Below are 72089 nucleotides of genomic sequence, written 5' to 3' on the forward strand. Positions count from 1 at the left end.
TACTAGAATGACAATGTTTGTGTCACATTTCATAGCAGGAGAATGATATAATCTTCCTTTCTGTGGTAGAGAAAACTTAAGAACTGTCTTTGAATCTGTTCCATAGAGGGGGATAATCTTCTTGGCCCCCTGACAGAATGAGAATTTATCATAACCCCTGGGGAAGTTGCCTATGGTTCTAGTTCACTTTGTGCAGAAGTAAAGTAGAGTCCCTTTGGAGGACTTAAGTGATTCTACCACATCTTGAGTATGTGTGGAACACTCAAGTGCAATTCCATGAATGGCAAAGTACTTGAGCTCCTTGTGGAATTTTTTTCTCTCTGCTTGGGCAGGTATGAGCTGTGTGAGGCTCACTTAGGAAGTTGTGCATTTAATTCCCTTTTACTGTAAGAGATGACATGAGCCCATTTTATAATGATAAATGACTTTGAAATCCCTCTTGGTTTAATGGGGAAGTTTTGAAACCCCCTTGTTCAGCAGGGTCCGCTCTCAAACTCATTTTACTAAAAGCAGATTGCATATGGCACTTTGGGGGAGAAAGGGAACATCTTTGGCTGTCATTTTGAGAGGACTTAGCTCTCTGCCCCGCCTTGGCATCTGTCAAACATGTTGAATTCTCCTGGGAAGAGGAGGTGGGACTTGATGCATTAGGGACTAATAAGACATCACTGACATTACCGTTAGGCGAAGAAGGTTTGGAGCCCTCTTTGTCTGATGGGGCCTGTTGCTTGACAAGAGAGTTCTTCTCCAAAATGCTTTGGAGGAGAATTGGAAAGAATACAGTTATGTAGGGTAGGGAACAAACTTTTGAACTCCTTCTGGAAGAGGAGGCATTTATGAATTTCTTTTAAGCACACGTGGGAAGTCTATGGGATGCCTGGGCAGATGTGCAATGTCCCATAGAGTCTTGGAAACTTTGCGTTAGTTCTCAAAACTTTTTGGTGCATAAGGACCTGCCCTGAGAATTTGAAGATCCCAGATCTCCTTGGTTAGATTGGGAAGGGTGTAGGGAACCTTGAATGTGTGGGGAAATTACCTGTCCATGTTGTCCAGCAGACGATGGCCCAGGCACTGTGTTATCTTCTTTGAATTTGTGACTGGTATCTCCAGCCCTGTGTTTGGAAGATGCTGCAGGCACTCTGGCACCCGACTGGTCAAAATCCCTAGGTTCTTCAAACCCAGTGGACATAGGCTGGCTTCTTTTCACCTATCTATGCATGGACACAGCAGATGAGGCCACTCATTTTCTGGTGGAAGGTGGTAAAACAGATTGTCTGGTACCCTGCTCAGTGGGTTACTCATGAACTCAGGAAACATCAGAGAAAGTGTAACTGATCATTTTTTTTTGTTCTCTTTTAGCTCCTTCAGAGGGCCCAGGGTCGTGTAAATGGCTAAACGCTTTATAAGAGCTTTGGGTTTCTGTAGCTCGTCTGCAACATGAGCATCAGATTTTTTTGAATGTGTGGTCTTCATAGGGCTTTAGGCACCTGAACTTGTGCCGTTTCTGTATAAGGAGCCCTGGAGGCACAAAGTCCTTCGGGTCTCTGCTGGTCAAATGCTTCCCCTGTTGGCTTAAGGTGTTAAATACAGCTGGGGGTCAGTGAAGTGGGCCCCAGGCTATTCCCCGATTGGGGTAGGGTATCACCTTTCTTTGGGCGACACTGAAGGCAGTACCAGGCTCTAGAAGCAGGGAAACCTGTGGTCTGTGGTCATAGGGTCAAGTCTGTGCTGAGGCTCGCTGCCATCTCTCCACATGTCTTGCCATTTAATCATTAAGAAAATTGTTCAAGAAACATGAAATGGGCGACTGACCCTTAAAGGGGCAAGGAATGGACTTGCCAATGGTGACTTGCAGAAAGAAACAATGAAGCAGCATCCTTTAAGAGTGATGCTCTCTCCTGAAAATTTTGGACATATCGTAAGGCAAATCGCACAGAATATAAGTAACAGTGGCCTCAGGAATCAAGCAAATTTTGAGAACGGCTGTCCTCATGCCTTCTCGGGCCTGTCCCGAGCCTAGATAATGGCTACCCTCTTGCCTGCACAGGCCAATCTGGAACCTGTAGATTGGTTGTCCTTGTTCTTGCACTGGCCAATCCTAGGCTGCCTCACTTTGCAGTTCTGCTTCAGGTAGCACGGCAATCGTCCAAAGTTTCTGAATGAGGAAGGACCCCGAGGACTCTCTTCTTTAGGGTTCAGAGTGCTACCTGGTCTGGTGCCCACTCTAAGGGGTCATGACAAGGAATTGTTGAAGTCAGAGCATGATATGAAATAATGGACATGTTCTTAGGAGGCTGTGATCTCAAGTCCATTTTACACCAGGATAGATCCCTATAACCTGTGGTAGTCAGTGAGATTTTCAGTGACGTCAGTTTCCATCTCATAAATGAATGGGTAAGTTTTATCCATACAATTCCTCCTCAGAGGCTATGGGGATAGACAAACACTGGCATACTTGCTAGGGAAAGAACTGGTGATAGTATTTGAATAGAGCAAAGAATGCATGGAATTGATATCACAGATATTATTCTGTATTTTAAAAACGAACTCTCCTAGATAAATTTGTGACAACTGTGAGTCTAACTGGATGCTGAAAGACATCTCTGAATGACTAATACTTACTGAAATATTACTGTGCAATTAACATGTTATTGTTCAGAGAATAAGGGCAAAACAGTAATCTATTTATAGTGCAGATGCAAGTTTTATTTCCAATATTTTAACTGTTTTTGACTAGATTCAGAACACAGACAAAGTTGGACTCCTGAATGTAGCACTAGTGGCCTTAAAGAATTGTTTTGTCTGTCACAGTTAGCAAGTTGGGTTCTTATTCATTTTCATATTTGGATTGCTTGTTGAAGGTCATATAAATCTCCTGAAGCACAACAGGATAATGGCTCACATCAGTGGCAACACATGGAAAATTCAGTTTATGTCCAATGATGCAGCTGGAATATAGTTGCACAGGATTGTTTATTAAACACTTAGTCAAGCTGATTCTTTGAAAGGTCATGTTTTATAGAAATTGGTACACTGAGAAAGTGTAAAATTGAGGCTATAAGTGAAGATCCTACTTTACTGACACAGAAACTTTTTTTGCCTGTTTTGTACACTTTGCCAGTTTTCTAAGAGCAATTTTTGATCTTGCTGGATGAAAGGTGTTTATTGGCTCCTCTCTTTGATTTTTGTGAAGGATTTCTGTTTCCCTTTGGCTATGCAGCAATAAAGGCTTGCATCATTCAGAAACTCAGGGACACTTTCTATCAACCAGTTATTTCCTTGTGCCATTGCCTCAGTGCTATGCCATAAGTTCTTTCTTCTTGGAATTCTTGAATGCTTTACCACCCCCTCTCTTTTTTTTTTTTTAACTCCAACTTATCTCAGGAGTTTATATTTAAAAGCTATTTGCTGTCAGAATATCCACTCTTCTCCTACAATCTGGGGTAACTTGTATTCCTGGCTAATTCTGTATTAACTATTCTTATCTGAATTTCTAGTTGGTCTTTTGCTATCTCTGAAAACATTGAATTTAAGTAACAGAACAATCCTGCTAGGCATGAAGAACTTGCTGCATGGTAAAATGGGTAGGAAATTATATGTATCGATTCAGATAATATACACATTTTGAGAATTAGCTGTGCAATCTTAATGTCAGAACAAAATAGCTTTCTGGATTTAAGTTACTGTTACTATGTTTCTTTCAGATAATCTATAAAGGCAAAATGAGTAGTGGTTTATAAATGGAGAAATGCTTGATTTAAGCATGGTGATATTGAAAAGAAAGTTCAATTTTTCACTTTGAAATTAAATCTATGAAGGTGATTACTTGACTTATGTTTTGAAAAGTTTTCTGTGAATTTTTCTAAATATTGGATATGTTTTTAAACATATCATTATTAATAACAGCATTATAATGTTCAAATAAAATGACTTTTATTCATTGTAAATGTAATAATGAAAATAACTGAATAGGTTTGTAGCATTTAACACAGTAATTAATATTCTTTAATAAAGCTTTTAAAATCTATTCCTTTTCTTAAGTTTATTCTCTTACATGAACAAACAACTGAATGACCAGGAAAGACATAAGACCAAGTCTTTTTGTAAACTAAATTAATATCTTTTGACATTTGGCATGTTAAAAGCTTGACACTGGAAGTCAGTCAAACAAAATGTTGGTTTGGATATTTAATAGGGCCTTGGTGTACTTTCTTTTTCATGACTGGAGCTGTATTGATGACACCATTGTGCTTTTATGCTATTTCTTCTAGCAGAGTTTTGTGGAAAAGTAAGACACTCTTGTTTGTCCTGTCTTAATGTTTTCTTACAATTTATCTTCTTATGACTCCTCCTCATCCCTTCTCTCTTTCTCTCAGTCTCTGTCTTTCTGTTTTTCTGTGTCTCTGTCTATCTTTATCTGTCTCTCTGTCTCTGTCTCTGTCTCTCTCTCTCTCTCTTTCTCTCTCTCTCTCTCTCTCTGTGTGTGTGTGTGTGTGTGTGTGTGAGTGTTTGTGTGTGTGTAGAGTGGATGAGGGAGAATTGAGGTGGATCTTAATGGCATGTATATATAATGTTTTTTCATGTATGAAGCTGTACATATATGTAAGTGTATATGTTCATGTGTGTGCATGTGCATGTACAGACCACATGTTAAAGCTGTGTAATTTGATGACTTTCACTCTGTTTACTGAGCAGGGTTTGGGTTGTCTAGCAAGGCAGCTTGACCCAGGATTTCCAGTCTTCCTCTGCTCAGAGTATAGGTGAGCAGACACACTCACTCACCACTGGGTACTGGGTTATCTGAACTCTTTTCCTCACATTTGTGTGGCAAGCACAATATCCCCTTAACTATTTCCCAGCTCCTATTATTTTTAAAAAAATGTTATTAGGAATTGGCTTTTACTTCCTTTATTTCTTTCTCAGCAAGTTCATTGATGGCATATATAAATATGTTGATTTTTTAATGTGACTTTGTATCACTCCAATTTGCTGAAACTGTTTGTATATAAGTTTTCTGTTGAAACTATTAAGGACAGGATTGCATTTTCTACAAATGGGGATCAATTGACTACTTCCTCTCCCATATGTATCCATGGTGGTATGTAAACATGGGCAGCACTGTGTAAATTAGTACACTGGTTTTCAAAACTAGACTTATGAGATAGTCTAGCTGTCACACACCAAGACAAATACTTAAAGATCCCACGTCCTACATCTGATATATGTTCAATGCATGTTTATTGCAATATTCACAATAGCTAGGAAATGGAACCGTTTCTTTTCCATTATGAACTTAATAGATGAAATGTGGTATATAGGGCCGGTGAGATGGCTCAGTGGTTGAGCGCTCTGACTGCTTTTCTGAAGGTCCAGATTTCAAATCCCAGTAACTACTAGGTGGCTCACAACCATCCATAATGAGATCTAATGCCTTCTCCTGCGGTACCTGAATAGAGCTGGAGTGTATATATATATATATATATATATGATATAATTTTAGTCAACTGAAAGGTAGCTTGCCACAGACAAACCTCACTTGGGTCCTTGCTCCATGGGCATATCTTGGATTCTGAGTAAAGGTGGGCAAGGATTTAACAAGAAGAGAGGCTGAGAAACAGACAAGACACAAAGGAGTGTGGATCTGAATGTAATTTGTCTCAAAGGGAGCAATAGTCTTATAAGTGACTTTTACACAAAATAGAGGAATGCCTACAAAGGACTGGCAGGGACCAATTGGGATAAAATTCAATGTTAAAAACTGGGATCAAAAGTAGCCTTCCCTAAGGTTTGCTTAATCTTAGAAGTCATAGGCAATGGTTTTGTGCCCTTGCAATAGTTCCTCTTCTAGTCTATCATATAATACCTCGGGCCCCTAGGTCATTGCAAATTCCTGTGTATGTTTGAAGCTCAAATATCTATAGTTCTAATTATCTATTCTGGTTTCTTCTTATAACACAACCTTTCTTATTCCTAGATAATAGTAAATTCTTGCATATGGTAGTAGTTTGCCCTGAGAATTCTAACTCTGTGGAACAGATAGTAATGCCTGATTTCTTTCATTATCTCTCTTACAGTACTAGAGGTAAATCTGAATGTCACTGAATAGGCAGCATCCTTGGTGAATTCAAAGACCATAGTTTGCTCAAGGAATGCCTAGGACAGGAATTCCTAGGTGAGGTATCTAACTTAGCAATATGTCAAAATCAATCCTTAGAGGCACTTACAAAAAAGCAATATTAAGGGAAAGCACACAGATCCATTTACCGACTAAAGCAAGGACATTGGAACATTCATTATACAGGTTACCATGAATACAGGAGATTAAGTTTCCGTGAAGTTTTCGCCTCGGGACCATGTCTAGGCTTTTCGGCCTGTCAGGTGGGTCACTACTGGTGTGTTTGTAGCAGTAGCTGAAATCAAGGCATTTGGAGGAAAATGGATGGAAGGAGAGTGTTTTGTTAGGTGAGTTAACACAGATTTGGAATAAGGTAATTAACATAGTTTTGCTCTCATACGGGTTTGAGGCCATTTTTATATAATTTCGTGCATGTGTAAGGTTGAGTGATAGTATTCTCTTGCAGAAAGATAGAAAACCTAATATATTACTTATCATAATGAACATAAAGGGGAGTTAGCAATTGCTGTATTATTGCTGTGATCAACCACTATTACCAAGGCAACTAGTAGAAGGAAAGCTTTTTTTGTCTTATCATTCCAGAGGGATAAGACTTTATCATGATGCCACAACTCTTCCCTGCAGCAGAGCTGGTGCTCCAGAACTCCTCCCACATACAGAGATATCTTGACTACTAGGAGGTCTGTCATAGCCAAGCTCACAGATGAGATACCACTTGCCACAATACTGTGCCTACCTGGGACCACAAGGGGCCCAGTGAAAGCAAACCATATCTGTCTTGCCCTGGTAGAGATACATTTTCCTTCTGGCCGAAAACTCGGCCTGGGCCAGAGCCACTGCTCCAGATCCAGTCCCACAACCATCGACAACTTTGATTCCCGGAAGCTCCACCACAACCAGTTCATAATCAGCTCGTTGGAGGAACAGGATCCAGTCAGAAACAATAAGGCCAGTAAAAATCTGAGATAAACAAATGGTGAGAGGCAAATATAAAAATTGCAAAAGACCCAAAAAACACTGAAAGTTTAAAAAAATCAAGAAAACCAAAAAAGAAAATAAATAAATAAATATATATATATATATATATATATATGTATATATATATGTATATGTATATGTATATGTATATGTATATGTATATGTATATGTATATGTATATGTATATGTATATGTATATGTATATGTATATGTATATGTATATGTATATGTATATGTATATGTATATGTATATGTATATGTATATGTATATGTATATGTATATGTATATGTATATGTATATGTATATGTATATGTATATGTATATGTATATGTATATGTATATGTATATGTATATGTATATGTATATGTATATATGTATATGTATATGTATATGTATATGTATATGTATATGTATATGTATATGTATATGTATATGTATATATATATATATATGACCCTAAAGCCCTAACAAAATATACCAAATTTCTAAAAAATAAAATAAAATAAACAATGACAAACAAACAAAACAAAAGCCTTAAAAAAATAGAAATTAAAAAAAAAATCCTAAAATCCTTTAAAAGCCCTAAAAGACCCTAATACCCTAAAATACTTTAAAATTCAAAGGAAATCAAGAAACATCCATCCCTCTCCAAATATAGACCTCAAGAAAACCCTAAAATCCCAAAAAATCCAGAAATATTTTTAAATCATAAAAAACTAAAACCCTACATAAAATCCCTGTCATTCAAGCCCCCATCCTAAAAACTCTAAAATACTTAAAACTCCCTAAAAGACTCCTAAAATCTTAAAAAAGAAAACCCTAAAACACTTTAGAATCTTTAACCAAACACTAAAAGAGACCTAAAAAGCTTTTAAAATAACCTAAAATACTTTATATTTATCTATCTACCTATCTACCTTTCTACCTATCATCTACCTACCTACCTACCTAACTACCTACCTACCTACCTATCTTATCTATGTATCTTATCTTATCTATCTATATCTATCTATCTATCTGTCTATCTATCTATCTATCTATCTATCTATCTATCTATCTATCTATCTATCTATCTATCTATCTATCTATCTATCTATCTATCTACCTACCTACCTACCTACCTACCTATCTATCTATCTATATACTTTTTATGGTTTTTCAAGACAGTGTTTCTCTGTGTAATTCTGCCTGTCCTGGAAATCACTTTTTAGACAAGGCTGGCCTTGAAATCAGAAATCTGCCTGCCTCTGCCTGCCATATGCTGGGATTAAAGCCATTGGACATCACAGAAAGGAGACCCGAAAATACTTAAACAAACAAACAAAACAAAAAAAAACAAAAATACAAAACAAAACAAAACAAAACAAACAAACAAACAAAAAAACAGGAACTCTAAAAAGACCATTAAAAATTCTAAAAACACTTTAAAAATGCCCTAAAATTCCCCAAAATCTCAAGAACCCTAAAAAGACCTTAAAAATTGTAAAAGCAAAACAAAAAACAAAAAAAAAAACCAACAACAAAAACATGTCTTTAAAAAGTTGCCTGAAACACTGAGGAAACCCTAAAATTATTTTTTATATGAAAGAACCTTAAAAAAAATCCTAAAAGACATAATTAAAACTTTACAAACCCTAAAGAAAAATCTAAAATTCTAAAGAGAACTCAAGAAGTCTTACTAAAAAAACAAATGAAACAAAGAAACAAAATATAAAACAAACTAATGAAAAAAAAAACCTAAAACTCTAAAATAACCTTAAAAAAATAGAACCCCAAAAAAGACACTAAAAACTGCAATGCCCAAAAACCCTGTGTACTGTGGCATGGGAATAGGCACACACGAATATATTAAATGAACAAATGAATTTGAATAAATAAATACAAATATTTTGACTTTAGGCCATGTTTCTGCTATAAGCATTAAAGTTGGCAAAATCAGAGCTGGCAAGAAGGCTCAGCAAGTCAAATTTCTTTTTTTGCTCCCTGGCATCTGGATTTCAAGGACTGAATCCATATGGGAGAAAGGTAGAATTTCACTGAGTTATTCTTATACACAATAAACAAGCAAAAATAATCAATCTGTAATAATTAAGGCCAAATGTTGGCTATTGCATTAACTGTGGTGGAATTAGAACTGGTTATGCTATAAATGTTGCTGAATTCCAAATTGGTTGATGAATGAGTTTTACTGGGATTCCTTACAGGAATAAGTGTGAGGGGTTACTTACAGGAGCAGAAATGACTCAGGGACAGCTGCACCACCAAACCCACCCCACTATGGTCCACAAAAACGGGAACCTGGAGAATAGAGCAGACAGCTCAACAGGTTGGAGAGAATCCTTTCAATGTAGCTCAGTGGATCTAAACCTCTTCCAGGCAAGGTAGCTCCAGCTCCCTCTTGTTTCTGCTTCTTTCAGACAACTAGTCTCAACTTCACCAAGACTCTGTAAGACCCCCAAAGCTGGGCCTCCACTCAAGTCCCAGGATGAGCTGCCCAGCACCCCAAAGACTCAAGAGAAAACCACACCTAATGCAAACTGCAAGAGGTTTTATTATCAGGTAGCTGAGGAGGAACTCCTTCTGCCATGCAGGGCAGGGGAGTTTGACCCTGAGCAGTAACATTACAGGACTTTAACAGCTAGCTGAGGAATTGGAAGAAGTTGGAAGGAGAGTTGGCTATAGGTGGGGGTATAGTGGGGGAGTAGTCTGCACCTCCTCTCTATATCCATATCTTTGTAGGTCTTCCTACAATTATCGCATCTCTGGCTGTAAGGCACAGAAACAAAAAGCCTTTTGCTGGCAATAGAATACAAAGAGCTTCTTTCTGATGTTTATTTAGAGATCAAGGGAAAAAAAAAGGTTGGGAAATGTCCAGGGGCTCTTCCTTCCAGGGATAAATGCTATAAGACAGGGTCTCACATACCCTACTCCTTCTAGTAAATAGTTCTAATATTAGAACTAGGAAAATTAAACCTCTGGCCCAGCTGTCAAATAAAGCCAACATGAGGTCACATCTTCAGAATTTGTTACATTGAGAGCCCCAGAAGCGCTTTAATGAGACTAAAGAGTTTCTCACCAGAGGTGGGATGGAAGGAGGAGGTTCAGTTCCTGAGCCAAGGCCAGTTAGTGCAAGCAGGGCTGGGTCAGTGGGCCTCGGTGGGGCCAATAGGAGGAGCCAGACACAGGCTGGAGGAGCAGCAGCAGAGCTTGTCACAAGCACCAGTTAGGGTCCTTTTCGTCTGGGTTTATGGTTGTTAGAAAGGTGGTGTCAGGCCAGGATAGGATGCTCTATTTGAAATTGATGTGGTCCCATTGTGGTTCCTGGTACCTATGTATTGTTTGTTTGTTTGTTTGTGTGTGTGTGTCTGTGTGTGTGTCTGTGTGTCTGTGTGTCTTTGTTTGATTTTTTTTCAGCAATTCCCAGGAATCATTTTTGATCAGTTATAGGGCCTTCAAGTGAGCTGGCAGGGGTTGGGAAAAAGGAACACCAGGTCAAACATTCTCCCTGCTTCATTAGGTCTCCCATGGAGGAGTTCAAAGGGTGTAAGTATAAATTTCCCTGGGAACAAGGCGAAGGTTAGGAGTGTTGTCCAATCTTTTCTGCTGGTCTCTAAAGCCAATCTAGTTAAGGTTTACTTTAATGTTCTCTTTATCTGCTCTACCTGTCCTGAAATCTGGGGTCTATAAGCAATTGTCTTATCTGAGCAACGAAGGAGGGGATGTTGTCTGATGAAATTACCTTAGGGATGTCAAATATTGGGAAAATTTCCTCTAATATCTTCTTTACCATGACATTGGTGGTCTCCTTCTTAGTGTGGAAGGCTTCCATTCACCCTGAAAAAGTGTCTAAAAAAACTAATAAATATTTATTACTGTACTTGGCTGGATTAACGTCAGTAAAATTTATTGCCCAGTATGCCCCTAGCGGGTCACCTCTTAGCTGCTTTCCCGGGGCGAAGCCTGAATTTTAACTGTTAGCAACAGAGTATTCCCGGAAGACTGACAAGGGAATAAAACACCCAGTTCTAAGAGCCTTTTGAGGTGAGGTCTGATGCCCTTGAAGGCCTCTTTGTTCATGGGGTATTATCATACCCCAATAGGAGTCGCACCAGCTTTGAGCATCACAACGATGGGGGCACCCTTTTTGTCATTTTTATACCTGCAGTCTCTGGCCAGGCTTGAGGATATCTCTCTAACCAGTTCCCTTCTAGAACTTTTCTCTAACAGGTTTGAGGCTCACTTTATCTATATTAGTTTTCTGATTTTCAAGCTAAAATTATAGAGATGGTGGAATCCAAGAGACTGAAGTTCCTTCTGAAAAGAAACTTATGTGGGCTTTTATTTTGATAGTAAGTCTCTCCCCAACAATGGGGTGGAGCATTCAGGAATGATGAGAAAGTAATGAGTTACTTGGCTTCTTCTTAAATCAACTTTATTATCAGTGGTCCAAGAGTATGGATTCTGACAAGTAGCCACTATTACTACAGTTTTCTTGTTCTTCAATTTCCCCAGTGGCTCTTTCAGGACTAAAAATTCTGCTCTGGTATCAACAAGGAAATATGTTGTGGTCGCCTCCACAGTTAGGATTACCCTAGGCTCGGGGAGGGGGGCCTGAGGCCCATCTGCCCTAGGCATTGTCATCTGGGTTAAGGACCTTGGGAGGACTTATATCTATTTTTTTGGGGGGGGGCAGTCTTTTGCCCAGTGTCCATTTTTTTTTATTGGTCCTTATCTAGAGGTGGTTGCGAAGGTCCTCTGGAGTTTTGACATCTTCTTGGTGCTGTGTTACCCAGGTACACTGTATGCCTACATCCTCCTCCCTTTCTATAATATTCCTTATCACCTGGAATTATGTCTAAACCCTAGTTAAATTTCTTACAGCCTTCTATCTCGTATAATTTATCTTTTTTCAGACTCTCTCTTTACTCTTTCTCTTTTTTCTTCTCCAGTCTCTCTCTTATAGTACACTTTCTCTGTCTCCTTAACCAGATCTTTCAAAGATAATATTTGCAGACTCTATAGACACTGTAACCTTTTAATGTCAGAAGCAGACTGGCCAATGAAAGCCATGGCCATCGCTGCCTGCTGGCCCTCTGATGTAGGGTCAAAGTGAGTGTAAGGCCTGTATGGTTCTAAGAGGTGCTCAAAAAAACACTGCTGGGTGCTACTTTTCCTCTTGTAGGATCCCTCTTACCTTGGCCAAATTAGTGGGGCACCTGCCAGCTCCTTTCAGCCCTGTTACTAGAGCCCAGAGGAAAACTGTCAACTGCCCCCTACTGTGAGGACTTTCAGGGTCCCAGTCAGGACTTGTCAGAGGCAAGCCTGCATCTATTTCATTCAGAAGATGTGACAGCCATTCATTGACCCCTAGCATGTTCTTTCTTGCCTCCAGCAGTATCTTTTTTTTCTCCTCTGTGGTGAAAAGAATGCTCAAATTCTGTTGACAGTTATCCCTAGTGGGCTGATGAGAGAACATGAGAGATTACATTAGATGAGTATGGCTAGAGGGATTTCCAGAAAAGGGGGCATGATATGCCTTCAAATTATAGGATCAGTAGAGGAAAATGGCCAGTACTAAAGGGACTGCAGTTGTCTGGGTTCTGATGGAGGAGGGCCGTAAGTATATAAAGGCAGCACTGTGCAGTCTGTTTCCTCTAGGTTCCGAGCTCAACAGCCTCAGGTTCCAGCTGCTGGTCCCACCCCCACATCTCCAGCGGCACCTCAGACATGTTGAGAGGTCTGGGAGGGGACGAGTTGGGGATATGGTGGTAGGGTGTTATGCCATTGTGGAGGTTCTTCTAACTCTGGATATATCTTTGTGGGAGCCAGGGTTGCAGTTCAGACTCCACTATTTTTATCTCAGTTTTTTTTTTTCTCTGAGTGGCAGAGAGTTAGGTCTCAGGAGTCTGGCTTTTTCCACTGAACTCAAGGTTTCAACAAGGATGGGGGGGATCTTTGGCTAAATTTTTTTAGATGAGATTCTATGGCACTTGATTTGGTTGAGACCCTGGTCCCCTCTGCCTAAACAACATTTTTAAGGGCAGAAATCACAATCAAATCAAGAGTGTCCTCTGGTGTTAAACCAACACCAAAAGCGTGCCATTCCCTATAGCAGAAAGTTCTTCAAAATCTCTTTCTGACATCTACAGACGGGTTGTGAATCCTAGTCTTAATTTCAGTCCAAATCACAAGACTCATACGAGGGGAGTGCTAAGAGTCTGTCTCATTGTCAGAGTCACATTCAGGGAGACAAACAAGATATACACACAATAAATTACGATAACTGCAACCAGTACCCAATCAGACAGCCGAGTAAGCACACTCTTAACTTTGCACCCAGTAACAGAAACAGATGACTGAGTGAGCACACTCTCACTTGGCACCCAGTAACAGAAATGGATTGCTGAGTGAGCACCTTTCAATTGGCACACAGTAACAGAAACAGATGGTTGAGTGAGCACCCCTCAATTAGCACCTAGTAACAGAAACAGACGGGTGAGTGAGCACAGTCTCAATTGGCTCCCCGATGGGAAATACCCAGGCATCCCTGGAGCTCCCTCAGACCATCTGGGATGTCTCCCAGGTTGGCAGGCAGTTACTCCTGACACATCTGTCAGTAACCCTCCCCTCCATCCCAGACAGGGAATTTGTTGCTCTCATGTGCACAGGCTACTGTAAACTAAGAATACAAAATTCAAAAAAAGCCTGCAGACAAAGACATAGACAAAGACATAGACAAAGGCAGGATCTTACCTCTCAGCGGGGATTTCTGAGAACTGGGGTAGGCCACAAATCTCAGCAAATGAACACCCACATGTAAGACCACCAAAAGCTGGGCCTCCACTCAAGTCCTAGGATGAGCTGGCCAGCACCCCAAAGACTCAAGAGAAAACCCCCCCTGATGCCAAATTCAAGAGTTTTTACTAAATCTAGCTGAGGACTGTCAGGATACTCTGGTGGAGTCAGCTTGTGAGGCAGAAATGCCAAAAAGCTCCTCATGAGAAATGAATTTCTAGGACTCTCCTCCTGGATATTCTGGCGAAAGCCAACTCTCCAGTTTGGATCGGTTTGTCAGGCAAAAAGCCTGGAAGCTGTTTCACGAGGATAAGAGTCCAGGGAAATTTTCCTCCCAGAGTTATGGCATCTCTTTCCCTAACCCATTATATTCAAATTTCCACCACATTAATCTAGTGTATAGATTCACGTGCACTCTATTAAGCATCACCTTATAGTAAATGCCTTTTAAGATTGTATTCTAACATAGCTAAAGCCTTTTCCCAGTGTTCTTAGATTCCAGATAGCAGCAAGGAACTTAACCCATTCAGTAAACAATTAAGCACTTGCCATTTTACTCAGCTGTTTACAGATAGAGACTAAAAGTCTCACTGAGATAGAAATCTTTTACTACAGGCTTCATTCCATGTCAAGTATAAGTTGATATACTACCCTGATAAGGAGAAACTCTCCAGACAAGATAAATTTTATTAGACCTAAGAATTTAGAGCTCTGTGATAGCACATTACTCTTAAGGCCTGTCAAGAGTTAACAACCCCCTGATGCTTTTAACCTTAAAGTGTGAAATTCTTGCCTGACATTAGGCTGATCCTAGACAGGGCTTGTTATCCCTAATATAAACATTTAATTAGTCCCTGTAAATTCCTTTCTGCTGTAACTGGTGAATTTCAGTGTATCTTGTATTTTTGTGATTTGTATCCTCTGATAATTCGTTGTTATATAAGTCTAAAGCTCAACCAGTACAATACATTCAGATCCAACACCATTCTCCGTGTTCGACTGTCTGTCACTACATCTTATCTCTGCCCATCTACTCTAGAGACCCTTTCTTACGCAGGCACAAGAGACCAGAGGGCCTGTGGCAGAGGACAAACTCCTTCTGCCTTGCAGGGCAGGGGAGTTTGACCCTGAGCAGTAAGAACAGGGGGTTTTAACAGCTAGATGAAGAATTGGGAGGAGTTGGGAGGAGAGTTCGGAGGAGATGGGGAGAGTTGGGAGGAGTTGGGAGTAAACTTGGCTATGGGTGGGGAGTAGTCTGCATATCCTCTCTATCTCCATATCCCTATAGGTCTTCCTACAATTATCACATCTCAGGCTGTAAGGCACAGAAACAAAAAGGCTTTTTGCTGGCTATAGAGAACAAAGAGCTTCTTTCTGAATGTATTTTAGAGATTTGGGAAAACAAGGTTGGGGATTGTCCAGGGTTTTACCTTCCAGGGAGAAATGCTCTAAGCCTTGGCCTCATATTTCTCTTTTGTACCTCATCTTTCTGCATATGAGAGGGACTCTCGGCTTTTATTCCTTTCTCTGGCAGGGAGAAGCCTACTGACTTTTGTCAGTTTGAGGGACTCCTTGAAGCTCTTTGAAGGTGTTTGCCTTCCTGCTTAAAGAGCTTCCTGGATTTCTTTTGAGTTGTTTATCTCTCTGCTTAAGGAGCTTCCTGTAGGGTGGAAGGTTTCAATCCTCTGAGGATACTATTATACAAATGTATATTAAGGGCTTTTGGAGTTATAGTAGTAATAAATTCAATGTTTCTTGTATTGTACAGTTAATAATTTTATGTCACAAAATAATATTATACTAATAATTATTTAAACTGTGTCTTATACTGCTAATATGGTTTCACATATACATGGGAGTTTGGTAGCCTCAGGACTCTGTCCAGGTAGCTGGATCATGTTAATGAATTTTACACTCAGATTGCCATTCATTTTATTTTTAGTTGCCAATTTCAAGGGCACACCATTTACTTTGCGACTACCAGTACTTTAGATTTTTTTTTTATTTTCATGACAGGGTTTCTGTGTATACCCCCAGCTGTCCTGAAACACACTTTGCACAGCAGCCTGGCCTCGAACTCAAAAATCTGCCTGCCTCTGCCTCCAAAGTGCTGGGATTAAAGTCGAGTGCCACCACCACCTGGCTAGTACTTTAGATTTCTAAATGGTCCCCTCTGGTAAGTTGGAACAGGAAGAAAATTGTACAGCTAGTCCCCAAAACACACAATCCTGATTAGGTGAGAAAAAGTATAATCGAGGCTGTGTACCCAACATATCCAGTATAGCCCACAAAGGGCATGGTACCTGATACCTGCATTGACATTTTTTTTCGGTCCTGTCAGAGATTAGAGAAACTAGACAAGGAATAGATGTTTTTTTCAAAGTGGTTTGGGAATCCACACCATTGAATTTCCCAAGTGACTGCTAAAGAATGTTTGGACCAGGCATGTGGGGCTTCCAGCTGAAGTTTAAATCACCCTTCCATTAGGTAAGTCAGTTTTCCCCAACAACTTAAGTATTAGTTCAATTTTGGTTTTGGTTTTGTCCAGGATCTCATTATGTAGGTCAGAGTAATCTGGAACACACTGTGTAAACCAGGCTAGCCTCAAAATCACAGAGGATTCTGACTCTGGAGTGCTTAGGTTTAAACACATGTGCTATTACCACTCCTAGTCCCAATAATTGAAGTTTTAGTGAGTCAAGATTTGTAGCAGGACCGGGGAACCTTGTCTCATACAAAGGATTACAGGAATCCAGTTCTTTTTTTTTTTTTTTTTTTTATCTATCCAGGCCATAGTTCTTCCATGTTAGTTTTTTCACATGCATGGCCAAAATACACCCTTAGCTACTGGACTCTAGTGTCTACCAGGATGCCGCACATGCACACTGTAGTGAAGTCTGCTTGGCAGTCCAAGAGCCCTGGAAGCACTCATGAGTCAAAGAGTTTCAAAATGAACTCAACTCCTGGAGCTTTGGCATTCTCATAACCCACATATTCATACCCTATCCCCTTGTTAGTCTGGTGTACAGATCCATGTGCTCTCTTTTAGTAATATCTTATTATAAGTGCCTTTTAAGATTGATTTCTGACATAGCTAAGCCTTTGCCAGTGTTCCAATGTCCTAGAAAGTCCTTGAGCTGACCATGGGTTTGGAATTCAATGTTGCCTATTCAGTGACATTCAGAATTGCCTTTGGTATTAAACTATCACTTAGAATAAAAGCCAAATCACTCCCACATACAGGAATTTACAATGGTTTAGGCAGTAGATCTGGCTGTGGTTTTAGGGTAATGAGATAGTTAGCTAGAGCCAAACTCCCTAATTAGAAATAAGACTTGGGTGTGAAAGCCATTGCCCTAGGAGTGTAAGACCTCACACCTGGCTTCTAAGACTTTAGGTGACCTTAGATAGGGCTGACTTTGTCTCAGTTGTTTTATTGACCAGTTCCTGCCTGTCTTTGTGTTTATATTCCTCTGTTTTGTGTAAGAGCCATTAAGCACCCAGTAACCTCATTTGTACTTTGCCAATGTGTCACCTAACTTCCCTATTTTCTTGTGTATAAAAAGTTTGATGCTCAATTTGACAAATGACATTCAGATAGTACACAATCTCACGTGTTCATCTTTCTGTCATTCGCAGACTCTTTGCCCATCTCGGACTAGTGACTCTTTCCATGCAGAAAGAGGGACCCAGAGGGTCTGTGACAACAGGACCAAAAACAGATTTCTTGCTATGGGAGCAATGAGAAATGGGCTAATTTTTATTTCCTCATGAAAAGAATGGAAGATCTGGATGTCACTTAATGCATGATAGAAACTCTCTTGACATTTAACACAGACCCTGTGATCGTGCCCTTTCCAATCTGCCAGCCAGTATTCTGTCAGGGGTTTCTTAAGTTAGTGATATTGAAATTAGAATGTTTCCAGGTCCCTAGTTGACAGTCTGATGCAGAAGGCTCCTTTTGAAGGAGCACCATTTTTGCACTTGTAGTGCCAGGTTGTTCATAAGATGTGCTTCCAGTAGGAAATGTAAAAATGGGCTTTAGTGGTACATCTGGCCAGAGTTGAAGGATGTTCACATATATAGTTATCATTTAGCCTGTATGCCCACTCTGAGTGCTACCACTGACTCAATGAAGTTGATCAGCCATAATCTAGGTTTGCAGAGACATATAAAATTATTGACACTGGTTGTCCTAGGTTAGAGAATAGTAACTTTTGGATCATTTGTCCCTGTCCTAAGGGATGGCTCTGGTCGTCTTGTCATTCCACTGTTGGGGAAAACTGCATATCAAAAAATAATGTCTCCCATGTTGGTAGATGGAGTATGTGATTTTTTTTTATACTTGAAAAGTGGATGTGACAAATGAAGCTGGGTCCAAGTAAATCCTTATCCCAAATGAGTCAGACAAATACAGTAGATAACAGAATTAGCAGGCTGGGCCCACAAAGCAGGGGAAGATCAGTCCAAGCAAGTAGTTAAAAAAAAAAAATCTGTTCATGCTGTAGGCAGCCAGCACCTAAAAGATGGTGCTGGTCTCCGGTACACCATCGCAGTAAACAACACCACTGAGCAGGTGCTAGACCAAATCTGGCACCAACCCCTCCTGAGTGGGTGCATGCAAATTAACATGTCTGCAGACTGACCAACCCTAGCAGGACGCATAGCCCTCCCCAGTGCTGGGGTGTATTTAAGCAGTCCTCCCTGGGTTCCTGGGGTTCCTGTAGCATTGAGGCATTCCTGCTCTTAAGCTGTTGAAAAGAATTCAACTGTGTTGAATTCTCTTTACCAGGAAGAGGTAGGTGAAACATCACCCCAGCAATTGTGTTCCTCTTTTCTTGCCTTTGGGAGGGCCTCAGCAAACCTAGCCCTTTCTGAGCTTCCTAAAACTTGGAAGTTTTATTTGCTTCTGAGTTGTAGGATCCTCCATCCTCCTTATAGGAAAAAATGTATGAGAATTTTGCTTCCTATAAAAACCCAGCAATGTTATATGTGTAGTTTTTTTTTATTTTGTTTTGTTTTAATCTCATGTCTGCTCCAGCTGCAGATAGTTTTTGTTTGAAATTCTAGTGATTCATGAGAGAGAATAAAAGAAAGAGCTCCTGAGAGGACCTAGGGCAGATGCTGCTCCTGCTGCACCTGCTTTTGTTATCACAGGATTAAATAAGCAATGCTCTTGTCAATGGAGCAAGTTTGTGGATTTATTTGTGTCAAAGGGCACTGATGGACATACATTGTTTCAAGGAGAAAAACAAGTGCATAATTTAGCATTCTTAGTGATTAGGTAAGGTTAGGTTATCTGAATTTATCTGAAGGCCAAGCCAAATGAAATGTTGTTTTGATTCCTTTTTGGGAATACAAAAATCCATGTCTCAAACTAATATTTATAGATTTTGTCAGTTGCTTTTAATGTGTTAGTGTTATGAAATATTACATAGCAAGGGAATACATTTGCTGGACCCATGCATGTTGTGACCTTCAGAAATTACACCACGGAACAGACCTGGTATAAAGGGAATGATTGGGAGAGGGTAGAGGAGTGAGGAAATGGGGGAGGTATAGAGGCATAGAGGCAGAAACAAAACCATTAGGTCAGAAAAATGTGGGGCAAAGAACAGATAGAGGGCTAGCTGAAAACAAAGAGAGAGACAGAGCTATAGAAACAAGAACAATGGGAACAGAGAGGTTGGGCCTAGAATAGAGAGAGGGGGCTAATCAGTCCTTTTATCCTGCCTTGAAGTTAGCAGTTTAGTTTCTTTCAAGAAAGAAATATACTTTCTATGAATTTTGTAAGTTAACAGGAAATATTTTCATCTCTGAGAGCAATGTTAATTTTAAAGTGTTTATAGGAAATTTTTGTGGGACTACTTTCTTAAGAACAATATAAGCCAGGTATGTTGTCACATACCTGTAATAATACCTACATGGAATGCTGAGATCACCTGGAACCTAAACATTCTAGAACTTCTTGGACAATACACAACATACTATGTGCCTATTTCAAAAATGAAATGAAGTGAAATAAAATCAACCCAATGTACCTTCTTTATTTGTATCTCTTACCTTTGGAAACTAATAAGATAATGAATCAAAAAATAAATAAATTTCAATTATCTGTATGAATGAAAACAATTTTAAATGTTAAGAAGGTTAAAAAAATCACTACAGTGATGGGGAGGAAAGAGCCTGGGTGGGAAATGGGACAAGAAGGTGAACATGATCAGGTATTATGTGTGTGGGGAACATAACTGAAGTGCTGAGGAAAAGCAAAAAGAATGGAAACAGGCAACTTTTTGAGGTAGGAGGTGAGAAAACCCTCGGTTATATCAGAGACCTGGGAGGTGAGAGACCCTAAGGACTCAAAGGGAGGGACCTTAGAAGAAATGCCCTACAGTGGGGAGAGGGAACTTGTAGAGTCCTCCTCCAGTGGAGGGACAGGACATCAAGTGGAAAGATTGAGTTACCATCCCACAGTAAAAAGCTCTAACCCAGAATTGTTCCTGTCTGAAAGAACTGCAAGGAAAAAACATGGAGAAAAGCCTAAAGAAAAGGAGATCCAGTGACAAGACCAAATTGTGATAAAGCTCAAGGAGAGGCATCAAGGCCTGACACTATTACTGATGCTATTCTGTGCTCACAAAAAATGGGCTTATCATGACTGCTCTCTGAAAGACCAAACCAGCAGGTGAAAGAGTCAGATGCTCAAATTTATATGCAACAAATAGACAGAAGCTGGGAACCCCTGTGGATGAATTGGGGAAAAGCTGGAAGAAGCTGAGGAAGAGGTCTACCCGGTAGGAGGACCAACAATCTCAAATAACCTGGACCTCCCAGGATGTCTCAGACACTGAGCCAGCAACCAGGCTTCATACACCAGATGATATAAAGCCACCAACACATATACAGAAAAGGACTGCCAGGTCTGGACTCAGTCAGATGAGGTCCATCTAATCCTCAAGGGACTTCAGGCCCCAGGGAGCAGGGAGGTCTGGTGGAGAGGGGACAGGATGGTGGGGACATACTCTTGGAGATGGGGATTGTGGGCTTGGGGCCCTGGGAGCATGGGGGCATATAGGCAGGAGATATGGGGTGTGGAACAGTAAGAGGGGGAACTAGGAGAAGAATAAAATCTCGACTTTAAAAAAAGTATAAGAATAAATTTTAAATAATTCAACTATATTAGTGTGTGGAATTTCAGTCCACGGGACTATATACCATTCACATATTCATTTAGATTTCCTTTGGAAGTTAATATAAAGATGCACTTACACTTAAACAAGAAAATGATTAAAGATATTTAAAAATAAAGAAGTTCTATTTTAACTCTAAAGGTATAACTGCTAGTTAACTTTGTAATCACATCACTGGGATTAACTTCCTTCTCAGAATCATCAGAATAACAAGGATTAAAGAAACTTTAAAACTCTGTTTCATAGGAAACAAAAAAGTTAGAGATTTTTTTATTTGTTTTATATATATACCAGCAAGTGAAAATTTTTCATGCTTCATTTTTCTGAAGATGGGAAAGTAGAAGAGTACTTCAGATTATTCTCCATGATGGCTCTTTCAAACATAGACATTTTTTTTCTCAGTTCACCATCTACTCCAAAAAGCATATCTTAGTTCTTGGTCCCCAAGTTCATCAAAACCTAAAACAGAAAAGTACCTCTTATTAAATAAATTACCCATGATACAAATATGAAAGATTCTGTGCAGATGATGTATAGGGTAAAGGTTAAGGTCAGGATTAGGATTAGGGTTAGTGTTAGGGTTATGTTTAATAAAGCAGGATAATTATAGTGTTATTAAAGTATGAGGTACATCTGAGGTCAAATTCCCATTTTATCATTTTATATCTTTAATAATTCATACAAAGCCATTAGGATTTTATGGATAATAGCAGTCATTTCAGTAAGAAATAATTCAAAATAATAAGTAGTTAAAACTTTATGATTATTAAAACATATTTAGATTCCTAAGGTCATTTTATGGACCATGTGCAACATACCTCCATGGACTTCTCATGCATTTCTTTAACTGCTTCCAGGGTCTGGTTCTGACTACATTTGGACAGTTTCAATGCTTGTTGTTCTTTTTGACAACTATTCTACAAATGTAAAAGGAAAACATTAGTATAACAATTCTGTTTATTTTTGTTGTTACTGCCATGCAACATGCATGGCAGTCTAACAATAAAACACTAAATGTATATCTAATACTAAAACATTTATGTGAGCAAAAATAATTCTATATGAAAGTTAAAAGGAATAGTTTTCCAACTGATTTAAAATTTTAACAACTATTTTGACTAAATATATATATATATTTACAATAATATGAAATAACATTATGCTACCAATTGTGGGGTAGGAATTTTTTTTAATGTGAAAGAGTTTTTCATAATGCACAGACTGGCCTTAGCCTCCCAAGTTCTTATGTTTATAGGCATGCACCATGTATACATGAACTCGGTAAAATCCTAGTCTTGGAAGCTTAGATTGGTTTTCTCTAGATTCCAATCTCAAGCAACATATAGAAGTAGTAACATAAAGTTCTCATTGTATTCTTTAGGGTTGCGCACAACCATGATAATTTGCATTAAAAAAAAATTAAGACAAGCCCTTTACACCTTTTCACCTTGGGCTACTACAATCCTGTTTTGCCCTTTATTCACTGTGATCAATTTTTTACCTCACATTTGCACTCAAATCATCATAATTAAGTAAAATTACCTCTAATTTGCAATGCTTATCTTTAAAAAAAGTGCACCTGCATACATTTGGAGACAAAGGGTTAATATTGGGTGTCATCTTTGATTTCACAGTACTGTTTCAGAGACAGAATCTCACTAAACCTAGAGCTCATCATTTATGCTACACCTGCTGGCTACAAAGATCTGGAGATCTTCTTTTCTCTGAACTAAATCTGAGATTGGTTGTTTTAAAATGCTCACAACCACACCAACTTTTTTTTGTTGTTGTGGTGGTGGTTTGTTTTTAGTGTTGCTAGTTTGTTGTTGTTTATTTTGTTGTTGTTGGTGGTGGTGTGGGCATTCATCCCAATGCAGGGAATATAAGCTGGGGTCTCCATGCCTACACGGGAGAAAGATTACCAATTAAACCATCTTCCAGCCCTGTAAATCAATCTTATTGGGCCCACATGCAGCATATGACACATTTAGGGATCTTTTCTTCTTTAAAACTTTCCTTCACTCATGGTAGTTTTCTTTCTACCAGTGGTTCTCTTCCTTTACTGGCTCCCTCTCACCAGCTGCCATATGCAGAATTACAAATTTTGAAGTACCCTGCTGTTCTGTCTTTAGACTCCTTATTTACAGGGATGATCACTTTCCCTTGAAATGTCATCCAGAGTCCAATGTTTAAAAACTGTCTTCAATTGGAGTATTTATTACTTATCTTTAGTTCCTATCTCTTTCCAGAACTGACTCATAATGGCAGGTTCCTCAATGCCTTCTGAGGCAAGAATGAATTTGCTGTTCCTTTCAAATTGAATACTTTCCAAACTATTAACCAGTAAATAAAATAAAATAGTTAATATGATTATCGTTGTCTCAGATCTTACTTGGAAACCAGGTGATGACTCTACAGGTAGAGTAATGGAGACGTGATCTAAAATTGTTTGCTGATATTCTTCCACAGGAAAATTCTTCCAGGGCTGTTGAGATTGTTTGTTTCCATCCTCTGTTGTTACTAAATCTTTACTAAATTTAGGACTGTAAGAACTGATTTACCAAATTGAGTTGGTTTTTTAATATAAACAACAGAGTCCAGGTGAAACCAATAAATAAGCTTTCTCTCTTCTTTGAACTCTGATATATTGTGGTTTTTTTGTTTGTTTTTTTTTTGTTTTTTTTTTTTTTGTAGTCACTGGTAATCATCTCTTGATCTTTCTGCAAATGTCTGCCTCTTGAAAATTTATGATCTGGTATACCATAAAATGCCTAGTCGTTTTCATTGATATAGTATGCAATCAATAGTTTATATCTCAGTAAGACTAGAACAGAAGCAAGGATAGATAGATAATGGAACTTAATTTAGTTTCATATGCTCAACTCAAGGCTAGTTGTTCCATTCCTACTTAGTAATACTAGGTTAAATATTAAGTTTTTTTTATGGTACCAACCACTGATTTTTCTTTTTCTTCATTGAATTTCTGTACATCCATATCAGACTTCTGAAATGTAGTTATATACTGCTCACAAAATTTGTTGTTGATGTTCTTCCTGTAAAGCACAGTAACAAAAGCAGGCACATTTCATACCAATATGAAAATGAACACTCAGAACAAATTCAATTGAACATTTCATACTATAAAAAGAAAAATAGCAGTATAAAATATCTAATGGGAAATCATTATAGATTTTTCCGCTAACATATTATCAGAGAGGTTTTCATTTACGTTTTAGCTTTTCAAAATTAAAGAAATATAAACACACACAACACACACGTAACACACACACACACACACACACACACACACACACACATATATATATATATATATATATATATATATATATATATATATATATACATGTACAAAATTTAATTATATTTCAATGTGGTTTTTTTTTCATTATTTTCTACCAAATATAAGTTCTAATTTATTTTTCATACATTGCCTTAGTAAAGACAGTGCAAAACATGTCAACTAAAATATACAAATTGTCTGCATATGTAATTGTAGTTGTTCCTTTTGAATATTGTTAAACATAATAATCCATAAATTACATTCCTAAGACTATGTGCAAGACTTCTGTATTTCCACAATGAATGTAAATTAAAATTTAAATCTCATTAACATTGACTTAAAGCAGAAAATAAAATTTTCATAGATTTCTATGAATTAGATTTAGTTTGCTTGAAGGCATGATGTTATAGGGTTAACTGTTTAGACAAAATCAAAGCCACACATTTTTACTAAAGAATCAGACATGATATAATTTTTTTAAACTGCAGCCACATATAATTTTTAAAATGATACACATTTGACCCTACAAATATAACAACTCTACCTCTCTCGTTCGTTCGTTTTGCAAAATCTTTCTAATTTCTGGTTGCTGCCTTTGAAAGATTCTTTGACATAAGTTTCCATCCATTTTCTCTTTATGTGAAGCGTCTTATAAATGTCATCTATATTAAAAATAAAGAGTCATTTTGAAGAAAAATTAGATGATTCCATGTATTCAAGTAAAAATAGATATAGATAAATTTCATTCAATAATGCTATGGAAACTTAAAATTAAATGATAGATATCACAAACATGCTTCATACTTTAGAATACTTAGGGTTTGGTATGTTCAGATGAAGGATGTTCAACCTGTAAAGTCTACAGAAATGTTCCACAACATAGAAAAAAACAGTCCATGTATTTTGGATAAGAAATATCTAATCTTATCTGAATTTTAATTTCTGTAAGGAAAATAATTTTGAGCTTCAAGAACAGTTTTCAAAAGAACAAATGCACAAAACAAAGGATCAAAAGTATACTTAATTCTTCATAAGGAAACACTTTTAATAAAGGCTAATTCTTTTCCAAATCTAAAAAAGATGATGCAACTGAAAGAACAAACTTGACTGTGGAACTGTTAGACCCATTGTTTAAAATATTCAATTAAAATAAGAGGGCAACCGGTCATATTGGTTCCCATGTTAATCCTAGTATTCTGGAGGAAAAGGCAGAGAGATATTTGTGTATTCCAGGTTAAGCTGGTCAATATACTGAGTTCCAGGACAGACAGAGCTACAAATGAGACCCTGTCAGAATCAAACCTGCGTTTGATTCCTAGCACCTACATAATGTGCACAAATACCTCCAACTCCAGTTCCAGGGGATGTGATGCCCTGTTCTAAATTCTGCATGCACCAGGTACATATGTATATGACTCACAGACATACTTATAGGCAAAATACCTATATAAATAAAAATAGATAAAAATGTTAAAATCTATGTTTAAAACAATGATCTTCAAGTTTTTTTTTAATCAAAATAAAATTATTTCTAAAGTGAATTGGTAATTATATTTCAGAACATATCCTTTAAAAAAACACTTGAAGAAAATTATGGTAGGAACTTTTGATCAGTAACTGCTGCAGTTCATGAAAATTGTAATGCTTCAGAAAATGTTTAGTACCTTTCTAGCATGCACAGTTAGCTTTCAGTAACTAGGATGAAGCTATATTTCGGTGTACATGTTTAATATTCTCACCATCCATAGTACTAGACAAAATCAGATTATTAAATGATTATTCTGCCTCCTCTAAATAGAGCAAATCCTTCAGTTGAAAAAAAATAATTTGGTAAAATGGGTAACTTGAAAGAAGCAAAATATTATTTTTTAAAAATATAATATTGTTTCATGGGGGTAGAGATATGGCTCAGCAGTTAAGAGTACTTCCTGTTCTTTGCAAAGGACATAGGTTTGGTGTCTAGCACTCATATGGTGGCTCACAACTATCTGACTCCAGTTCCAGGTATCTGAAATAATCAACTGATATCTGAAAAACAGGTACACATGTGGTGCACATATATAACTGTAAGCAAAACACTAATACACATAAATAAGTCCAAAAATAGGTATTAGGAGCATTGTTTAGTAAGCCATGTAAAGATGTTTTTTTGTGTGTGTATGATCCTAGTATTGGAAGCTTAAGCAGGAGATTTCCAGTGTAAAGACTGCATAGGTTAAATAGGAAAATGCAGGCCAGCCTGAACTACATAATGACACCATATCTCAAAGACAAGTTACTGTCTTCTGAGAAAGCTCACTTAGCATTCAGTTACATATAATTTAAAACAGATACTTTAGAATCTGAGTATCATTCTCTCATTGTTTAGTAAGTTGTCTTCCACTTACAGTTACATAATTCATTTCATAAAAAAAAAAAAAAAACAATGAAGGGATTGGAGAGATGATTCAGCAGTTAAGAGCACTGGTTCCCTTCCAGCTTTCTGAGATTGGAGTACCAAAACACACAAGGTGGCTCACTACCTATAACTTCAGTTTCAGGGGATTCAAGGCCTTCATCTGGCTTCCTCAGGTACAAGACACACTAGTTGTGCACATACACACGTGAAAGAAAAAAAAAATAACCATAACATAAAATTTAAAAATAAGTTATAAGGGTTACATTAAAGAATTCAGTTTTGCACTGTGCCATATAAAGAAGGAAGCACAGAAGACTCCTAGAAAAGAAACTGACTTAATATAAAATTAGCACTGGATCAATGAAAATATGTTTCATGTACAGAATTTTGTATACATATCACTTAGCTATGAGTACATGGAACTGTGAAAATGTTTACATCTATTTTTTTTCCTTTTAAAATTCCTTCAAAGCTGTTACAAAAAAGGCTCAGTAGTCAAGAGGGCCTACTGTGAAAAGAGGAGGTTCACAAAGTACTTTTTTTTTTTTAAGGTAAGTAATGTTACTTCATGCTTATCAAAGGATAATTCATCAAAGATGAACTCACAATTCTGAATATCTATGCTCCAAATACAAGGGCAACCAAATTCATAAAGAAATTTTACTAGAACTCAAAGTACATATTGTACCCCATATAATAATAGTGAGAAACTTCAACACCCCACTCTGAGCAACGCAGAGGTCCTGGAAAAAAAGAAATGAAAAAGAGACACTGTGAAACTAATGAGAAGTTATGAAACAATCGGATTCATCAGATACATATATATGTATCTGTCACACACACACAGACACACACATCCAAACATGCACACATATATTGAAGCAAATTCACACACAGTTCTCACTAGATGAAGAGAAATTATTTGAAAAAAAATCAACAAACCTTCATGATAATAGTCTTGGATAGATTAAGAATTTTAAGCACATACCTAAATATAGAAGCAAACCAGAAGCCAACATCAAATTAAATGGAAAGAAACTTGATGCAATCCCACTAAAATAAGACAAGACAGGACTAGACAAGGCTTCTTACTCTTTCCCTACCAATTCACTATAGTACTACAAGTTCTAGACAGAGCAACTAGAAAACAAAAATTGGTCAAAGGAATAAAAATTGGAAAGGAATAAATCAAAATATCACTATTAGCAGATAATAAAATAGTATACTTAAGTGACCACAAAAATTCCATCAGAGAACCCATAAACCTGAAAAACAACTTCAGCAAAGTGGCTAGATATACAATTAACTCAAACAAAACAGTACCTTTCTTCTACTCAAAAGATAAACAGGATGAAAGGCAATTATGGAAACAACACCTTTCAAAAGTCACAAATTATAGTTCCTTGATGTGACTCAAACCAAGCAGGTGAAAGATTTCTATGACAAGAACTTCAAGTCTCTGAAGAAAGAAACTGAAAAATCTCAGAAGATGGAAAGGTCTCCCATGGTCATAGATTAAGTTAGTAAAAATGGCTGTCTTCCCAAAAGCAATCTGCAGATTCCATGCACTCTCCATCAAAATTTAAACTCAATTCTTCGTAGAGACAGAAAGAGCAATATGCAAAACCATTCGGAATATCAAAACTCCAGAATATCCCAAAACTATTCTCAACAATAAAAGAACTTCAGGGGGAATCATCCCTGACCTTAAGCTGTATTATGCAGAAATAGTGATTAAAAAAATGTATGGTAATGGTACAGAGACAATGCCTTCATGAAATGGAGAGATCTAAAATATATCATCCTGTGTGATCTCAAAGGAAAAAAAAACATGGTATGCACTCACTGATAAGTGGATATTATCCTAAAAGCTCAGAATACCCAAAATGTAATTCACAGACCACATGAAGCTGAAGAAGAAGGAAGACAAAAGTGTAGGTGTTTCAGTCCTTCTTAGAATGGGGAACATAATATTCCTGATAGGAAATGTGGAGATCAGGGCAGAGACTTAAGGAATGACCATCCAGATTCTGTCCAACCTTTGGATCCATCCCATATACAGAAACCAGGCACAGTCACTATTGTGGATACCAACAAGTGCTTGCTGATAGGAGCATAATATGACTGTCTCCTGAGAGGCTCTGCCAGGGCTTGGCAAGAACAGAGGCTGATGCTCACAGCCAACAATCAGACTGATCATGGGGTCCCCAGGGGAGCAGTTAGAGGAAGAACTGAAGGAGCTGAAGGGGTTTGCAACCTTACAGGAAGAACAACAATATGAACCGAGCAGACAGACCAGAGCACTCAGGGACTAAGCCACCAAACAAAGAGGGGCACCCATGACTCTAGCGGCATATAGAGCAGAGGATGGTATTGTCAGACATCAGTGGGAGGAGAGGTCCTTGGTCCTGTGAAAGCTCCATGCCCCAGTGTAGGCAAATGCCAGGGTAGGGAGGTGGAGTATGTGGGTGAGTGAACAGGCTCATAGAAACAAAGCAAGTGTCAAATGGAATAGGGATTTCCTGGGATTAAACCAGGAAATGGCTGATATTTGAAATGTAAATAAATACACACACACACACACACACACACACACACACACACACACACACACACAGATGGCTTTAACTGTGTCTTCAGGTGGGTTTACATCTAATCACAGGATGATCTAAATTTTTCCCATTCCTGCTAGTTTTTTGATAAATTAGAGTAAATGTGTCTGCATCTCAATCTCCAAATAAAATCATAGTTGCTCTTATCACAACCAAGCTCCTCAACCTTTTTCATCACAATACAAATCTAAGACAAATCTTAAATATAAAATTCTTCCTGGCTGGACAAATATTTTACTGCTACAGCAAGAAGCTCTGGTTTCAATCTTCAGGAATGAAAAATAAAAACCCCCAAAATTTAGATATAAAAAATAAAGAAGGCATGATTCCTCGGGCCCCATTACATTTCTGAGGCTGAGGACTTCAGGTACAAGGCCAGTCCAGGCTGCAATTGAGGTTTCAGACAATCCTGAGATATAGAGCTAGAGGTTACTTTCCTAAACCAAAACAACAAATAAATAAAGACAGCCTGGTCTGAATTATGTCTGAATTCCCAGCACTTCTGAGGCTGAGAGAAGCCTCTAGTATTTGAGGCAGTTTGGAACCTATATATAGAAATTTCGGCAATGTGGCATTTTCACAACACGTTAAAATGTAGACTGGTCTTCAGTTTCTTTTTAATAAATTCCTGGTGGGAAGCAGTTGCACAGAAGAGGGTTTTGTCTGTTTCATCCACTAAGTGAAGTCCAGTTTACTCACACCTCACATCCCCTGTCCCCAAGAATACTTTCAGGGTCTCCATTTCCTTGGCCTTCCTGATTTCTGCTAGGAGCTAGTCTGTTCAAACTCTTGCACTTACAGTGAAGTTCTCAGTTTTTCTCAGCAGAGGCCTAAGTGGGAAAGGTCGATTGTGAACCTGGAAGTAGCAACTTCCTGAGTCCAGTGAGGGTCACCTAATCTCATTACTCCTGAAGAAACACCTCCAAAACTCCACCTTCATCCCCACCCAGACCCCTAGCTGAACCAGGATTAACCAACAGACAATTGACTACCTCCACTGAGACTTCATCCTACCATGATTCCTCAAGAATTTTGCTTCCTCAAGAACTCTTTGTAGCCACCATACTGGGTAACAGGGTTTGAACAGCAGGAAAATAATCTCAGCCAAGCCCATTGCTGATTGGCTGTGTTTGCACATGAGTACTAAGGGTAAGAGAGGCTCTTTCAGTCATCTGTGATTAAAGCTTCAAAAAGCGGGTAGTATTTTAACTTCCACTACTACCCAGAGGCTTTCCATTTTCTAAGTTTGCAATTCTAACTTGAAAGTTAAAATAAAATGAACTCCAAAGACGACTCTCCTACTTTGTTTCAGATGAAGGGACTGTTCTGTGTAACTCTAAATTGTTTTTTTTTGTTTGTTTGTTTGTTTTGTTTTTTTGTTTCTTTTTTTTTTGTTTTTTTTTTTTAAACTAAAGTGTTTTTGCATGTTTGTATTTATATAACATGTATGACTAGTTCCCCTAGAAACTAGAATAGGATGCCAAAATCCCTGGATCTAGAATTAAAAATGATTTTGAGAATTATGTGGGTTCCAGGAACTAAACCTTGGTTCTGTACAAAAGCAACAAGTGTTCTTAATTTCTAAGCCATCTTTCCATTCCTATCCTGTGTGTGTTTTAAGGTGTGCTGGACCATTTCTCACGATAGATGTTTAATTTTACTATATAATGGAGAGTATAAAAAATGACTTTGTTAATGTTGTCTATTTCCAGAAACAGAAAAACAAACAAACAAACAAACAAAACAGCAACAAAAAAAACATAATTTTAATGGATTGTGTAAATCATAAATAGTTTCAGGATAAAAATGGAGTGTATACATTTCAGTATATGGGTGCATAAGGAGGCCAGATATAGACATCTGTTTTATTCTCAATTATATTCCAAATTTCTTTTTCATTTTCAGTTTTTTTTTTCAAGTCAGTGTTTATCTGTATAGCTCTGGTTAACCAGGAACTCACCCTGTATACCAGGGTGGCATCAAAATCAAAAATCTCCCTGCCTCTGCCTCCCAACGTCTGGGATTAAGGCATGTGCCACCACTGACTGACCCAACTTAAAACTTGAGATAGGTTCTCTCTGAATATGCAGCTAACCAATGCCACTACCTCGGCTAGCCAGCAAGCTGTCTCCACCTACTCAGCACTGGTTGGCAGCCTGCATTTTAGAAGTGGATTCTAGGCCCCCACTTTTATTTTCAAGAAAAACATTTTACTAAAACAGCCATCTCTCTAGCCACTCTTCAAGGTTTGTTCTGTTGCTATAGACACTGCAATTTTTTGTTTGTTTGTTTTTTGTTTGTTTGGTTTCTTTTTCTATTTCTCTAATCATGGCTAAGTTTAGGCTCCTAAAATGCTTAGTGGTGGTTTTGCTTGTTTCCTTACAACAGCAAATTGGTTTTCTTGCTCACTTTACAATTTGCAGCTAATTTGGCACACTGGACGAACTGACATTTCATTTACTAGTCTTATTGCTGTGTTTTGTTTCTTTGGTGCTTTTTTTTTTTTTTTTTTTTTTTTTAATTTGCTGGGTTTGTTTTTTTTTTGCTGGTTTTCTGTTTTTGTTTTTGTTTTCACCACTGAAGATGAAATTTATAACTTTTAATGGTGCTTTACCACTGAGCTACATCTTTAGTTAATCTTTAGTTTTGAATGTTGGATGAGAAGTTATCTGTGTGTATTTTTTAACGAAAACTATAATTTCTGTGAAGCCTACAATTATCCCCCTATGCTATAGGTTCTATAGAGATCTGTTTCCCTCGTTTGGCCTCTTCAAGAAACAGGGAAATATTTCTAAAACACATACCTCCAGATTTATCCAACATACTGCCTACTTCATGTCTGTGAAGACAGAACAATAAAAAATTAAAGCAAAAATATAGTAGACTGGTAGGCCATTTTTTTTTACCACACACAAAACTTTACACAGAACCTTCTTTAATTTTTTATAATAAATATATAATGTTTGGTTTGGAACAAATGTCATATGCATATAAAATATATGGTGGACTACCAAATTGAACTTGAATTATTTACTTTTAACAATTCATACGTTTACACCCCACAAGGAGTTTATTCATAACTCTCCCACAATTGCCAAGACCCTTTTTTCCCCCAGATAGTCCCCTACTTATTTTTATGATGTTTCTCCTTTTCTTTGAGTGTGTCAAAGATCACATGCAGGTGGTCCTATTGTATGAGTTCCTATGTGTTTGTGATCACAAAGTCTAAAGGATCCCAAGCTGGGCTTGAACTTAACATATATCAGCATCTGACATTGAAATGCTGATCTTCCTGAATCTAGTTTTCCAGTGAAGGTAACACAAACACTACTTTTGAAGTACTTTATTGAACTGGCAAAAAAAAAAGAAAGAAAAAAAAAGAGAAAAAAAGAAAAAGAATTGAAAATATTACCCCATGTCTTCATCTCCTTTTACTTGAGGCGATATATTTTCATCTTTACCAATTGCTGGGTTATTTACTGTATTGACAATAGAAAATGTAAACATTTGAAAGTATGCAATATTAGTAATAGTTAATAAAGTACTATCAATTTGAATTTCTTTGGAAAAACTGCCCATTTTGAGTTTTTGAAACAGATTTTAAAAATTAATTAAAATTAAGTACATCCAGGAAATCTAGGACACAAGGAGAAGAAAAAACATAAGGATAACAGGTATAGATGAGAAGTAAGATTTCCAAATTATAGGGCCAGTGAATATCTTCAACAAAACTATAAAAGAAACCTTTCCTAACCTAATGAAAGAGATGTCCATGAACATACAAGAAGCATGCAGAACTCCAAATAGTTTGGACCAGAAAAACAACAACAAAAACAAAAATCCCTGCCATCATATATTAATCAAAGCACCAAATGAACAAAACAAAGAAAGAATATTACAAGCAGTAAGGTAAAATGGTCAAGTAACATATACAGGAATTCCTATCAGAATTACACCTAACTTCTCCCCAGAGACTATGAAAGCCATAAGATCCACGGTAGATATCATACAGACACTAAGAGAGCAGAAATAAGAGCCAAAGCTATAATATGCAGTAAAACTATTTTACCATAGATTGAGAAAACAAGGTATTCCGTGAAAAAACAATATTTACACAATATCTTTGAACAAACCAAACCCTTCAAGGGATAATAAAGGGAAAACTCCAATATAAGGAGGGAAATCACATGCTAGCAAAAGCAAGATATTAATCTTGAAGTAAACCTAAAAGAAGATAGCTACATGAACAAAATTCCAACAAAAATAACAGGAAGAAACAAAGACTTTGTCTTAGTATCTCTTAATATCACCATATTCTATTCACCAATTAGAAAGAAATAGACAAACAGACTGGATGTGTAAGCAAGACCCAGCATACCAGAAACAAACCTCAGGGACAAAGACAGATATTTCCTCACAGTAAAAGGCTGGAAAACAATTTTCTAAGCAAATGTTCCAAAGAAACAAATTTGGAGTAGCCATTCTAATATCAAATAAATTTGACTTTCAACCCAATGTTATCAAAAAAGACAAGGAGTGGCACTTCATATTCATCAAAGTTAAAATTTACCAAGATGAATTTTCAATTCTAAACATTTATAGTCCAAATGCAATGGCATCCATATTCATATAAGAAACTTTAGTACAGCTCAAAATGCACATTGCACCACACACAATAATAGCAGAAGACTTCAACAACCCTCCTCATCAATGGAAAGATCCTGGAAAGAAAAATTAAAAAAAGACACAGTTAAACTAACAGAAGTTATGAAACAAATACATTAGTTGATATCTATAGAACATTTTATTTTAGAACAAAAATTGTCCATTCTGCTCAGCACCTCATGACGCCTTCTCCAAAATTAACAATATAATCAGTCACAAAACATGCCTCAACAGATATAAAAATATCCAAATAATCTCATACATCCTATCTAATCACCAAGGACTAAGGCTGATCTGAAATAATAATATAAATAATTGAAAACCCATGTACACGTAGAAGGTGAACAAAAATCCAGTCAGTGATAAATCAGGTAGGGAAGAAATAAAAAAAATAAATAAATAAATGTAAGACTTTTTAGAGTTTAAAAAAAAATGAAGTTACTACATACCGAAAGTTGTGGAACACAACTAAAGCAGTGTTAAAGGGAATCTCATAGCTCTGAATGCCTCTAAATAGAAACTGGAGAGAAGATACAGTAGTAGGTTGACAGCACACCTAAAACCCCTTGAATAACAGGAAGGAAATTCACCCAAGAGGAGTTGAAGGCAGGAACTAATCACACTCAGGGCTGAAATCAAACAAGTGGAAACAAAGGAACTATAACATAAAATCAAACAAACTAGGAGCTGGACCTTTGAGAAAGTCAACAAGATAGATAAAACATAAGCCAGACTAATTACAGGGCACAGGGAAAATATCAACATTAACAAAACCAGTAATGAAAAGGGAGACATAACAACAGATACTTAGTAAATCCAAAAAAATCATCAGATCCTACTATATAAGCCTGTAACTTAGAAAAGTGGAAAATCTGGATGAATTGGACAATTATCTAGACAGATGTCAGGTACTAAATTTCAATCAGGTTGAGATAAACCCTGTAAACTCTCCCATAATCCCCAAAGAAATAGAAGCAGTCATTAAGAGCTCCCCCCTCAAAAAAAAAAAAAAGCCCCGTATCTGATGGGTTTAGTACAGATTTCTATCAGGCTTTCAATGAAACACCAATACCAACAATCTTCAATCTATTATGCAAAAACAAAAGAAAATGAACACTACTTAATTTGTTCTATGAAGCCACATTTACTCTTATACCCAAACCATACAAAAACCCAATGAAGACAGGATACTTCAGACCAATTTAACTTATAAATATTGATGCAAAAATACTCAATAACATCCTGTTAAACACAATCCAAGAACACATCAAAATGATCATTCTTCATGATCAAGCGGCTTCATCCCAGGGATACAGGAATGGTTCAATATATGGGAATCCATCAATGTAATCCAATATGTAAAGAATCTCAAGGAAAAAAAACACAGTATTATCTCATTAGACGCTGAGGAATCATTTAAAAAAAATCAACACACCTTCATGATGAAGTCTTGGATAGATTCAGAAAGCAAGGCCCATAACTAAACATAGTAGCAAACCAGGATCCAACATCAAAATAAATGGAGAGAAACTCGATGCAATCCCACTAATATATGACAAGGCTTCCCACTCTCTCCCTACCTATTCACTATAGTACTAGAAGTTCTAGCCAGATTAAATAGACAACAAAAAGAGGTCAAAAAGTTAAAAATTGGAAAAGAACAAATGAAAATATCACTATTAATAGGTAATAAGATAGTATATTTAGTGACCCCCAAAAAATCCTCTAAAGAACCCTTAAGCCTGAGAAACAACTTTAGCAAAGTGATTGGATATACAATTAACTCATATAGATCAGTAGCCTTCCTCTACTCAAAGGATAAACAGGCTGAAAAGGAAGTTATGGAAGCAACACTCTTCACAATAGTCTCATATTTTAATAACTTGGTGTGACACGAAAAAAGCAAGTCAAAGTTCTGTAGGACAAGAACTTCATGTCTCTGAAGATAGAATTGAAATTCTCAGAAGATGGAAAGATCTCCCATGGCCATAGATTGGTGTCCCAAATAATTTAGTAAAAATGTCTATCTTGCCATAAGTAAGCTCTGATTCCATGCCCTCTCCATCAATATTCAAACTTAATTCTTTATAAAGATAGAAAGAGCAATATGCAAAATCATTTAGAATAACGAAAATCCAGGATATTGTAAAACTATTCACAACATTAAAAGAACTTCAGGGGGAATCATCCCTGACCTCAAGCTGTATTATAGAGAAATAGTGATAAAAATGTATAGTGACCATAAAGAAAAAATGACTTCAGGAAGTTCACACGCAAACGGATAGGTCTAAAGTATATCATCCTGTATGAGGTAACACAATCCCAAAGGAAAAAATATGGTATGCACTCACTGATAAGTGGATATTATCCTAAAAGTTCAGAATACCCAAAATGTAATTCACAGACCACATAAACCTTAAGAAGGAAGAAAAAAGTGTGCATGTTTCCGTCCTTCTCAGAATGGGGAACAAAATACTACTGGGAGGAAATATGGAGACAAAGTGCAGGCCAGAGACTGAAGGAACGACCATTCAGAATCTGCCCCACCTGTGGATCCATCCCGTATATAAACACCAGACCCTGTCACTATTGTGGATACCAACAAATGATTGCTGAAAGGAGCCTAATAAGGCTGTGCCCTTAGGGGCTCTGCCAGAGGTTGGCAAAAACAGAGGCTCATGCTCACAGCCAACAATCAGACTGATTATGGGGTCCACAGTGGAGGAGTTAGAGGAAGGACTGAAGGAGCTGAAGGGGTTTGTAATCTTACAGGAAGAACAATAATATGAACCAAGCAGACCGCCCCCCTCCCCCCAGAGCACTCAGGGACGAAGCCAGCAAACAAAGAGGGGGACCATGGCTCCAGCTAAATACATAGCAGAGGATGTCCTTGTCAAACATCAGTGAGAGGAGAGGTCCTTGGTCATGTGAAGTTTGGTGTCCCAGTGTAGGCAAATACCAGAGCAGGGACATGGGTGTTGGTGGGTGGGGGAACATGCTCATAGAAGCAGAGGGAGGGTGGAATGGTAAAGGGAATTTCTGGGGTGAAACCAGGAAATGACTAATATTTGAAATGTAAATAAACACACACACACACACACACACACACACACACACACACACACCTAATATGATGGCTTTAACTGTGACTTCAAGTGGGTTTATATGCAATCACAGGATGATCTAAATTTTGGTCCCATTGTTGCTAGGGTTTTGATAAATTAGAGTTAATGTGTTTGCATCTCAATCTCCAAATGAAATCATGGTTGCTTTTATCATAACCAAGCTCCTCAATTTTTTTCATCATAATACAAATCTAAAGCAGATCTAAAATATAAAGTTTTTCTGGCTGGACAAATATTTTACTGCTACAGCAAGAAGCTCTGGTTTCAATCTTCAACAAGGAAAAAAGGAATAAAAAACAAACAAACAAACAAACAAACAAACAAAAATTTAAATATAAAAAATAAAGAACACATATTTCCTCAGGCCCAGGTACATTTGTAAGGCTGGGGACTTCAGTTTCAAGGCCAGTCAAAGCTGCAGGTGAGGTTTCAGACAATCCTGAGATATAGAGTTAGAGCTTACTGTCCTAAACCAAAACAACAAATAAATAACAACAACCTGGCCTGAATTATGTCTGAAGTCCCAGCACTTCTGAGGCTGAGAGGAGCCTCTGTATTTTGAGGCAATTGGAGCCTATACATAGAAATTTCGGGAATCTGCCATTTTAACAACAGGTAGAGGTAAATGAAGACTGGTTTTCAGTTCGTTTTTAATGAATTCCTGGCAGGCAGCAGCAGCTAAAAGAAGGTTTTAGTCTGTTGGCTCCACTAACTGACTTCCAATTTACTCACTCCTCACCTCCCCAAGCCCCAAGAAGACTTCCAGGGTCTCCAATTCCCTGGCCTTCCTGCTTTCTGTTAGAAGATAATTCTGTTCAAACCCCTGCCCTTAGCGAAGTTCTCTGTTTTTCTCAGCAGAGAACTAAGTGGGAAAAGTTGATTGTGAGCCTGGAAGCAGTACCTTCCTGAGTCCAGTGAGGGTCACCTCCTCTCCTTACTCCTAAAGTAACACCTCCACCCCTCCACCTTCTTCCCCACACAGGCCCCCAGCTCAAACAGTATTAATCATCTTTCAACAGACAATTGACTACCTCTACTGAGACTTCTCCCTACCATGCTTCCACAAGAACTCGGCTTGATGACTACCACAAAGCATACTGGGTAACAGGGTTTGGATAGCGGGAAAACAATCTCAGCCAAGGCCCTTGCTGATTGGCAGTGTTTGCACATGTGTACTAAGGGTGAGAAAGGCTCAATCAGTCGTCTGTCATTGAAGAGCAAAAAGGAGGTAGTATTTTAGCTGCCACTACTACCCAGAGGCTTTCCATTTTCCAAGTTTACAATACTAACTTGAAAGCTAAAATAAAACGGACCCCAAACAAGACTCTCCTACTTTGTTTCAGATGAAGGTGCTGTTGTTTGTAATTTTCAATTGTTTTATTTATTTAAGTAATTTGTTTTTGCATGTTTGTGTTTATAAACATGCATGTGTGGTGCACATAGAAACTAGAAGAGAATTCCAAAACCCATGGATATAGAATTAAAAATGGTTTTGAGCCATTGTGTGGGTCCTAGGAACTAAAACTTGGTTCTGTCCAAGAACAACAAGTGCTCTTAATTTCTAAGCCATCTTTCCATCCCTGTCCTTTGTGTCTTTTAAGGTGTGCTGATCATTTTTCTTGAAAGATGTTTCTTTGTACTATACAGTGGAGATTACAAAATTATAACACTTTCTTAATATTGACAATTTGCTCATAGAGAAAAAACAAAAAGACAAAAACCATCATTTTAATGGATTGTGTAAATCAGATAAAGAGTATTGTAAAAAACTGATGTATATACATTCCAGTATAAGTATGCATAAGAGGGCGACAAATAGACATTTGCTGCATTCTCAATCACATTCCAACTTCCTTTTTTTTTTTTTCAAGGCAGGGTTGTAGTCCTGGACCTCACCCTGGTTACCAACTGCTGGGATTATGGCATGAACCACCTCTGACTGCCCAAATTTAAAACATGAGACAGGTTCTCTCTGAATCTGCAGCTCACCAATGCCACTAGCCTGGCTAGCCAGCAAGCTGTCTCCAACTACTTTTCACTGGGTTGCAGCCTGCATTTTTAAAGCCGATTTAAGACCCCCTCCTTAATTTATATACTTTCAAATAAAGCACATTACCAAAACAGCCATCTCTCTAGCCCCTCTGAGAGGTTTGTTCTCTTGTGGTAGCCACTGTATATTTTTTTTTATTCTCTAATCATGCCTAAGTTTAGGCTCCTAAAATGCTTATTGCTGGTTTTGCTTGTTTCCTTACAAGAGCAAACTGGGTTTCTTGCTCATTTTACAATTTGCAGTTAATTTGGCAAACTGGACAACCTAACATTTCATTTGCAAGACTTATAACTGTGTTTTGCTTGTTTGGTAGGATTTTTGTTAATTTGGTGCATTTGTTGGTTTCTTTGGGGTTTTTATTGTTATTGTTTTGTTTTGTTTCTTTGTTTGTTTTTGTTTGTTTATTTTTGCCACTGAAGATGAAACTCATCACTTTTAAATGGTGATTTACCACTGAGCTACATCTTCAGCTAATCTTGCATTCTGAATGTTTGCTGAGAAGTTATCTCATATGTGTTTTAAAGGAAACTACAATTACTGTGAACCCAAAATTATCCCCTTTTGCTATACAGTCTAGAAATCTGATGCCCTCTTCTGACCTCTTTAAAAAACAGGCAAATACCTCCAAAAACACATACCTTCAGATTTATCCAACATACTGTCTACTTCATCTCTGTGAAGAAAGGAAAATAAAAAAATTAATGCAAGAAATATAGTGGACTGGTAGGCATTTTTCTTACCCACACAAAACTTTAAAAAGAACTTTCTTTTAATTATTTATAATAAATATATAATGTTTGGTTAAGAACAAATGTCATATATATATATATATACATATATATACATATGTATATGTATGTGTAGATATATATATTATATATGTATGTATGTATGTATATATATATATATATATATATATATATATATGTATATATTACATGGTGGAGTATCAAAGTGATCTTGTATCCTTTACTTTTACCAATTCATACATTTACACCCACAGTAGTTTATTCATTACTCTCCCACTCTTGCTGAGACCCTTGTTCTTGCCAGATGGTCCCCCTCTTATTTTCATGATTTTTCTCCTTTTCTTTGTGTGTATATCTTGGAAGATCTCAGGCAGGTGGTCATATTATACTAGTTGCTATGTGTTTGTTATCACAAGGTCTGAAGGACCTCAAGCTAGGCTTGAACTCAACATATAGCAGTGTCTGATTTGTATTGCTATCTTCCTGAATCTACTTCTCCAGTGAAGGTAATACAAACACTACTTATGAAGTAATCTATTGAGCTGGCAAAAAATATTGAAAATGTTACCCCATATCTTCATCTGCTTCTGCTTGAGGCGATATATTCTCATTTTTATCAAATGCTGGGCTCTTTACTGTATTAACAATAGAAAACAGAAACATTTGAAAGGATTCTATATAAGTAATAGTTAATAAAGTACTATCGATTTGAATTTATCTGGAAAAACTCTCCATGTAAATTTTTGGAAGAGATTTTAGAAAGGAAATATTTACACCGAGAAAATCCAGGACACAAGGAGATGACAAAACTTAAGGATAATAGGTATCAATGACAAGTAAGTTTTTCAAATTTAGGGACAGTGAATATATTCAACAAAATTATAGAAGAAAACTTCCCTAACCTAAAGAAAGAGTTGCCTATGAATATACAAGTAGCCTACAAAACTCCAAATAGTTTGGACCACAAGAGAAATTTCTTCCATCATATAGAAATCAAAACTCCAAATGCATAATAAAAAAAAAAGAAAAGAAAAAGAAGAATATTAAAAGCACTAAGGGAAAATGGTCAAGTGACTTATAAAGGAAATCCTATCAAAACTATACCTAACTTATCCCCAGAGATTATGAAAGCCATAATATCCAGGGCAGATGTCATACAGACCCTAAGGGAAAAGAAATGCCAGACAAGGCTACTAGATGCATCAAAAAATTTTACAATAGATTGAGAAAACAAGGTATTCTGTGAAAAAAAAAAAACGATATCTACACAATATGCTCGAACAAATCCAGCCCATCAAGTGGGTAATAATGGGAAAACTCCAATATAAGGAGGGAAATTACACTCTAGAAAAACCAAGAAATTGATCTTGAAGCAAACCTAAAAGAAGAAAGCTACATGAATCACATTCCAACTCTAACAACAAAAATAACAGGAAGCAACAACTACTTTTCCTTAATATCTCATAATATCAGCGGACACAATTCACCAATAAAAAAAAACATAGAATAACAGACAGGATGTTTAAGCAAGACCAAGCATACTAGAAACAAATCTCAGGGACAAATACAGATATTACCTTAGAGTAAAAGGCTGGAAAACAATTATCCAAGGAAATGTTACAAAGAAACAAGTTGGAGTAGCCATTCTAATATCAAATAAATTCGACTTTCAACCCAAAGTTATCAAAAAAAAAAAAAAGAGGAGGGACACTTCATATTCATCAATGTTAAAATTTGCCAAAATGAATTCCCAATTCTGAACATTTATACGCCAAATGCAATGTCATCCACACTCATAAAAGAAACTTTAGTAAAGCTCAAAAACACACATGAATAGAGCATTAAAAGAAACCTTGACTAAATTGGTTTTAGAGACCTGCAGAAAAGATTATGCAGCTCTTTTTCCCTTCACCTTGTTCTGAGTATGGAACACCACAGGGAAATTTAAACTTACACCATTCGAACTCCTCAACTGGGGACCCCCCCCCTTTAACAGAAGCAGGTGGAATGTTTGACCCTCATGTTTCTTTTTCAGAACTCCCACTAGCTCACTTGAAGGACCTACAACTGGTCAGAAAAGATGCCTTGGAAATGTTGAAACACAATAAAAAACTTAAACAAAAACAAAAAAACAAAAAACATACGAACCAGAAACCATCTTGGTGCCACATAAATTTCAAACAGGAGTACCTGTCCTGGTCTGGTGCCACCATTCTGGCAAACTTGAACTCAGATCAAAAGGACTTTCCCTGATGATTCTCACAAGCCCTGCTGCCACACCTCCAGTATGTGCCCAGTTCTGGCATCCAGCCTGCCATGGCCCACTGGCCTGGCACTGCTCACACACAGTGGGCACTGCACAGGAACCTCCCTCCCTCCCTCCTCCCAATGGCAAGAGGCTCTTTTGTCTCATTCAATGGGCTTCTGAGGTTCTCAATCTTACATATCCTAAAGCTGTGACCTCATGTTGGCTTTGTTTGGCAGCTGGGTCAGAGGTTTAATTTTCTAACTTATAAGATCAGAACTATGTACTAGAAGGAGTGGGAAATGTGAGACCACAACATAGAGCGTTTCTCCCTGGAAGGTAAAGCACCTGGACATTCTCCAAGATTGTTTTCCCTGATTTATAAAAATACAGCCAGAAAGAGACTCTATGTTCTCTACAGCCACCAAAAATCCTTTTGGTTTCTGAGCCTTACAGCTAGAGATTCAAAATTGGAGTTTTGACAAGGACATCTGGGCAGAGAAGAACACTCCTCCCATCTCTTCCCAACTCCTCCAAACTCTCCTCCCAACTCATCCCAATTCCTCAGCTAGCTATTAAAAACCTTCTTCTGTCACATCTCAGAGTCATACGCCCCTGCCCTGCACAGTGGAAGGAGTTTGTCCTTAGCTAGCTGATAATAAAAACTCTTGCAGTTTGCATCAGGTATCGATTTCTCTCAAGTCATTGGGGTGCTGGCCAGCTCATCCCGGGACTTTACTGGACTTGAGAGGAGGTCCATCTTCGGGGTCTTACACATGGAGACCTAAGACCAAAATTCTTCAAACTAATATGCAAAATCAAAAGAGAAGGAACACTATTGAATTTGTTCTATGAAGCCAGATTACAATTATATTCAAACCATACAAAAACACAATGAAGAAAGGAAACTTCAGACCATTTTCCCTTATGAATTTCGAAGCAAAAATACTCAATAAAATCACTGCAAACCAAATAAAAGAATACATCAAAACGATCATCCATCATGGTCAAGTAGACTTCATCCCTGTAATGCAGGGATGGTTTAATATATGGAAATTTGTCAACTTAATCCACTATAGAAACAAACTCAAAGACGAAAACAACATGATCACCTCATTAGATGCTGAGAAAGCATTTGACAAAACACAACACCCATTCATAATAAAAGTCCAGGAAAGGTCAGGAATTCAAGGCCCATATCTAAACATAAAAAAAAAAAATACAATAGACAGCAAACGAGTAGGAAACATTAAACTAAATGAAACAATCTCATTAAAATCAGGGACTAGACAAGGCTGCCCACTTTCTTCATACCTATTGAATATAGTAGTTGAAGTCCTAACCAGAGCAATTAGACAACAAAAGGAAAACAAATGAATACAAATTGGAAAGGAAGAAGTCAAAATATCACTATTTCCAGAATATATGATAGCATGTATCAGTGACCCAAAAATGCACCAGAGAAATCGTAACCATATATATGACTTCAGTGCAGTAGGTGAATATAAAATTAACTCAAACATATCAGTGGCCTTTCTCTACTCAAAGGAAAAAGAGGATGAGAAAGAAATTTGGGAAAACTCACCCTTCACAATACTCACAAATAATATAAAATAGCTTGGTGTGACTCTAAATTAGAAAGTGAAAGATATATATGATAAAAACTTCATGTCTCTGAAGAAAGAAATGAAACAAGATCTCAGAACATGGAAAGAACTCCCATGCTCATGGATTGGAAGGATTAATATAGTAAAAATGGCTGTTCTGCCAAAAGTAGTTTATAGATTCAATATAATCCCCATCAAAATTCCAACTCAATTCTTTACTGAGTTAGAAAGGGCAATTTACAAATTCTCCTGGAATTTGAAAAAAACAAACAAGCAACAACAACAACAACAACAAAAAACCAACAACAACAACAACAACAAAAAACAAAAACCTGGTATAGGAAAAACTATTCCCAACAATAAAAGAACCTCTTGTGGAATCACCATGCCTGACCTCAAAGTGCACTACAAAGCAATTGTGATAAACACTACATGGTACAGGTATAGTGGTAGACAGGTAGATAAATGAAATAGAACTGAAGTCAGAGAAATAAACCTTTAGTCACTTGATCTTTGACAAAGGAGCTAAAACCATCTAGTGGAAAGGAGACAGCATTTTCAACAAATGGTGTTGGTTCAATTGGCAGTTAGCATGTAGGAGAATGTAAATTGATCTATTCTCATCCCCTGTGCAATGCTCAAGTCTAAGTCGATCAAGGGACTGCACATAAAACCAGAGACACTGAAACTTATAGAGGAGAAAGTGGGGAATAGCCTGGAATACATGGGCAAAGGGGGGATATTCTTGAAAAAAAATACTACCAATGTCTTGTGCTATAAGATTAAAAATGGACAAATGGGACCTCATAAAACTGATAAGGTTATACCCAGAAGTTCAAACTTGTAATAAGGAAACATGCTTCACTTTGTCCATAGCAGCCTTTTGTATAATAACAAGAAGCTGAAATGAACCCAGATGACTCTCTTTAGAGGAATGTATATAGAAAATATGGCACATTTACTTAATGAATTACTACACAGCTATTAAAAACAATGAATTCATGAAATTTTTATACAAATGGATGGATCTGGATGATATCTTCCTAAGAGAGTTAACCCAATCACAAAAAACACACATGATATTCACACATTGATGAGTGGATATTATCCCTGAAGCTCAGAATAACCAAGGTAAAATGTGCAAAACCCATGAAACTGAAGAAGGAAGACCAAAGTGTGGATATGCCGTTCCTTCTTAGAATGGGGAACCAAATAATCATGGAGGGAGTTACAGAGACAAAGATTGGAGCTGAGAATAAAAGAATACAGAGACTGCCTCACTTGGGGATCCATCCCATATACAACCACCAAATCTACTGAAGATGCCAACAAGGGATTGGGTGCAGGAGAATGATATAGTTGTCTCCTGAGAGGATCTGCTAATGCCTGACAAATAAAAAAGTGGATGTTCACAGACATCCTTTGGACTTAGCACAGGGTCCCCAATTATGGAGCTGGAGAAAATACCTAAGGAGCTTAAGGAGTTTGCAGGCCCCTAGAAGAAAAAACAACATGAACTAACAAGTACCCCACAATTCCATGGGATTAAACCACCAATCAATGAAAACAAATAATGGGATATATGATTCCAGCTTCTTATGTAGCAGAGGATGGACTAGTCAGGCATCAATGGGAGGAGAGACACTTGTTCCTGTAAAGATCCTATGCCCCAGTATGGGGGAATACCTGGGTTAGGAATTGGTAGATGATGTGTTGGGGAGATGGGGGAGAGGGGAGAGGACAGGAGATTTTTTGGAGTGGAAACTAGAAACGGGGATAATATTTGAAATGTAAATAAGGAAAAGTTATAATAGAAAAAGAAAGGAAATAATTTATTTGCAAGTTTTATGAAATAAATTCATGTTTGGCAAACATATTATACGAACAATGTTCATGTCTTTTCTTGAGGTGAAATTAAGAAAGTTCTTCTCTCTCAACATATGCTGATATAGTTCCAAGAGTAGGTTTATGTGCTGCAAAACCTTGTATATAGGAATAGAGAGATATAGGTAAAATTAGAAATGAAGTATATGTAAACTCTTAACAAAGACTTCTTCCATTTCAGGTGACTAGGTAAAGTCTAATGAACTGCAGGACACAATTAATACTGGAAATGCGATACCTTCCGAAAGAGCCTCCTCTGAAACTTTTATGTCATCGTCCTCATCATCAAAGTCCAAAAGTAATAAGTAACCTTCCTTTGGTATCACCTTCAATTTCTTAAGAGCCATTCTTCTCATAAGAACTCAGTAGTCTTCTTAGTTTAAAAAAAAAAAACAATAAAAATAAAAAGGAAAAAAAAAGAACTTAGTTACCTGATTAAAAATTATCATTTAAATAATTAAAAATAACAAAAAATCAAATAATTATTTTAGCTCAATGAAAGATCATTTCTTTTTTTACTTAACATGTATATTTTTAATCAATTGCCTTTATCAGAGAGTTCTGTGTACATATTCAATATGGTGATGCATATATATATACACTTACCCGTACCATTTCCTCCGTGTATCCCATTTATCATGTCCCTCTCCCTCACAACTTGTTTTAAAAACTTCTTTAACTCACTTCTTTAAAAACCTCCTTTAGAACCTAAATTATTAGTCTGCCATTTCTCAGTTTAAAAAGAGACAAAAACTGGCCAACCTTCAACATATGAGTCCTCCCCTCCTCCCAAAAAACGATGAGCAACATCCTTTAACCTTTGAGGTATCTGAATTTTGGTCCTATCTCCCACAGAATATTTTTAAACAAAACATCAGCAATTCTGTTTACCAGTTTATCTCAGTCTAACGTAAACTCACAGTTCTATCCAGAAAGATAAAGAACATGGTAACTGTATATTCATATCAAAAAGATCCACCACTAAGTCTACAAAAAAACATGAACTACCACCACCACCCACACAGAAAGACCTTATATTGGAGAAATTAGGGATTTGGGGAAGCCGAGGATTTCAAACATCTGAAGATTGTAAGTTCAAGGCCAGGCCAAGCCGGGCCAGCTGAAACTACAAAGATAGATCCCATCCTACAGAAACTAAACTGAGAGAAAAAGCTGAACTTGGTGGTGCAAGTCTTTAATCCCAATACATGGGAGACTGAGACAGAAAGATCTGTGGTCAGAATCCATCCCCAATGACTTATGAATCTCTTACAATTATCTCCTCTTCTTCTTTTCATTCATCTTCCTATGCCATTCTACTGTCTGCAATGTTCATACAGTCTATACTAAAGGAACACACCATAGAGAAGACAATGAGGAGGGAGGAATCCTCAGTGTGTTTCTAAGGGATCCTGAATATCACACAGGACAATCGCCAAGGCATCTCACCAATGGCTCCCTGTTCCCTGACCCACAGTCCTGCAGCTGGTTCTCTGATCCTATCCCCAGGCCCCAAGCTTTTCTCTTCCAAGGGTTCCCAATTCTCTATGGCCCTGACCTGTTCGATCCTCTTCCATGAATATGGTCCTCCACCTTCCATTCACCCTCAGATTCCACAGAAAATGGCGATCAGGAGGCTTTTCCTCACATAGTGGGCTCCTGGGCCTGAGATTCCCCACCCTGTCACACCTCGATTAACTGTCCAACAACCCTGATCAGGGCAGACTATCACTTACAGCTCATCTAAGAGGAGAACACCTTCCAAACCGCACCCTTCTGTGCTTAGCTCCTCAATGGCAAAAAAAAAAAAAAAAAAAAAAAAACCGTTGTCAGGGGCCACACCCAGACAGAAGACTCAGAGGATCCTTTGTGATGCCAGCTGGAGCAAATAGGTCTCACCAAAGGACTGTGCTGATTGGCTGAATACACCCTGCGCATGCGTTCACGGAATACCAAGTACTTTGAAGGGAGATTTTAGAAGGTGGGAGTAATCTACTGGCTTTAAGACAAATGATTTCCAGTTTGTTGGTTGACAAGTGCTTACAAACTTGAAAATCCAGAACAAATATGTAACATATGAAATACAGCAAATGGCTCTACTTAATTTCAGCTGTAGAGGCTCTTGTAAGCATTTTTGGTTTTTTATTTATTTATGTGCATAAACATTTAATAATGTGGACTTCTGCATGTACACACGCACACCAGAAGAGTCTATGCTGCCCTAAGAGTTCAGAAGGGAACATGCAGATTTCCTACAACCCCTGGTACTCTCCTTTCTCTACTTTCCTAGTCCTCAGCTTGATAGAAGAGTGTGCTAGGCAGTGCAGGCCCTCTCTCTCTCACTTATGTGCTTGGCCACTCAGGCCCACTCTCTCACTTAGGAGTTAGGCTGGGCAGGTCCTCTCTCTCTCTCTCTCTCTCTCTCTCTCTCTCTCTCTCTCTCTCTCTCTCTCTCTCTCTCTCTCTCTCTCTCTCTCTCTCTCTCTCTCTCTCTCTTAGGTGCTAGGCTTCACATGTCCTCTCTCTCTCTTATGTGCTAGACTGCCCAGGGCCCTTCTCTCTCTTATGTGCTAGGCTTCCCAGGACCTCCCTCTCACTTAGATGTTAGTCCTTGCAGGCCCTCTTTTTCACTTATGTGCTAGGCTGGGCAGGGCCTCTCTCTCACTTATATGCTGGGCTGCCCAGGTCCCCTCTCTCACTTATGTGCTAGGCTGAGCAGCCCCTCTCTCTCACTTATGCCTCTGTTGCCTACGGACGCTGCAAGAGAGCACTGTTTCTCTGAAACTGTGATTGTGCATATGTTATGAGCCACAATGTGGGTGCTTTGTGCCTGGTCCTCTGCATAGAATAGGTGCTTTTATTATTATTATTATTATTATTATTATTATTATTATTATTATTATTATTATTATTAAATTTCAAGACAGGGTTTTTCAGTGTAGCACTGTCTGTCCTGGAACTTACACCAGGCTGATTTTGAACTCAAAAATCCTTGTCCTCTGCCTCACAAGTGCTGTGATTGAAGGCATGAACCAACACTGCCTAACCAAAAGTTGCCCTTAACAGCTAGTTTTTCCATTTTTTCAACTAGTCTAGTGTGTATTTCATGTACCCAAGAGCATTCCGCCCATTAACTTGCAGTGTTTTCCTACTTGTGCATTAGATTTCCAAGGCTGGTTTGGTGGAAAGAAATGAAAGGAAGTAGTTAGACACTTTAATAATAATAATAATAATAATAATAATAATAATAATAATAATAATAATAATAGAAACATTTTAATGTGTTTAAGTCTATCATTTTTAAAATGTATGAGTCCTCTTTTTATGGGTTCACCTTCATGAAAGAAGGGGTCATCAGATCACTTAGTATATGGTAGTAAGCCACCATGTTGTTGCTGGGAATTGAACTCAGGAACTGTAAAATAATAGCCGGTTCTCATAACTGCTGAGCAATCCCACCAGTTCTAGAAATATATTTTGATTTAATTTTTATTGCATTATGATAAGAAAATATACATAATTTCAATTTATCTGAATTTGTTAACATCTAAAAACATATTTTGAGTAAACAGACTTACATCACATTCTTCTTTTTATTTTGTACCCCAACTCTTCCAGCTGATGCCCACTCAAAACCTATCAACCTTCCATTTTTTATCATGTTCCTTAATATTTATAAAATATTGTAACAATAAAAATGAATATTAAAAATGTTGTTTGATAGAAACAACAATCAATTTATATATTTGTCTGCAGCAATACTGAAAATTCTTTTTTCTCATAAATTTTAAATAACTGCAAATATATTAATTGTATGATATATTAAAATAATATATCACTATTAGTTTTTTTGGTGAACATAAATAGTCTTTTGGTTTGTTTGTTGTTTGTTTGTTTGTTTGTTTGTTGTGTTTTTAGGAGATCTTAAAATTCTTGACTTACAGATTATGCTAACAGGACCCTGAAGTTGTCTTGTGTGAGGATAGTCCAGTGACTGGCAAATACAGAAGTGGATGCTCACAATCATCTATTGGATGGAACACAGGACTCCCAATGGAGGAGCTAGAGAAAGTACCCAAGGAACTGAGATGGTTTGAAACCCTAAATAAGAACAACAATATTAACTAACCAGTACCTCCAGAGCTCATGTCTCTAGTTGAATGTGTAGCAGGAGATGGCCTGGTAGGCCATCTGTGGGGAGAGAGGCCTATGGTTTTGTGAAGGTTATATGCCTCAGCTCAGGGTACTGCTAGGGAATGTAGGTGGGAGTAGGTATGTTGGGGATCAAGGAGAGGTAAGGGGGGAGGCGGGAGGGGACTTTTGGAATGTAAACGAAGAAAGTATATAATAATTGTAAAATTAAAAAAAAATCTTGGCTTACTGTGATACAAAAAAAAAAAGAAAAGAAAAAAAGAAGAACAATTTATGGACACTGGATTTCATTGTAATAAGGCTGTACTTGAATGTCCCTCACATCACCAAAGTATTTTACCTCCATAGTACTAAGGGTAGAGTTGATATATCTGCTGTGGCAAGGAATGAACTGTAGGCATGATTTTTGGATACTAATTTCCTGCTATGTTCAAAGCTATTTGATTTGAGTGATTGTTGTCATTCTCAGGCCACATGTAACAGGGTACATTCACTTATGGAATGGGTGTTTATTAAGATGGTCTATCCATGAAGTCATTGATCAACTGTTTCAATGAAGAATTTTCTGCTTGGAGAGTGTCACAGAAGTTAGTTGATGATAGAATTCAGTTTTATTGGATGTGATGTTTTATCAAAAGCATTCACCTTAGAATAATAGTAACTTATAAAGTCCTCTTCAGAATTTATACAATAATAATAAATATCAAGCAAAGCCTTTAGTCTCACTCTTTGCTGTTCTCTTATAAGCCACCTCCCAAATTAATTGTCTACATTTATTTTGGTTTATAAAGAGTTTTGAAAAATTTAAGCTGTTCTGAAAACCATAGTATAGTGTAAAAATATCAAATAAACAATCCTACTAATACAGAGGCTGAGATAGGGGAACCATGTTTTCAAGACCATTATGTGGCACACAGCAATACAGTGTTATGTATAAACAAGAAGAAAGAATATATGGATTATACAATATTGGACTTATTAATCCTATTTACGAAATTAGGAACAACATAATGAAAAACGGACAATTTCTAATTCCTCATATTTTTGAATTTCATTCAATTAGGTTATGATGGTAATATTAATTTTCATATTAATAGATATTAAGGTAAAGTGATTGTTACTTTCTATTAGTTTTATTCTTAGAGGTGGAAGCATGTTTTTGTGGATTTGTTGTAAGATTACTTTCTTGTTTCTTCTATGGTGTAGTTTCACTCCTTGTGTTGTTGTATTCCACCTATTATTCTTTGTAGGGCTGGATTTAAGGAAAGATTATGTGTAAAATTGGCTTTGTCGTTGTATATATTGTTTTCTCCGTCTATGGTGATTGAGAGTTTTGTTAGGTATAGGAGCCTAGGCTAGCATTCATGTTCTCTAGAGGTGGAATAGATGCTGGGATTAATATCTTTTTTATGAAAATACATCCATGAGTTGAGAGAGGAGGACTTCCACTGGCCTTTGTACCCTAGTGCCATGTTCTAGGTGCTGCTAGTGAATGGGGAAATAAGTGACACCCCAGTGACAACAGAAACCACCTCTTTCAGAATCCAACCTAAGAATGTCAGGCAGAGTTTATTTTGGCTGACTCATGGTAAACAGATCTTATATAGAGAGGGTGGGACTCATGTATCGCTTCAGAAAATGCTTTTAAGTTTAGTCTTATATATTTTATAGAGAAGGAAAAGAGAGAAATAACTTCATGAAGGATAACACCCAAGAAAGCAAATGATCAAGGCAGCTTTATAGCAACACACAAATCTGCCCAACAGTAGTGTTTACTAGTGGTTTGTTGGTGTTAAAAAGCCATGGAGGCTACTGGACCATAGAGGGGCTGGAGAAAGTCAGATTGCTTTTTGTTATTGTTTTATTTTATTTTAACATTTCCCTTTTGAATTCAGGCAGTCTCATTTTAGATTTTTCCTGCTGCTAAGACCACTAGTGTTCTCTGGTACATTCAACCTTACTGATCTCCAGGCGACTAGACTTGTCAGGATCAGAGTGGAAACTGGATATTTTACAACCAATTATCTGGTCCACTTGCCTACCTCTGGTTATCCCAGTTTCTCCACCTAAATTCGTTACTGATAATTTCCTCAGTATGCAGCCTGCCATGATTCACAGACAGGTACAACAACTGCTTCTGACTCAGTATTAAATTCAAGTCCTTTCTCTTCTTCAGGAATGTTAATATTTGACGATATACAAATTTATTTATCTGAGGTAGAATGGGCTATGCTAACCCATGGAAGAAGACACTCTACAGTGTTGTAATGCTGGCCATCTACAAGCTAACCACCTGACTAGTTTAACTGGTTAACTATAACTCCTTTCCTTTGTGTATACATTGTGTAACCTGGACTGTAACAGTGAAAAATATACTCTGGGCGATATTGCCTTTTGGATTATAATTGATTTAGATTGCTTCTTCACTGTTGAATCAGGAACTGCTACAGAAAAATAAAATATTTTCTATGTTATTTTTTGTTTTGGGGTTGTTTGTTTTCTTTGTTTTTTTAACATACAATTTCTCTGCATAACCCTGGCTGTCCTCAAGATCAATCTGTACAGCAGGTTTACCACAAACTCACCTGCCTTTGTGTCCCAAGTTCTGGGTTTAAAACACACACCACCACCATCCAGCTCAGCGTGAAAGTTCTTAATTTTAGTGAGGATCAATTATTTCTCTTAGAATGAATATTTCTTCCATGAAATCTAGCACTCTTAACTCTCTTAATCATACATATACTCCAATTTTCCTAAATTTTTTTTGTTCTTACCTGCCCTTGTGAATTATTTTACATACAGTATGAAGTTGAGATTGAGTGTGAGGCTGACTCTTTTACCTATTATGTGTCACTGCTCTCGGGTGAAACAAAACATACAGCACAAATTATATATATGCATAATTTTATAAAACTATGGTGTATATATTATATATAATTTATTTTATATGTAATATATTTTATCATTTATAATATTTTGTTATATAATATACTGTAAATGTAGTTTAAATATACTTTAAAGTGAATTACAGGGTGTGATCCAACAATAGCTGTCTACCAACTGATATTCTAAGAACCTCATAGTTATTCAGTCAATGAGGTGGATTGTCTCAGGTAGTCTCCAGTGTATTATGGAATACTGAAAATGGCCTGTATTGACAGTGAAGAAATGGGCTTCCCAATGAGGGCAAACAGGCAAAGAAAACAAAGTTTCTTCTTCCATGTCTTTCATATAGGTTGCAGAACATTTATATAAGTGTGTGCCAGGTTTAAAGTGACTTTTCCCACTTGAAAGATTCAGATTCAAAATGGATCTTGCCATCTCAAATTACTAAGAAAAAAATCCATTAATGTCTTGCCCAGTCATTTGGATTTTAGTTAATTTTTGATGCAGTAAAGTTCAAACCCAAGAACACTCATCACATTGTCCAATTTGCTCCCCATCATTTATTGACATTTATAGCCTTCCTTCATTGAATTGCTTGTGTGTTTTGTTAAAAGTTACTTGGCAATTTGTATACATATGTCCAGACTGAGCTGATTGACTTTTTGTTGTTATTATTTAACTCTTAAACAATTATAGATAAGCCCTCATATCTATTATACAATATTTTTCTATTTTATTCATTCTTGTTATTCTTTGCATTGTGAAGAAAGAGATGGCTCAATTCTTAAACAGTACATGTTAAACTTCCCGTTCTGTTTATAGCACCAAATATAGTTTAACAAAAAAACTGTCTAATGTCAGGCAGTGTGGGAACAGGTCTTCAATCCCAGCATTTGGGGGGTGGGGGCATAGGCAGGCGAATTTCTGAGTTTGAGGCCACCTTGGTCTACAGAGTGAGTTTTTGGAAAGCCAGGGGTAAACAAACAAACTTTGTCTAGAAAACAAAACAAAACAAAACAAAACAAAAGAACAAAAAAAAAACAAGAATAAAAACCTACTTGTGTCTCTAAGTCTTCTGGTCTCTTTGGATTCTGAATACATATCACACACACACACACACACACACATGCACCCTCACACACAGAAAAACACCGTTCAGATTTTAAAATACATTATCTGACTCACTAAGAAATAAAACTACATCTGTGTTCCTGTTGCCAGAAAACCTTTAATCATAATACAAATTTAGTTGAACATGAATGATTTTATACAGGAGAGAATCCTGTTTAACTGTATTGAATGTGGGAGACCATTCCTTCAAAAATGTCACCTCATTAAGCACCAGCTGACCCACATTGCTGACCATCCCTATACATGTAACCTGTGTGAGAAAATGTTTAACAGATGATCAAGGCTTCTCAGACACCAGAATGTACTTAGTCAGAAAACTCAGACAGAATGGCCAAGCTAAGGAAAATTAGCATATTGCAGGGACAGAATGTAAAGAAGGTTTGAAATCTAGAAAATTTGGGAGAGTTATGTTTCATATCATAAAAAAAGATACAATAGAATTCTACATTGTTTCCCACTGTCTTTCATTATCTGTGTTATCCACACATTTTTTTGTATTAGTAATAAAAGAAATGAGTATTTGTTTGACATTTGTATCCATACCTATGTTTTTGTTAGACATCTGTGTCCATAGCAATGTTTTCTTAGACACTATCCTCTGGTTTCAGGTACCATGGACTATGATTTAATTCTTCACTTTTCTCAGAAGAGATGTAAAATGCTATTATGGCCCTTGAAGTCAGAAAGAATTAATATTCATGGCATAGTTTCAGTGGCTATAATGTTGACCGTCATAGAATACCAAAACAAAGATTCAGGTAAATTTATGAACAAGATGATAAGACTGTGTCTTCCTTCAGTGTAAGCATGGTAGTTGTCACCTCAGTTTCTCCCTTGACATTGTCTATTTTCAAGGAAGCTTGGGGAACACAAGAAGACCTGAAAGCCAGCACAAACCTAAGAAAGTTGTAAGCATTTGAAGTCCACTTACAGATCTCACTGTCCATACTAGTTATCCATCTCTGTGGAAGTAAAAGAGAGCAGTAAAGTGACTTTGATTATTTTGGCTTTTATTACACAAATTGGAATTTTTAAATGATTGCATACCACTCCTGTGCCTAAAGGGATGTACAATTTGTGATTTCTTAATTTTAAATGAGTATAGCAGTTTTCTCTATAGAAAAGTTTGAGCATTAATTTATTGATAAGGTCAGTGCATGGGAGCTTCTGTACCCTCTCCAACATGGTATGCATCTGATACTCGAGGGTCTCATCCACTAGTAGTCTGGCAGAGAAACACATGTGGCTTATACATTTGGTCCCAATTAGAAGCAGGGTAGATTGAATCCCAGGTTTATGTTGAAATAACAACTGCTTGGTCAGGAGGATACTTCTTAAGATGGTCGTGTAGTCAGAGAAGTGAATCCTGGCTTGTGAGTTCATGAAAGACAAATTATATTTTGCTAGCTACTTTAAGCAACATAGTAGGTTCACACACCAAGACACACAGACACAGACACAAACACCAATACGAATTCACTGTAGGATCTCAGATAATAAAATTCTCCTTAATAATAATTGTTGAGATGAGTTTTCTCTAACACCAGAAAATAATCTGTCCTGGAGCTGATTTTTTAAATTAGTTAATCAATCAACATCCCAAACCTAGTATTCCTTCTCTTCTCTGCTCCCTGACTTCTCCTCCACTCCTGCTACCCCAATCCACTCTTCCTCAATTTTTCTTCAGAAAAGAGATCTTCCATGATAACTTCTAGTTTTGGCTATTGTAGTTGCACATCCACTCATATTGATGATAGACAAGGCCTGGCAGAATTTCATTCCATTGGCTATGGAAATAGAGCTAAGTGGAAGACAGGCTATGTGAACAAATCTTAACAAAAATTTACTCTCATTAACCATAAAGTCTTTTTTATTTCTCTTTTTATTAATTAGGTATTTTCCTCGTTTACATTTCCAATGCTATCCCAAAATTTGCCCATACCATCCCCCCACTCCCCTACCCACCCACTCCCCCTTTTTGGCCCTGGCGTCCCCCTGTACTGGAGCATATAAAGTTTGCAAGTCCAAAGGGCCTCTCTTTCCTGTGATGGCTCACTAGGCCATCTTTTGATACATATGCAGCTAGAGACAAGAGCTCTGGGGTACTGATTAGTTCATATTGTTGTTCCACCTATAGGGTTGCAGTTCCCTTTAGCACCTTGGGTACTTTCTCTAGCTCCTGCATTGGGGGCCGTTTGACCCATTCCAATAGGTAACTGTGAGCATCCACTTCTGTGTTTGCTAGGCCTCGGCATAGTCTCACAAGAGACAGCTATATCTGGATCCTTTCAGCAAAATCTTGCTAGTGTATGCAATGGTGTCAGCGTTTGGAAGCTAATTATGGGATGTATCCCTGGATATGGCAATCACTAGATGCTCCATCTTTTCGTCACAGCTCCAAATTTTGTCTCTGTAACTCCTTCCATGGGTGTTTTGTTAACTATATTACAAGTACATCTTTACATTTTTCTCTTTAATATTTTTACATTTTCTACATCTTCCAAGCCTGGTGGACAAAGTGCTCTTTTAGTCAAATTGTATTAATTCATACCAATATTGTCCAGGGAAGTTTCTTGGTAAGCCCTTTAGAGCATCAGTTTCTTGCTTTCAGCTGTTCCTTCATCATGAGGAATAAAGTATAAACACAGTACATAGCCACAGTTTCTGTCATCGATGAGGACTTGGTCTGTGAAAGATACTATGCAGATTCTTAGCCTCTGAACTTGGCAATGGTTTACAGATGCTGATGTGAGCAAAATGAGGAACTAAAGGACAACTTTGTTAGGTCTCAGGTCTTCTTGTGCACACTGTTAACAGATAATAATATGGGGAATGAGATCTAGTTTTTTAGTGCAGAGTCATTTGACCCTGGTCAATATTAAAAGTTTTAAACATTTCTTGAATATCATTTACTGAAATTGAATAAATTTTAAATTTAAATTATGTAATTATAACAAAAAGAAAAACAACAGCAATTAATAATAATAATAATAATAATAATAATAATAATAATAATAATAATAAACAATAATACAGTGAGACTGATGAGCCTTCAGTGACAGGACTTGAGTGTCTATGATAGAATTTGAGTCAGGCATTGTGTACTCACACATTAATTATGAGGATCTTGCTTAATTTTGTGTACATAGAACTGGATTATCACATGGATATTTTCCCCCTCTTATATTCTGAGCATGTGAAGAAAAGTGATGTTTCTCTTTCTTATACAATTAAACAGATTCCATAAAAGCTTATCTTCTCCCACTTCTAAATAAGCATTTTCGTTTAATTTATTGCCATGTTGTATGCTTTAACTGTTTGGTAGTTGTCTGTTAATTTTTGGTTTATCTTACATATAAAGCAAGTTTGATAAAAATTTGGTACGGAATTTTATGCATTTTATAATTGTAAAAATATTATTTCCACTCAACTCAAAGTGCTCTGTGGTTATAAATTGGCCTCTCAGTTAGTAATACACAACACAAATTCAATTCCACTTAACCCTTCTGAAAATGAACTTGCATGGTATTGTCTGATTTGAAGCTAATAAATCTATTTAACTAAACCAGAGACATTTGTGTTAGGAAGGAAACTACTACTGTCTGTTGTTTAGAAAATGGAAAAGTTACTTCTACAGTAAAAGAAAGAAAGGAGGGCCTGCCTTCAGCAATTGTGGGAAGTCTGTGTTGCATGTGCATTTTTCAGTTCAGCAGCATCTAGGGCACTCAGAATACACAGAGATTTCTTCATATGTGGCGAGAAAAACCAAATCTACAGGAATCCCAGGCAAGTGCTTCAAGCGAAGTCTTAGTCGTGCGAAAGTAGATGTAAAACCTCCCTTCTGCATGGGAGGTTTGTAGGAAACAAATAAGCTCCAAATCCTATAAATATAGTCTCTCTGAAACTTCCAGTAGGAGGTCTGCTTGTTTTTATATGATTTTATACATTTTAATGTACTTACATTATGGGTACATGTGTTTGATTAAGTACATATGTGTGTAACTGTGCACAAACCACTGCACATGTGTAGAGATTGCAGGACAGTGTGGAAGAGACAATCCTCTTCTTCTACCATGTATATTATTTCAGAGATGAAGTTCAGGTACGCGGTCTTGAGTGGCTAGTAAACTTACTTGAGTGGCTAGTGGGCCACCTCATACATTCCTTCAGCTTTAATTCTTTACATCCTCTGAAGATTGCCTGTTCATTCATCATGTCAAAACCCACAGAGACTATGAAGGTGGTCATGCTGCAAACCAGCATGAGTATAGAAAATGAAGCAACCAAAGTTTAAATGAGCCATTGATATTTCTTATCATTCTATCACTCCCATAGGTCGAAGTGGTTAAAACTCTCACCCAAGGCCTTCTAATATCAGTTGCATTGAACTAAAAGTGTCTGTAGCAGTATCTGTATGCACAGCGCCTGCAAGGTCTGAGATAGAAAGAGCCCAAGCAATGAGAGGGAAGGGCGTGCATGCCACTATCTTTATCTCAGAAGTTATTTCTAGTTTGTAGCTTGGAAAGGAAAACATTCAAATTTCCACTAGGGTATCACTGGGTATGCAAACCATGCTTAAATCTAAGTCTCTAGTTCAGCATTGCCTGGCAAATGAAAATCAAACTGGATAATAATCTTGGAGGTCCTTTATATAATAAGGTATTGGCAGGGTTCTTTAAAGAATACCTTAAGGGTCCTTTGTTTATATATTATGGTTTGCAGTTTTTTTTGTTTTTATGGGATTTCTGAGTGTTTGTGAACATATATATCTCTGTGTCTACATGTATATTTCTTGTGCTTTTTCTTTGCCTCTTTTTCATTATGTTTGCTTTGTTCTGTTCTGGTTCATTTGTTTATTTTGTATCTTAATCTTCATTATTATTGTCATTAGTATCATTAATAGTATCATTATTATTTAGATGCCTGTTTGTATTTTAATAAAGGGAGAAAGAAAAAGTGTGAATTTGGGTGGGTCGAGAAGTGGAGAGGTTGTAGAAGGATTTGGGGGGACAGTAATCTGAATCTATTGAATGAAAAACTGTATTTTCAATGAAAAGTGTCTTCCCAGAAATTTTGATCTTACTATTAGTACAAAGGAATCAAAAACTTATTTTTTAAAGAATCATATTGTATACAGAGGAAAAAAATGAGAGCTTTTCCAACTGAGAAATGTTTCATTTTGCAAGTATGGTAAGGACCCTAGAGGTAATAATCAAGAACACAGAGCACAACACAAAGCAGAAAAAAGTACAAAGCACACACAAATATACAGGCAGGAATCAAATTAGTCAATTTATTGACCTTTTTAATGGAGCACAAATCCTCATCCATTCTCCATTCGGACAAAACAGATTTGCTGTTGTCTCCAATGACTTTGAGTAGGAATTCATCCAGTAACCTTTCTCATCTATTTCATTAGAGCTGACTCATCCCTGCCAAGATTCCAGGACAGGAAAAATAGACTCCATCATCCACTTGGGTATGTGTGTTTCCAAGTTCCTTCATATATATTCTTCCTTATGCTTGGTGAACCCCTACATTAAATTATTTTTTCCTACCTCATAACTATAATTTCCTACTGTTATAAATCCTAACATACATACCTGACATAAAGATAGTCTTAGACAACTCCAGATGATCACATGATTAAACAACTAAAATAGATCACATCTATCCTAGTACAGTTCTGGAAGGCAGAAAGTGTAAAAATCAAGGAGCTGGCTAGTCTTACTAGTATTTCCTGGCACTGTGAATGGCAACCTATAAGTTCTAAGTCCTTGTGACACTTTCATGGGAGTTGTCTAGGACTATCTTTATGTCAGGTATTTATGTTAGGATTTATAACAGTAGGAAATTACAGTTATGAAGTAGGAAAAAAATAATTCTATGTAAGGGCTCACCAAGCATGAGGAAGAATATATATGAAGGAACTGTAGCATTAGAAAGGTTGAGAACCACTCTCTGGATGCTTGAAAACAGAAAGCATAATGGAGTCATAGGCTGGTCTTGGCATCAGTCTGATATCTGCTTCAGACTAATATCTTGCTTCCTTTTGTTTCTTGTGACCATGAGGGGAATAACCTAGATAGTATAGTCAAAGGACCAATCTGAGGACATGTTCAGAATCCATTTTGTGAAAACATGTGCTGTTGTATGATTTGGACAGGGCTGTCTTTGGAACCAGTGCATGCACATGAGTGCTTTGGTGCTTTGCTCTTTCTTTCTTTCTTTCTTTCTTTCTTTCTTTCTTTCTTTCTTTCTTTCTTTCTTTCTTTCTTTCTTTCTTTCTTTCTTTCTTTCTTTCTTTCTTTCTTTCTTACTATCTTTCTTTCTTTCTTATTTTTTTTGAGGCAGGTTTTCTCTGTGTAGGCTTGGCTGTTGTAGAACTCATTCTGAAAACCTGGTTGGCCTTGAACTCATAAATTTGCCTGCCTCTGCCTACCAAGTCCAGGGAATAAAGGCTTGCAACACCACACCCAGCTTCTTTGATTTTTTTTTATTCTGCTATTAACTTATTGTTCCCAAGGTTTTTTATTTTATTATTTTATTTTATTAGATATTTTCTATATTTACATTTTAAATGTTATCCCATTTCAAGTTTTCCCCTCTAAAAACCCAATAACATGTCCCTCCTCCCCCTACTGACCAACCTAAGCACTCCTGCTTCCCTGTCATGCCATTCCCTTACACTGAGGTATAGAGTCTCTCAGGACCAGGATCCCCTCCTCTCACTGTGTCCAACTAGGCCATCATTTGCTACATATTCGGTGGCAGCGATGGGCCCCTCACTTTGCATTATTTGGTTGGTCTTTTTTTTTAATTACATATATTTTAACTTACATTTCAAATGTTGTATTCTTTCCCAGTTTCCCACTCCTCCAGAAACCCCCTATCACATCCCCTGTCCCCCTGCTTCAATGAGGGTGTTCCTTCACCTGTGCACCCTCTCCCACCTCACAGTGTGGTGGCTAACAAGTTTATATCTCTGTATCCTTATCATTCAACACCATATTGGAGATCCTGCAGCTTATAGGGAAAAGATGTCCAGATTCTGAGAACTGCAGGGTACCATCCAATACATCAATCTCAAGCCACATGTGGGTACATCTTCCTAAAAAACGTGTCGTCCTGTTAATAGCTTTCAGTTGGATCTTTAAGTACCTCAGCAAAGATTGAGGTGACTGCTCCCTGCATAATCACTGCCCACTTCATTTTGGGGAGCATCTGTGCCAGGAAGTCAGGGTAGATATCCACATAGTTGATGCGGATTTCAGTGGCCTGCAGGCACAGATGGAAGTCATGCATGTCCAAGCCTTACACATTTGAGCTTAGGAGATAGTATGTGAGCAGTTTCATGTTGTCATTTTTGATTTCTGCATAGGACATATTGTCTTTCATTAATTTTGGGATTTATTTACATTTTAAATGATAGCTCCTTTCCCATTTTCCATTCAACAAATCCCCAACCCATCCACCATCTCCTCCCTTCCCTTTGAAAAAAGGCTTAGTTTGTATTATATTTCTATATTGCACTCCATCACTGAGTGAAATCAAGACAGGACACATGTAGGAGTATAGGCAGGGTACATGGAGAAAGGCTGCTTATTGGATTGCTTTCTCAGCACAGTTTTCTCAGCTTTTTTTCTTACAAAATTTAAAAGCTTTTTTTTAACTTTTATTTTAATAACATACCCACAAACACACACACGCACACACACCCACACACACACACACACACACACACACACAAGACATAAGATCACTAAAGAACAAGCGAAATGATTGTAAAGCAATGTCCTAAATGTATTTCATTATCTCCAGTGCCACATTTATAAGTCAATTCTAGAGGCCTTATGTCTAATCATATTTGGCAAATGGATATAACCCATTATGCAGAATTTGGAAAACTAAAATATGAACATGTTTGTATCGATATTTGTTCAGGATTTCTTTTTGCTTTTTTCTGCTTCTCTGCATAAAGGAAAGGTTTCTAAAAACGTAATTGATCATTGCCCACAAGCATTTAATGCAATAGGATTGCCTAAACATATCAAAACAGATAATGGGCCATCCTATTCTAGTAAAAATTTTATTTCATTCTTTAAGGAATTTGGAATCAAACATAAAACTTGAATTCCTTATAAGCCCATGGCAAACGGAATAGTTCAATGTGCTCATCAGACCTTAAAAAATTGGCCTTTTATGACAAAACAGTGGCAGTTATATCCCCCAAGGTCACCAAAGGCGCATCTTGCCTTTACTTTATTTGATCTAAATTTTTTGCAAACTGATATTAAAGGTCAGTCTGCAGCAGATCACCACTGGCATCCAGTTACTTCTAATTCTTATGCATTGATAAAATGAAAGGACACACTAACTAAGGAATGTAAGGGTCCAGATCCGATTCGAATCTGGGGAAGGGCTCGGTTTGCATTTTTTCATAAGAACATGGAGCACAGAGGCTGCCCAAGAGATTAATTTGTTAGCTGAACACAGATCCTGAATCTTCTTATAATTATCACTCTGAGAACTAAAATTCCTCTTTTGCATAGAATTTAGTTGGGGACTCAGCCTCCCAGAAAAGCTGTTTTCTTGCTACTCTCAGAGCTTTGCAATTTGCAACTGAATAAAGTATCTGGACTTCCCCAAAAGAAGCTTTGCATTGCTACTTTCTCATTGTCTGGGTCTCTTTTTCTTAAGCAGGTCAATCAACATCCTCCAATCAGACTGCAGGGGGAGTGCATCCCTGCAAACAAAGGCTTAAGGTGGCAACTGCTATTTTCATTCTAAAGACATTCTACCATGCATTTTGGCTTTAGGTCTGATTTGAAAAATAGGTTTATTAGAAGGGCTAGGAAGGCAGATATTTCAAATATTAGAAGAGATTGGTTTTTATTCTGATAGATGGTCTTAGTCCCTTTGCTGGTCTCTGGTTCTCCATCCTTGCTGTTATTGCAAGCTCCCCTAATTTCCTCAGGCTGTGGGAATAACAGAGATGAGGAGGATGACCTCCAGCTCCTAATATAGCCTAAAAGCCACAAATTGTGATGTTACCAGTGGTATAATTCTTGTTGAGGCCTTGCTAAATCTGCTGTTGGCAATACTCCTTTAGGAGATGCACAGTACTGAGAACTGTGCATACTGATTCCTGATGATATGAATACAGTATGGGTACAGCTTCGGTGCAGATATTTACTGTATAATATCATGGGTATTCAGTGTTCTTTGTCTAATATCCACGTAGCAGTGAGTGCATACCATGTGTGTTCTTGTCTTAGGGAGAGATGTTCCACATGTATCTGTTAAATCCATTTGGTCCATGACTTCTATAAGTTTCACAGTGTCTCTGAGTTGAATGGTAGGGATATAAAGTAGGGAAAGAATTTGTTCAACCCATATTACATGAAAAAAATTAAATTAATATATACTTTTTTTAATCCAAAAAGCATGCCTATAGACCCATCTAATGTAGGGAGATCCTATTTGATGTTTCCTCTTCGTAGGTGACTCTAGATTTTCACAAGTTGGCATAAGATTACTAGCACACTCAGATTAACATAAACACATTTTCAGTCATGTCTAAAACCATCACACCAATCAACCGAGATATTCTCTGTACATTCCATGGGCTAAATGTCAGAAACATGTGTGTTTTACAGTGTGTCTCAGCTTTAAAGTGTAAATCCTGAAAGGAGGGCCATGGTCAACCTTCCTACTTCCTGCTTCTAGGCCACTATTTGCTGCCCTGTGGCACTACAAAGGCTTCTTTGTTAATCAGGTACCACTGTGCCATAGATATCTTGAAGTGACAGAGTGTACAAGCATCCATGGGACCTAGATGCTGATGAGAACACTCTTACACCATCTCCTGCCTTCACAACATACTTATTAAGATGGTGAAATATTGGGAAAGTCATGGTAGAACAAATTCTTTAAAGCCCAGGGCTGTTCTCAACAGTCATCTCCTGATTTTCTATATGGACCTCATATGTTACACTTTGAAGTCAACCCACAATCTCATGTTTCTTGTGCAAGTCATTAGAGTGTCAATTAAATCTAGACTTTGGGAATATATCAATAAGTCTGCATTTTCTTCATATTCCCTGCCCTTAATTATGGTAACCTTGCCAAGAATAGATGTCTCACCATTCTCACTGACAGTTTACCTGGTAAATAGATAGTTGAGAAAAAGACATTCTTCTAAGGCCCAAATAGCCTAGTTAATCAGTATATGAGAAGCAGGGCTGACATCACTCAGCACAAAAGCTAAAGAGAGTCTCTTGTTTTGTGGAGAACTGAGAGAACAGCAGGGACAGGGGCCTTAATGATAGTCAGTCCAGACCTGGAGGCTGGGTCTAACAGCATCCAAAGGAATACAGGCCAATTTCCTCCAGCTTCCTGGAGGAGCACTGTTTCTCTTCAAAATGTGACAGGGATGGCACCCACAAGGGGGAAGAATGCAGTGTGTTCTAGACTTATTTTGAGCCATCAGGGGAATGATCCTCCCACATTTCCCTTGCTATTACAAATGATCAACCTCAATAGGGGTCATGTAAGCTCTGCTGACACCAGAATCTCTAATTGCAAAACCCTTACAGGAAAGACCAGTTTTCCTCCACTCTAAGGATAAAAAGCAAGGATTGGGCTCATATGGCTAAGCATTTTCTGACTAGCTTTGAGAGAACAGCGTGGTCCAAGGCCCAGATTTCAGATTTGGTGATTACTGACAGTTTAAAAATAAGTACCTGTAACGTTTGCTCTGTGGTACTGAAAAATATTGTCCCCAAATGTATGAACACAAAACGGTGAGCATGTAGCCTAAGGAGCAACATTTCCCTGATTTAACACCAGGCACTTGGCATTCATTCTATACACAGAAATACCCCCCGAGTCTCCAGACCACCCTCCTCAACTGTACATTACAAGCATTACAAGTTTTTGTTATAGCCCATAAGATACAAGTCTTCAAGAAAACACAATCAGACACAAGGCAGAAACAAGAACTCATGTATTGATCAAATTGCATTATCAATAAAAAAATGTCAGCAATGGGTTGACATTGCTTAGTGTCTGCATAAAATTGGTATAAATGGACCTAAAAGTTCTGTAACAGTTCAGGAGTACAAGAAAAACAAGATTATAATTTCTTAGTAATAAAGAGAGAAACACTTTCTGTTAAAGTATTCAAAACCCTGTCTAAGGTAGATTTGTCACTCAATGGTAGTATTTGATTTGTAACTTCAAAAGCTGACCCGTCCAGCAGGTCCAGTTATTCGAGGGTCTCGAGAGGACTTTCTCCTAAGAAATAAATGGGGTGTAGAGAGAGATGAGGATATTGTGCGAACAAAGATATGGAAATGTTCTGAATTACATCAGGACCCCAATGTATTAGCCATGACCAAGGTTTAAATGCACAAGCAAAAGGGGAAGTGCCTTTCAGCAGGAGAAATGGGGCAGAAGCAATGCACCTCAGCAGGAGGGATGGGGCAGCAGGGTGGGGGGGGAGAGGAAGTACTTCTCAGCAGAAAGGAAGGGGCAGCGGAAATTTTTCTTTTGGCGACTATTGGTGGAAGCAGGAACTTGGTGTTATCAGGGTACATCTTTAGGTCAGGACATCCAGCACTGACTTAGGGTTGGAACAATCTGTAGTTGTTCTCGGAGCAGTGAGTCTGTGGCCTGCTTTTAACCCTCTTTTCTTATCGGGGGGGGGGAGAGACCCAATTCAGAGGACAGGACAATAGCGTTGCAGTAATAGCTCCCAACAAAAAGCATAGATGCACTCCCCACCACCAGAAAATTAAAAAAACAAAACAATACAAAACAAAACAAAAACAAACAAACAAACAAACAAACAAGCAAAAAAAGCAAAAGATACTCCAATGCACTGTATCTGCTTTGTTGTGAGTAAATCCACAAACTTGAATGGATAGCAACACAGGAAGGAATTATGCACAGCAAGGCACACACACACACACACACACACACACACACACACACACACACACACACAAAAGTAAAAAGAAACAGTCCAGTCAAGAAGCTATTGAAGAGAGTCCTTTAAAATTTATGATAAAGAAGATGAAGTGTATTTCTTCACAATTGATGATTTCTGGTGGAGGGCAAGGAAGATTCATTTTTATAGCTTGTGTTTGATATTTTCTAGGTTCTTCTTTTTATACTCCAAAACACTAGATAGGACAGAAATAAAGGTAGAGAGAGGAATTAGAAAATCTCTGAATCTAATTTTTTTCGTAGTGCTTCTTCTTTAACTATGGATATGAAAAAACCACAACCAACTTGCGTAACCAACCACCAAACACCAGACAAAATGTATTAGCTTTGACACTCAATCTTGTGCAAAGTTAATGCAGCAGGAGTTTTTCACTAATGTATGTTGTATGTAAATATAGTATTCCACCAAACTTAGTAACTCTGTATTCCATACTTCCTGCATTCAGCTGTTCACTATTTTAATATTAGTCATACCTATTCCATGCTGTGCCATGTGTTTTGATGCAATTAAGTTTCATCTGGGGACCTCATATGAAATGCAAATATTGTGTGTAAATCTCCCTTAGTGTTACTTCATAAACATGTTTCATCTATGGAGTAACAGTATTAATGCTTTCTGTTTGAAGTACACTTTCAGTGTGCATAAGTAGATACTCCTCTTTAGTATTTTATGATACACTAAATATAACATATAGTGTATACTTAGAAGATGAATCCAGTAAAGGATTTTTAAAATGTTGTGTGAGGGCTTTGTGATTTAAAAAAAAAAAGTGTTCTCAATAGTATTGGCTGAGATTCTGCAGTCTTGTGTGTGCTCTTTTCTAATGAATCATAATTAACGTTTATGCTGAGACTCGGGGAGGCAAGCTTATCAGTAGAAAGAAAGCCATTATCTTGGAATCTCTCCTTTTATAAGTACTCCTATAAGTATATAAATGTCTGGGTGGCCAATTAGACAGAATGATGTTACCCAGAGAGATGTAACCCAAATTCATAGGGCAACAATGTCTAGGTAACTGTCTGGCATTGAACAGTCACTCCACTGTTCTGAACAAACTGATTGTAACAAGTAGTTTAAGCACAGGCAGATAGCATAAGTGTAAGTATGCAAGCCTGTCTTGATTTCAATGTGATAAAGATCGGGGCCCAAAACTACAAAAGGAGGTAATGGGTTCTTTCTGTTTACAAGTCTCAGCTTGTAAATTGCATGATCTAGGAAAGTCAGGACAGAACTTGATTCAGAGCTGGTAAGTAGAGGCAGAAACTGAAGCAGAGATTATGGAAGAACTCTGGATTACTTTCCTCCAAGTCATAGGTATGCGAGGTCCTAGGGGATGCAAAACAGAAAAGAAAGAAAAAATAAGTACCAAACATATCACAATGGTTGACCTACATGCATACTTTAAAGTCTGCTCTTGATAATATTTGTATTCATTTGGAAATCAAGTTCTACATGGCAATTGGTAAACAGCATACTTTTCATTATTTCTATTGGATGGACATTTTTACCTGAAGGAGTGTATTTGTTGGATGTGAACATTCCTGGACTACATGGAGGTCCTAAGTTAGCTTGTATCAGATCCCCTAAAACAGGACTTACATGTGGCTGTGACACACAGGATGATCACTGGGAATTGAATCCCAGACCCTCTGCAAGAGCAGCCAATGATCTTATACTCTGAGTCATGTAAAGATCTCCACATTTCTGGAGAGAGAAGGAAGGTGTAGGAAGAGAACATTACTCAAAATGTCCAAATTCATCTAAGAATAAATTAATGCTTGCAAGGGTCTGTCAAGATACACAACAAAAACAAGAAAAAATTAGAAGGTGTGTAAAAATTTAAAAGAATGTTTGTTTCTGCTCTGTTGTGTGTTCTGACCAGGACTAAATGAACACACTAAATGAAGCTGCACTGAGAAGCATAAAGAAGGGAGGTACCACACTCTGACAAGTGCTAAGGTTGTTTCAACTGTATTTGTGTAATCCTTCAGGGGCTTCTTGTCAAATATAAACCCCCTTTATCAAATCCCCAACAGTAAATTCTGTGTGTCTCATTTGGAGACTGGGCAGAAGATATGTGAGATGCACCAGGAATGATTAAACTTTATGTTCTCTTGCTCAGAAACCATTTTCAGGGATCCTATGAAATCCAAATGTCAGCTCCAGACTGCATAGTATCAGGTTTTTCTTGGCCAATTCAAAATTAGAGCCAATATCTAAAAAGATGACTTATCTGTTACACAAAGTTGCTGCTACCAAATAGGAGGTGGCTATGATTCCCAACACCAACACTGTGGATCGATCTCTCTCTCTCTCTCTCTCTCTCTCTCTCTCTCTCTCTCTCTCTCTCTCTCTCTCTCTCTCTCTCTCTGTCTCACTCTCTGTTTCTGTCTGATTGTGTCTGTGTGTGTTTCTGTGTGTGTCTGTCTGTTTCTGTGAGTCTGAATGTGATTGAGTGTGTGTGTTATTATAATGTAGCCCATTCTTAAAATAAGAAAGGCACTTTCACTTTGTGTTTTTTTTTCCTTTCCATTTTGGCCAAATTGTATTGATTAGCACTGGCTGGCCTCAAATTGGCTATGTATGTATGGCTTTCTTAGAAGTCAAAAGAGATATGATATAAGACCCATAGTCATCTGGTTAAAAGCAGGAATCACTGTGATACGCTTCCATTTTGTAATATTATAAGGTTTGAACTATATGAAGGTATGTAAGTAGTCTTCAAAATTAATTCCTAGGTGCCAGGGAATGGGGGCAAACACACATTTAATCCCAGGACTTATTATGCTGAGGCAGGAAAATCTCTAAATTCCTTGTCAGTCTCGTCTATAGAGCAAATTCCAGTTCAGCCAAAGATATTCCATGGAATGCAGCCTGGAAAAAAAAAACTTGAAATGAATAAACTTCATAGTTAAGTAATGAATAATTAAAAAAAAAAAACGCTGCGAAAGATGAGTGAAATATGCAATTATCTAGACATATACCAAATCCATAAGATAAACCATCTAAACAGCACCTTAACACCTTAAGAAATAGAACCAATCATGATAATCTCCCACCAAAACAACCCTGGGACTAGATGGCTGTAGTGCAGAATTCTATCAGACCATCAAAGAAGAACTAATACCAATTCTCATGAAAGTGTTCCACAAATTAGAAACAGAAGGAACAATACCGAATTCATTCTATGAAGCCACAGTTACACTGCATATTCTCCTGTGGAGATGGAATGGTCACTGCCTAATGAGGAACTGGTCACTTCTTCCTTTCATACAGGACTTTGTTTGAGATTATTTTTTGCTTCTACCATGGTTAATATTACAAATAGATTTTAAATACAGTTTTAACATATATGAATTTTTGCTTTAGAAAATATCATGTATATTTAACAGGCTTTTAACAATCATAACTTATATTCACAACATAAAAGCAAAAGAAGTTACAACCTATTTAATCAATGAGAGAAAATTAGAGACTATTCTAACCAAATTGAACCAGGAGGAAAATAAGAACTGTACTGAAAAACTGATTTTTAGTAATAAAAATAACAAAAATAATGATAATAATAATAATAATAATAATAATAATAATAATGAAATACATTAGAAATTAAAAAAATGAATACATATATTTTGCTAGTTTAAGTAAAAAATACTAATGAATAATAAGAAATATGTTCACCTGATTTCGAAATCCCAATCCTCTCATTCTATGAAAATTTTGGTTGGAATTTGAAAGATTAGCTTTGTGAATAGTTGTCCAGGAAATTGACAGATGCCCTTAGGTTATGTTGCTTTCAGTTGTTATGGAGACAATGCCTCAATTACACTCCTTTCTGTGGCTTGCAATTCTAGGTCCTCAGTCTGCCACTGCCTCCACCTCCACCTCCATTTCCGCCTCTGCTCTACCTCTGCCTCCTCCTTCTTCCCTCTTTCCTTGTCCATGTCCCTGTCCCTGTCCCAGTCCCTCTCCATGTCCCTGTCTCTCTCCCTGTCCCTGTCCCTGTCCCTGTCCCTGTCCCTGTCCCCGTCCCTGTCCCTGTCCCTGTCCCTGTCCCTGTCCCTCTCCCTGTCCCTGTCCCTCTCCCTCTCCAGCTCCCTCTCCCTCTAGCCTCCCCACTAGCACACAGATAACCCTCAGATTAGTTCAGTTTTAGTACTGATCTACTCTAGAATTTTTTTTTTCCTTCATGTCTACTTCCTTCCTAGCTTGTTGTAAAGCTATTTAATTCAATTTGAATCTTCCACATAATAAGAAATTTATTCAAAATTCATAGGCCAACTATTGCTAAGTAAGTGTCTGGTGTTCATCAACCACTCCACTCTTCTAAAGGAAGTGTTTTGTAATCAGAATTTTAAGCACAGGCAGATATCTTTAGTGTTAGTGTAAAATTCTGTCTTGTGTTCAATGTGATAAAGATCAGGACCAAAACTGTTAGAAACCAGGCCTTACCTAACTTGAACTGTGTTTCACCTGGGAGGCAAACAGAGGCTGAAAAGAGAGGGGAACTATATAGGTGAGAGAAAAATGGAGCCAAGACAATTTTCTGATCTAGGCTCAAATATTTAATAAAAGTTTTCACTTATAAAGGGGGAAACCCATTCTCTGCCATGCCAAGTTTCTTGCTTTCCTGATACCAAGTTGTCAGCACAGCCTTTTAGCACTAAGTCACCAAATTCACAGATTGCAGTTAACTACAGAAAATCTTGGAGAACCAATTTGGCCTCATGGCAGATGGCAGGTAGTTTCACATCAAAGGAAACTAGCTGAGGAGCTGCACTGCAGGTGGCCCTGCCTCAATGGCATAAGGTCTGAACCTGCATAGGTTGGAGGAGGTTATACTCCCCCCCGTTAATAATATTTTAAAAAGTGCTAAACTGAGGCATAAAATGTATTTATGCTCTATAGTCTTGCCTGGGAGTTATGGTGACTGCAGGCCACACCTCCCTTAGGAAATCTTAGATCTTCCTGAAGCATCAAATTCCATTATGGATGCTACGTGCAACTAGTTTGTGTTATATATCACACAAAACATGGCTCTGTGTTGTGTTATCAACAGTCATGGATTTTGGCATGTACCTCTGTCTTAGATTGGTATGGTTCTGAGATCTGGATGTCTGTCATTGAATGTCCAGTCCTCATTATCACACCTTATTCCCAATTCAGACCAAAGTCATAATATGTACTAGAATGAAGATCAATAACTGCCACCTTCACTGTTGGAGGCAAGGCTGTACATCTGCTACAGTCAGGCTGAAGGACTTGGATGACCTGCTTGAGAAACAAAGTTGGGACAGTGATAAGCAAGAGTATGAAAGTTTCTTTGGAGAAGTCCAGGTACCCCATTCAGTTGCAAATTAGCAATGATCAAGCTTAGTCTTAGAGATTCTGGTGTGGGGAGGTAGCTTTGAGAATTGCAGAAAGGCTGCAGCCTCTCTGGGAGTGGAGGCTGTGCTCCAAATTAAATTTGCTAGCTAATTAAGATTTTAGCTATCTTCCCTAATTCTTCTAATACTGGAATTATTAATAGACCAGTCCAATATTGAATTAGGATACCTGGTCACAGTGAAGTTAGAAGATGAATCACTATAACTCTATCTTGAGACTAATCTTTCTAAATCAGATTACACAGTCTCTACTGTTCTATATCCCATAATTCTTAAAAACCTTGAAGTAAAGCATCTTAGCTTGTCCAAACTGGGAAAATGATAAACAAAGGTAGGTCAAAAACATATACCCAATTCAGCTTTCTTGTCACTACAGTCAGGGCACTAAGCAAACACACCTGTTAGTGTGTCACAAAAATTAGCCTTCATATATCTGCAGCATTCTGTGAAGAGAACCTATTCTTGTCCCTTTCCCAATAAAGTAGCTACTTAGGATCAAGCCATATACCAATAAGTAGATTTTTTTCATTTGACCTAGACATGATTATGTCTCCTATTTAAGATATTATCAGGCATTTTTAAGTTCTTTGACATCCAAATTTCAAAGTTCTTAAAGTGTGATTTAAATAATGTGCATGGGGATATAATTTATCTTGTCCTTTGTTTTTTTAAAAAGAAGAGTTTTTTAAAGTTCCACATTACCCTGTATTAGATAAATTAATAAATTGTTTACAAAACATTTCAAATGCTTTACTGTTATAGTCAGTATTAATATAACAAGGCC

General features: G+C 37.4%; 1 protein-coding gene across 2 annotated transcripts; it reads right to left on the minus strand.

The window, feature by feature from the left end:
* Nucleotides 1-21338: 21338 nt before the first annotated feature.
* On the minus strand, nt 21339-46106 carry LOC100861691 (X-linked lymphocyte-regulated protein PM1-like). Of its 2 annotated transcripts, NM_001378759.1 has the most exons (9): nt 45975-46106; nt 40569-40635; nt 39890-39924; nt 32824-32890; nt 32216-32250; nt 24946-25063; nt 24054-24153; nt 21919-22017; nt 21339-21559 (listed from the first exon to the last, which is right to left on the minus strand). In NM_001378759.1, the coding sequence occupies exons 1-9, from the start codon at nt 46090-46092 to the stop codon at nt 21530-21532; spliced, it is 669 nt and encodes a 222-aa protein (NP_001365688.1). In that variant the 5' UTR covers nt 46093-46106; the 3' UTR covers nt 21339-21529. The 2 variants fall into 2 exon arrangements, with proteins under 2 accessions (NP_001365688.1, XP_017174414.1); XM_017318925.1 differs by lacking the exons at nt 32216-32250; nt 32824-32890 and having other exon boundaries at nt 21530-21559; nt 45975-46092.
* Between the last annotated feature and the right edge of the window lie 25983 nt (nt 46107-72089).

Source organism: Mus musculus, assembly GCF_000001635.26.
Source record: "Mus musculus strain C57BL/6J chromosome Y unlocalized genomic contig, GRCm38.p6 C57BL/6J MMCHRY_CTGU1".
Lineage (NCBI taxonomy): Eukaryota > Metazoa > Chordata > Mammalia > Rodentia > Muridae > Mus > Mus musculus.

Bases quoted from the DNA above. Each gene is read 5' to 3' on its own strand.
- LOC100861691 (NM_001378759.1), bottom strand. From the start codon at position 46,092: ATGAGAAGAATGGCTCTTAAGAAATTGAAGGTGATACCAAAGGAAGGT. The intron at 24,154-24,945 runs GTAGAGTTGTTA...TGTGCTTTACAG, and splicing joins AAAACGAACGAACGAGAGAG to GAAGAACATCAACAACAAAT. The intron at 21,560-21,918 runs GTATGTTGCACA...TTTCTGTTTTAG, and splicing joins TGCATGAGAAGTCCATGGAG to GTTTTGATGAACTTGGGGAC.